The following is a 70,739-nucleotide window of genomic DNA, read 5'->3' on the forward strand; positions in this document are numbered from 1 at the left end:
TTCAAATGTTTCAGACTTATGTTTCATCAAGTAGATATACCCATATCTGCTCAAATCATCTGTGAAGCTCAGAAAATAATGATACCTGCTACGAGCCTCAATATTCATCGGACCACATACATCTGTATGTATGATTTCCAACAAATCTGTTGCTCTCTCCATAGTTCCGGAGAACGGCGTTTCAGTCATCTTGCCCATGAGGCACGGTTCGCAAGCATCAAGTGATTCATAATCAGGTGATTCCAAAATCCCATCAGTATGGAGTTTCTTCATGCGCTTTACACCAATATGACCTAAACGGCAGTGCCACAAATAAGTTGCACTATCATTATTAACTTTGCATCTTTTGGCTTCAATATTATGAATATGTGTATCACTACGATCGAGATCCAACAAACCATTTTCGTTGGTGTGTGTGACCATAAAAGGTTTTTATTCATGTAAACAGAACAACAATTGTTCTCTAACTTAAATGAATAACCGTATTGCAATAAACATGATCAAATCATATTCATGCTCAACGCAAACACCAAATAACACTTATTTAGTTTCAACACTAATCCCGAAAGTATAGGGAGTGTGCGATGATGATCATATCAATCTTGGAACTACTTCCAACACACATCGTCACCTCGCCTTTTACTAGTCTCTGTTTATTCTGCTACTCCCGTTTTCGAGTTACTACTCTTTAGCAACTGAACCAGTATCAAATACTGAGGGGTTGCTATAAACACTAGTAAGTACACATCAATAACATGTATATCCAATATACCTTTGTTCACTTTGCCATCTTTCTTATCCACCAAATACTTGGGGTAGTTCCGCTTCCAGTGACCAGTCCCTTTGCAGTAGAAGCACTTAGTCTCAGGCTTAGGTACAGACTTGGGCTTCTTCACTTGAGTAGCAACTTGCTTGCCGTTCTTTTGAAGTTCCCCTTCTTCCCTTTGCCCTTTTCTTGAAACTAGTGGTCTTGTCAACCATCAACACTTGAAGTGGTCTCGTCAACCATCAACACTTGATGTTTTTCTTGATTTCTACCTTCGTCGATTTCAGCATCACGAAGAGCTCGGGAATTACTTTCGTCATCCCTTGCATACTATAGTTCATCACGAAGTTCTACTAACTTGGTGATGGTGACTAGAGAATTCTGTCAATCACTATTTTATCTGGAAGATTAACTCCCACTTGATTCAAGCGATTGTAGTACCCAGACAATCTGAGCACATGCTCACTAGTTGAGCGATTCTCCTCCATCTTTTAGCTATAGAACTTGTTGGAGACTTCATATCTCTCAACTCGGGTATTTGCTTGAAATATTAACTTCAACTCCTGGAACATCTTATATGGTCCATGACGTTCAAAACGTCTTTGAAGTCCCGATTCTAAGCCGTTAAGCATGGTGCACTAAACTATCAAGTAGTCATCATATTGAGCTAGCCAAACGTTCATAACGTCTGCATCTGCTCCTGCAATAGGTCTGTCACCTAGCGGTGCATCAAGGACATAATTTTTCTGTGCAGCAATGAGTATAATCCTCAGATCACGGATCCAATCCGCATCTTTGCTACTAACATCTTTCAACATAATTTTTCTCTAGGAACATATCAAAAATAAACACAGGGAAGCAACAACGCGAGCTATTGATCTACAACATAATTTGCAAAATACTATCAGGACTAAGTTCATGATAAATTTAAGTTCAATTAATCATATTACTTAAGAACTCCCACTTAGATAGACATCCCTCTAATCATCTAAGTGATTACGTGATCCAAAGCAACTAAACCATGTCCGATTAACACGTGAGATGGAGTAGTTTCAATGGTGAACATCACTATGTTGATCATATCTACTATATGATTCACGCTCGACCTTTCGGTCTCTGTGTTCCGAGGCCATATCTGTATATGCTAGGCTCGTCAAGTTTAACCTGAGTATTCCGCGTGTGCAACTGTTTTGCACCCGTTGTATTTGAACGTAGAGCCTATCACACCCGATTAACACGTGGTGTCTCAGCACGAAGAACTTTTGCAACGGTGCATACTCAGGGAGAACACTTTTATCTTGAAATTTTAGTGAGAGATCATCTTATAATGCTACCGTCAATCAAAGCAAGATAAGATGCATAAAGGATTAACATCACATGCAATCAATATAAGTGATATGATATGGCCATCATCATCTTGTGCTTGTGATCTCCATCTCCGAAGCACCGTGCTCGTGATCTCCATCTCCGAAGCACCGTCATGATCACCATCGTCACCGGCTCGACACCTTGATCTCCATCGTAGTATCGTTGTCGTCTCGCCAACTTATTGCTTTTACGACTATCGCTACCGCTTAGTGATAAAGTAAAACTATTACATGGCGATTGCATCTCATACAATAAAGCGACAACCATATGGCTCCTGCCAGTTGCCGATAACTCGGTTACAAAACATGATCATCTCATACAACACATTATATCACATCATGTCTTGACCATATCACATCACAACATGCCCTGCAAAAACAAGTTAGACGTCCTCTACTTTGTTGTTGCATGTTTTACGTGGCTGCTACGGGCTTAGCAAGAACCGTTCTTACCTACGCATCAAAACCACAACGATAGTTTGTCAAGTTGGTGCTGTTTTAACCTTCGCAAGGACCGGGCGTAGCCACACTCGGTTCAACTAAAGTGAGAGAGACAGACACCCGCCGGTCACCTTTAAGCAACGAGTGCTCGCAACGGTGAAACCAGTCTCGCGTAAGCGTACGCGTAATGTCGGTCCGGGCCGCTTCATCTCACAATACCGCTGAACCAAAGTATGACATGCTGGTAAGCAGTATGACTTATATCGCCCACAACTCACTTGTGTTCTACTCGTGCATAGCATCAACGCATAAAACCAGGCTCGGATGCCACTGTTGGGGAACGTAGTAATTTCAAAAAAATTCCTACGCACACGCAAGATCATGGTGATGCATAGCAACGAGAGGGGAGAGTGTTGTCCACGTACCCTCGTAGACCGACAGCGGAAGCGTTATCACAACGCGGTTGATGTAGTCGTACGTCTTCACGATCCGACCGATCAAGTACCGAACGTACGGCACCTCCGAGTTCTACACACGTTCAGCTCGATGACGTCCCTCGAACTCCGATCCAGCCGAGTGTTGAGGGAGAGTTTCGTCAGCACGACGGCGTGGTGACGATGATGATGTTCCACCGACGCAGGGCTTCGCCTAAGCTCCGCAACGGTATTATCGAGGTGTAATATGGTGGAGGGGGGCACCGCACACGGCTAAGAGATCTCAAGGATCAATGTTGTGTCTCTGGGGTGCCCCCTGCCCCCGTATATAAAGGAGCAAGGGAGGAGGAGGCCGGCCCTAGGAGGGGGCGCACCAAGTGTGGAGTCCTACTAGGACTCCCTAGTCCTAGTAGGATTCCACCTCCCATATGGAATAGGAAAAGAGGAAGGGAAAAAGAGAAGGAAGGAAGGGGGCGCCCCCCTTCCCTAGTCCAATTCGGACCAGACCAAGGGGAGGGGTGCGGCCACCCTTGAGGCCCTTTTTCTTCTTTCCCGTATGGCCCAATAAGGCCCAATACGTATTCCCGTAACTCTCCGGTACTCCGAAAAATACCCGAATCACTCGGAACCTTTCCGAAGTCCGAATATAGTCGTCCAATATATCGATCTTTACGTCTCGACCATTTCGAGACTCCTCGTCATGTCCCCGATCTCATCCGGGACTCCGAACTCCTTCGGTACATCAACATACATAAACTCATAATAAAACTGTCATCGTAACTTTAAGCGTGCGGACCCTTTGGGTTCGAGAACTATGTAGACATGACCGAGACACCTCTCCGGTCAATAACCAATAGCGGGACCTGGATGCCCATATTGGCTCCCACATATTCTACGAAGATCTTTATCGGTCAGACCGCATAACAACATACGTTGTTCCCTTTGTCATCGGTATGTTACTTGCCCGAGATTCGATCGTCGGTATCTCGATACCTAGTTCAATCTCGTTACCGGCAAGTCTCTTTACTCGTTCCGTAATACATCATCCCGCAACTAACTCATTAGTCACAATGCTTGCAAGGCTTATAGTGATGTGCATTACCGAGTGGGCCCAGAGATACCTCTCCGACAATCGGAGTGACAAATCCTAATCTCGAAATACGCCAACCCAACAAGTACCTTTGGAGACACCTGTAGAGCACCTTTATAATCACCCAGTTACGTTGTGACGTTTGGTAGCACACAAAGTGTTCCTCCGGTAAACGGGAGTTGCATAATCTCATAGTCATAGGAACATGTATAAGTCATGAAGAAAGCAATAGCAACATACTAAACGATCGGGTGCTAAGCTAACGGAATGGGTCATGTCAATCACGTCATTCTCCTAATGAGGTGATCCCGTTAATCAAATGACAACTCATGTCTATGGCTAGGAAACATAACCATCTTTGATTAACGAGCTAGTCAAGTAGAGGCATACTAGTGACACTCTGTTTGTCTATGTATTCACACATGTATTATGTTTCCGGTTAATACAATTCTAGCATGAATAATAAACATTTATCGTGATATAAGGAAATATATAATACTTTATTATTGCCTCTAGGGCATATTTCCTTCACCAATGTGCCGGGTTCGGCCTGCAAGCGCCGGGCGCAAAAACGGGCCGAGCCGGCGGAATTCGGCGTCCTGGGGACGCGACTGGGCCTTTTTTCGTCGCCGGCGCAAATAAACTGCCTGGGGAGACCGTTCTGGAGGCACGGTTGGAGATGCTCTAACCACCTGTATCGTCATGTATGGTTTGACCAATCACATGACCCAAATTGTATCTCAGTATATTTGTGGTCTTTGATTATTATAAATTTTGGCCTTTTTGCTAGAAAAAATGAAAGTTTGGCCGTATCCGAAAAGAAAACCAACTCGCAGCCGCTTGTGGCATAAAACTCGGATTAATTTGCCGCGTGCCATAAAATAAAATCTAGGGTTCATGCCGCAAGAACACTATAATATCCGTGTCTTCTGAATTTCACTGAGCTATTACGTGCGTCAAAAGAAAACAAATCTCATACTATTATTTTCTAATCTAAAGAAAATTTGTGATATCCACGCACAAAACGACGACGTAGAACAGTCCGAGCTTACGCAGCACCGTATGCTTCGGGCGAGCGCACGCGGCCTTCTCGTCGGCCGCCGACGACACCTCATGGCCTCCCTCCTCGCCTTCTCCTCCTCCGCCTCCGGCCCTCCGCCCAAACCCTCGCCGTCCCACACCGCTCCCCCTCCGCCCCCGGCTTCCTCCTCCGCACGAGCGTCGCGCTTCCGCCTCCTGCTCGCCCGCGCCGCCGCGCGCCGCGACCCCGAGCCGCCGCCGCAGGCCGAGAGCGAGAAGAAGTCGATTGCGGTGAGGACGGGGGAGCTGTTCTTGGGTCTGAGTGCGCTGTTCATCCGCGCGGGGAGGGGGACGGCGCCGGTGGATGAGGTGGAGCGGAGGGAGGGGGTGTTGTGGGAGCAGCGCCCGGAGGACGTGGAGGCGGAGCGGCAGCGGCGGGAGGTGGCGACAGCGAGCCCCGGGTTCAGCTTCTCAGCCGCCGGGCTTCTCTTCCCCTACCACCTCGGCGTCGCGCAGTGCCTCCTCGACAAAGGCTACATCACAGTACGCATCTTTATCCCCCACCTCATCGCCATATCCTCATGTGCATCCATACTTTCTGTACTGTATAGCTCGGACAAATAGTGATTTCAGCCATTGTTGTGCCTAGTGCCTACAAGCAATTGAGCGCCTTTTATGTTAAAAACATAAAATACATGTGGCTTGGCTGTGTCTTGATCTCATGCTACTTTGTACTAGGTGGTGGCAGGGCATGCGTGGTTATGCATGGGAACTAATATACCTGCGTGCTCATCACTTATATGTGAATGTGACTTAATTCCACATTTATATTCGTCTATTGTAGAAACCTTCTTATAGACTATTTCTTTTCCCTTTTTGGCATATGCATTAGGAAAGAACTCCGTTAGCTGGCTCATCAGCTGGTGCCATAATCTGTGCAGTGATTGCATCCGGGAACACAATGCAAGAGGCTCTTCAGGTGACCAAGATTCTAGCTGAAGACTGCCGGAGTAAAGGGACTGCCTTTCGCCTTGGGGTATGTCTTTTGTTTGTTTTTGTAAATTACTCCCTCTGTTCCACGACACTTATTTTGGAACGGAGGGAGTATATGTTTAAGTATACTGAGTGCTGTATGGATAAATTGTGGTAAGGTAAGGGAGCAAATGACCTGGAAAAATGCTTGCAGTGAAGTATTTTCCTCTGAATTGATGAGTTGTGTTTTCTTTATGAATTAGAACCCTTGCATTGTTCTGTTTTGTGGTGTTTATCTGTTGAAGTGCAACATTATGAATTGATTGTCAAAAAGATTAAGATGCTGCAAAACTGGATCAGTAGCATCAGCAGTGCATGACCATGAGACATGAATTATCATGAATTTTGGTGACTAAAATGGACTATGACAGAACCGATGTGGAGCGTCTGTTTGTTTACTATGTATGCATACACTGCTTTAATCCTTGAGCTCTTGGTTCTGTAAAATTAATCTAGTAAAAAAATTCAAAACCTACTGAGCTATGAAAATTTAGCTCGTCAAGTTATATTTGTCATATATCATTGGGTGCCAGATGCCAACTCTTGACTCAAGTACCTGAACGTGTAAATTATAGGCAAAACTATGCGAGTCATGGTTTATTTATGACTAATTTTCCAACTGAGTTAGGAATGTGTTGTAGTATTATAGATTATCTCATTTTTCAAATTTTGGTTTGTTTGGTGTTTGCTGTACTTACTCAAGATTAAGTTCATGTTTTCATTTACAAACAAAGTAGTGGCATAAAAGGGTGATGAATAACCTGCCATCTTGTTATACGCCCTTAAATAAATAAGCTGAAGATCAAAGATATTATGTCCAAGCACTAGTTCTTACTTGTATTAGCTGGTGAACTTTTACAGGTTTTCACCATGTAATCCTGTGCCCTTGTGCAGGCTGTACTCAAGGATGTTCTAGAAAAGTTTCTCCCAGATGATCTGCATATCAGGTGCAACGGAAGGATCCGTGGTAAGCTTTATACTATACAAGTGTTGTATCTTCATATTGTCTATGTGCATTTTCTGCTATTTTGATCTCTGGCAACTTAGCTTTTGGTCATTTTCAGAAAACTGATGTTCTTCTCATACAGTTGCTATTACTCAGTTGTCCTGGAGACCTAGGGGCTTACTGGTCGACCAGTTTGACTCCAAGGAAGACGTGATTAATGCAATTATTACATCTTCATTTATTCCTGGGTGAGACTCATGCTAACCTTTCCTAACACTGCATTTGTGTATTTACTATTTAGTTATATTTTGCTTAATGAAAAGACGATTTCTCTGTGTTCTTATTTCAGATACTTGGCTCCCAGGCCTGCGACTTTATTCCGTAACAGGCTGTGCGTTGATGGGGGCCTTACATTGTTTATGCCACCCACTTCTGCTTCTGAAACAGTATATCTACAACTTCCTTTTGCTGTTCCTGCAACATTATTCTGATCATAAGCATTATTAGTGTCTTGCATGCTACTCCCTCCGTCCCATAATATAAGAGCGTTTTAGTGTCAAAAACGCTCTTATATTATGGGCGGAGAGAGTATATTTTTGGAATTTAGGGTACTTTTAGATACACAATTATCTGGAGCCTTGTCTTTCATTTATTTCTTCTGGGAGGAATTTTCTTCCTTTCTCCCAACAATGAGGACATCTCTCCTTCTGTTTGATGATCTGCCATTGAAAGGATGTTGCTACATGTGTTTGCCTCACAATATTGTTCTTTGCATATTCTTTCTCAAATACACTTGTTTATACTACTCTTTTATACTCATAACCATACTTAACTGAAATACTATCTTTATTTTGTGCCTTCCACACAAGCACTTCTCCGCCTTCATACAAGAGCACGGGCATAAGTTTGCCTGATATTCGTCCTCACTTGCGAGCTGGGGCTTCTGTTTGTACACTCTGTTACTCTGTTTTCAGCACCATTCACTGTCCACTGGTGGAACCAGTCTACTGTAGTACTCGGACCACATTTTGGTTTAACACAATGCTCATCACTGACTGGTATGGCTGTTAATGTAGGTTCGAATCTGTGCTTTCCCAGCTGGCAGACTAGGACTGCAAGGGATTGGTATTAGTCCAGACTGCAATCCGGAGAACAGAGCTACTCCACGACAGGTAGCAGAAATTCGCATGTACCAGTTCTTGCAACTATCCATGGTTTTGTTCTAAAACTTACCCTCGGTGCTCTTGAACGAATTCCAGCTGTTTAACTGGGCTCTGGAACCTGCTGAAGATGAAGTTCTAGACAAATTGTACGAGCTTGGGTACCAGGATGCAGCTGTGTGGGCTGAGCAGAACTCTCCTGAGTCAACTGTGAAGATTGAGCAGCTCGGTACAGATTGAGAAGGCCTGAAGCCCCGGACAAAGTGAGCATCTTGGTCCTTTTTAGTTTTGACGTAGACATCTAGATTTGTCCTTGTTTGGTTGAAATATGTCAATTATTTTGTTCGCTCAGAGGTTAGCAGCCTCTTGTAAATTTGTAATATAAGTGCACCTCTATTTTTGAAATCTACAGCCTCTTGACTATAGGTTTTATAACTGCGCAATTATAACTACAACCACATGCTAGAGCTTAGTACTCCCTCCGGTTCTTTTTTTTTCTTTGGAAAAACGGTCGCAATTCAAGTGTAGTAATAATAATACTTATTATATAGTAATAGCTAGGATATGAGCAGATTCCTTCAGAAGCATTTTCACATTATAAAATATTGAAGATTTTATAATTATGTTGTCTAATTTCACTTTGAACTAGATATTATGACATTGGGACACCTTGAACCGGGTTTTATTCATTTCATACCTTGAACCAGATTTTAGGTTCGTAACAGAAATGGTTGGTGAACTAATCTCGGTAGGTTTGAAGTTTCTACAAGAGGGGTAGCATGGCTCACAAAAAAAGGGGCAAGGAGAAGTTTTTTGACAGAATGGATACCTTTATTGACACTTTACCTTTTTCTTCTTCTTTTAAATGAGATCCATTCATGACATATTTTTATAAAAGAAGCCCACCCGAGTGAGGAACCAGAAATTAACTCCCTTTGCCACTTGGCTACAGCCTAGTTCTCATGGCTCAGATGATTTTCAAATTTTGTTATAAAATTCCAAAAGAAAGCTAGCAAGATAGGGGACGAGAAGGGTGATACAACCAATCTGAGGCAACCTCTGCTCCTATACCAAACAATGCGTCTGGTCGACCTCAGGTTGCCTGATCTTCACAAATTGAAGGAGGGAGAGAAGCAAATGAGAGGAAGAAAAACGAGGATAAACAAATCCAGCAACAACAAACATCAAACATGCTACGACCGGTTTCCTACACATGCCTTGGCCCAAATCCGCACTCATGCAGCTGCCCGAACAATTTGGTGCCTAGCCCAAACGATTTGGGGCTAAGCTTCGATGGACCTTTAGTCTATAGTGTGTGGTCGCTCCTAGTGTCGACGGTCCGGTGGCTTGTATGGGGTCATTCAGTCTGTGCCCTAGATGATCCGACAATTTTCCTCAGGCTCTATGGCTACAAATATTAGCGCCTGACGGTCCGGCCAAGGGCCTGTGATGCGTCTAGGGTTGCTCTGGCCAGGCAGGGGATATTCCATTTGTCCTTTTCCTTGCTCCGAGTCCGTGTCTTGGCTATCTATCCTTGCTTGTTCATGTTCCTTGCCTTCAACCCTAAGCATACACAAGGTTCATGTGTTAGGCAGCCCACCATTACCCCTAGGCATATCAAGTGGGTAGTCATTGAGGAAAAGATTCACCTCATGTTGTATTGCGTTGGCTCACGCCCTCGTCATTGCATGGTCCAATTGGCGCTTTCTAGCTTGGCGTAGTGATGTTCATGGTGCCTAGTTTATCATACCATCATCGAGAGTGTGAACAGATTTACACTGGTTGTAATTGAGCTCCTCCAAGTTGATTACTTGAGACATTGTGAGGCTTATGGTGATAGGTGAGTAAAGGGGCTTTCGTCGGATGTTTGGATCAATTAGTTTTATGCATTGGACATGGAAGAATTGTCATGCGGCATGGCACCGACAGTTCACCGACGTTGCCATGATCCAACCATCATACTTTAAGTACTCGAATAAGAGCATCTGCAGATTTGGCATTCTTACTTTGGGATGTCTGGCTCGTACAATGACCTCAATGTCCTGCAAAGATTTCCTCTATTTGCAAGGCTAACTATCTGGAAAGCTCCTCCATGCAACATATTTGAAGACAATTTACATGCCTCGGAGGGCAACAATGGATCTCACTTTGCAATGTATCAAAGAAGTCGTTAAGTTTAGGGGAAGGACTAGGTGCAAGCCTTCCAAAAGGCCAATACCCTCGTTTTTGGGGAGTTAAGTTTAGCTAGGGAGAGGGCATAGAGAGTTGGCTGTCTTTATCACGAGAAAAATTGGGGGTATAGCCTCTTCTTTTTATTTCTACTACATATAACAAGTTTAGTCCAAAGAGACCTTCATAATTACATCATACACAAAGACATATCATCCGGCCTGAAGTGAAGTCTCTATGGAAAACTAAAAAAAAAAAAAAAACTTGCCTTGGGTTCTAAATCCTAATCATGAGGCTCGAGACGGCCCTAGCTTGGAAGATCTTCTTATATGATGTTGCGGCATGTGTTGTCGCAGGGGTATGGGCAATCGATCGCCTTCACTTCGGCCCGGCCAAAGTACCAATCACTGACAGATCTAGCGATCCTCTGTATTTGCAATGACCACAAAATTTACATGAACTGTTAACGAAAGTGTAAAATGTGTAAATGCTAGCTGATGAGACTTGATGTGTTCTACACTTCTACCTTGTTCTGAATGGTAGGGGTGCCATTCCAGGTGGCCGGCAGTTCGGACTGGCAGTGGGCGAAACACGAGTTTATGAAGAGCCCGTTGCTCTTGGAACCGGAGAAGCCTCTCACAGATGCCACCATCTGCTCCCTGAAATCTGCATATGTGAACAAAAATTACTTACTCCGGATTCGGGAGTTGTCCAGATCCTCACTTCACTGAAAGGAGTATTGTGTTTTGCCTATAACGCTAGCCGCGCAATGGCTTTGGTTCTAGTTATTCAATCGGTTAGGTTTCAAGTGACGAGTTGAATTGTTCTTTTACCTTGGAGGAAGTTTATCTGAGACGCATTGCAGGCGGAGCGGTTGAACTTGCAGGCTCGCCAGGCGCGGCTGGGGTCAGCTTTGCTTGGGGCCAGGCTTTCCTCGATCTGATTAAATTTCCGTCACATTTGCTAGCTCATTGCGAAAATCAATTACCCAAGATAAATCATCATTCATGTGTAGTGAAAATATCTGATTACCTGCCAGACGTCGTAGGCTGCGTTGAGCAAGAAGATGGGCGTCTTGATGTTGTCGATTATATTCTGAGGGAAGAAGCACTGCGGGCGTGCGTGCAAAGGATCAGTTGAGCGGCATCGACAAAAGAGAATTTTTAGTAACGGATGATCTTTCTTGCACGCAAATGAACAAGTAAATGAAGCACGCACGCACCGAGGTGGCGTCGAGGTGATCGGTGCAGGTCGGCGGAAGGTGCGGAGCCACTCCCTGCATGGCTACAATGTCGCCGTAGTAAGATCTCAAGCTGCGGCCCCCGGAGACATCCACGCTGCACGCAAACCATCCATCAGCTGGGTTGAGACTGTGAGAGCGACGGTGATGTATATATACTCGAGGAGGTAAATAAGTAGACGCACGCGTCGAGGAAGAGGCCTGCGTCGGCGAGGCACTTGACGGTGGTGTTTCGGCCGGCGAAGAAGGCGCCGAACTGGTCGCAGTGCAGTATCGCCGCCAGCCCACCGGCGGAGCAGCCCGTGAGAAGCGCCCGGTCGGCCGACGCCATCCCGATGGAGAGGAGGTGCCGGATGGCTTCCTCCCAGATCCGCTGCCCCCGGAAGTAGAGCCCGGTACCCTGCAAACATACAGAGAAGAAAGATCAGATCATGCGTAAAAATGTAGGATGATGATGATGATGACAGCACGGGTCGATGCATGAAGAGCTGACAAATTGTTGCGTGTAAAGAACCGACACGCACCTTGTCGAAGGCGTCGCCGGCAAAGGAGGCGCTGTCGCAGTAGCGGATCTTCACCCGGTTCCAGTTGTAGAAATCTGCATGGAAAATGCACATGTCGTACGTCGATGGTACTCCATACATTTCGTTCGCCCGAGATTAATGATGCATGAAACCATCTTTGCTTTTGGAGCTGAGAGAGACGGACCAGGATTCTCGGCGGGGCTGGCGCTCATGATGCCGGTGAAGATGATCTGTCTCTCCATGAAGTTGGACGAGCCATGGTGAGTCCTTGTCCGGAACCTGCACGTCCTCGCGTTGTTGCACCACCCGCCTCCCTGCACTTACCATGCAGCATGCATCGATCAGGGAAAATCATACATGCACCACTGTATAAGTGCGCCCGCGAGGCACCTCGAGATTGACGATCCAGCTCTTGTTCCCTGCCCCGGAGCCCCGGTCCAGGTGGTAAGCGGCCGGCGTCCCATCCATGCACACTGCAATCGTAGATAGCAAATTAGTCTCGGTGTGTTGCACAGGATTTAAAGTAAATCAATACTGTGCTTACAGACGTGAGAAACACAGTTCAATAGCATATACCAATACCACTCAAAATTCTTAGCTAGCTAGGCTTGATTCTGACAGAGTAAATTGCTCAAAACAATCACATTTGTGGCTAGGCTAACGGATCGCCACCGCTTTTGTCAAAACCACAGGGAAAAAAAAGTCAACTCCACGGCAAGTGAGTAACGAATAGAACTGACCACTACTTTCCATTTCCAGTGAAAAGGGGAAACGAAAAGATTGGGAGGGATTTATCAGCCGCGCGGTGGAATGGAAGCAAGAACCATGCCTAGACCAACCTTCCACTTCCTCGACATTTTATTTGGGTCATTGCTACGCGTCGGTCGGGTGATAACTTTTAGTTATCCAACGCCTCCTTGACCATCAGATCAGCACGATCAAATGGCCCGCAGTGCATCCCTCATCTCGCTCATCCTTCCTTCCACAAAAAACAGCTTTGCAACATTGGCCATATTTCAGAAACATCAGCTAAGTTGCAATTCGCCTCGTGCATCCTCCCTTCACAAAAACAACATCACAAATCAACCATGTTTCAAAAATATCAATAGCGTTGCAATTCGGCAAGCTCGCGAGACCCGTGTCTCCGCAACATCAGCGATGTTTTCGAAACCAATGGTGAAGTTGCAATCGGGCGAGCCCGCAACACCCACACCTCTGCAACCCCAATGATTTCAGAAACATCGACAACATAGCAATCTGGCGAGCTCGCGGACACGTGCCGGCCTCTACAACACATGTGATGTTTTAGAAACACCATGGGTGATCGCTACCGCCTCTCTCTTCCCTTGAAGTAGTGTGCGGGCTAGTTGCAGCGCCATGCCCCGGCCTTGCAACATCGGTTGGCCGCTTCTTGAGCTCACCAGAGGAGCGGTGTGTGAGGACGAGGGAAAATAGAGGACTCGACGCGCTGGTTTAGTTTGCTTCGATGCTGACGATGAGGAGAGGGAAGACAATTCGTGACTTCTCTGGTGGGAAGGGGAACATGATAACGCACTGCGTGTAGGGCCCACGGGGCACTTGGCGTGCAAGGGAGGCGGCGGACACAAGGCTACAATGGGATCGTCGGGTGATTTGAAGCGTTTCTGAATATATTTCTGTCTATTTTCACAAAAGGCCCCACATATGGGAGTAGAGAAAAGTGAGCGAACATACGACCAACACAAAACCTTCAGAGATGGGAATATCCACACTCCAGACGGGCTTGACAGCATGGGCCCGCTGGTATATTCGGCGCCCCGGTCGCTGCTGTAGTGCGGGCCGGGATTCACCGGACGGCGCTCACCAGCCAGCCGCGGCGAGGGAGAGAGAGGGAGGCAGAGAAACGGCCCCGACAGCTGGATCTGAGTGCCCGCCGGAGACGCACTGGAGCGATCTCGAGGCTCGAGCGCAAGAAGCACAAGGGAAAGATGAAGAATGCATGCGTGTATTGTCGTGCCGTGCGCCACTGGATTCCAATTGCTCACAGGCATATGAAACTAACTACCGACCGGCGCCAGAATTTTTGCAGACAACTCTTGATAATCCACAAGACCAAATTGTCCACTCCCCTCTACACATCCGTAAACTTTTGCGCTCTCTAGCTAGCTATCAGCTGAATCGATCAAGCAGGTAAGATACCATTTCCCATAGCACACACCGAAAAAGGAGCAGAAGTCCCCCGCCAAAACTAAAAAAGAGGTGCAGATGAACAAGAAAAAACGAACAGTGGTTCACAGAACCATGCTTGGACTTGGAGTGGACATACCGGCGCCCTTCTCGACGGAGGCGTTGAGGAAGGTGATGGGCACCATCATGTCGGCGACCGCCGCCGCGGAACGTCGATGCGTCCTCCTCCTTCTGCCACCGCCGTTCGCCGCCTGCTCGTCCGCCGCCTGTACGCAGCTGCCGGCGATGAGGAGGACCAGAGCGAGAAGCGCCCACGGCCCGAAGGCACCGATCCTCGTCTTCACCATCGTATCAATGGACTGATGAGTAGAAGAAGCAAGATCGAGCCGATCGATAGGAAAATCCCAGAACGACGTATATTTAACGAGCGCATAGCAAGGGAGTGACGCACCTATATAGCTACACATAAATAACGAGTTAATCGAGCCAGATATATCCTAATCAATGAGGAAATAAAATGCCTCCAAATATGGGCGCGCAGTAGTGCATTGCTCCGCATATCCACATGACACAGACAAATCAACTGTGTTAATGGCATGCATGCGTTACATATTTGCCAGCGAACTATTTGGGGGGTGCAATTTGGGAGCTAACTAAGCAGTAGGAGGGAATCAAACAAGAGTTAGAGCATCTCCACTAGCGCCCCTAAGATGGTCCCCCCGGCCATTTTTTGAGCGCCGGCGGGCAAAAAAGCCTCACTCGGGTCCCAGGATCTCACTTTTCGCCGGATTAGACGAAAAATACAGCTGGCGAGCCCAGCCCACACCCAGGCCATCGGGGGGCATCTGGGAGCACCGGCGCTTTTTGTTAACCAATCTGATTGCCCCATGTCAGCCACCCACCCCCCTCTCTCCTCTCTCCTCTCTTTTCTTTTTCCTTCTGCCCACCCCCTCTCTCTCCTCTCATCTGCACGCCGAGCTGCACGCGGAGCTGGTCCGCGCCCGCCTCTGCGTGGCCGGGGCGGCCCGCGCCCACGTCCGCCTGTGCGTGGCGGAGCTCACCCGCGCCCGCCCGCCTGCGGGGACAACGAGTGTAATTTTTTTGACACCCAGGCTAAAATTATCGTCGGCAGCCTTCCAAGCGGCAAAAAAATGCCTTTTGAGAAGCTCAACGGCTGGAGATGCTCTTAAGTCAGGCACGCCACCCTGCTGGCTCATAAACGGCGAGAGGACATGAGAGAAGGGAACATGCGCGTGTACCGGCAGAATCCATCAGAGAGAGCGTAGAGACAGCGCGCGCATACGGCGACCGAACACGCGACAAAGCGAAAGAGGTAAACGGGCGCACGGCACGCGTGTACGCATCCATTTCTATTGATCGTCGTATATGCGTGTACGTTTTGCGTAGGTGCCGGTTGATTTCGATGGCTCACCGGCATCCGTAAATCGGGTCCGGCCGATTACAGTGTCAGTGTGCACTCGTTGTTACGGTAGTCCAATACCTTTTTCATACGATCAAACTTTGGCCGCGCTCCACTATCAGCCCACTATCATCAGATAACTAACGGAACAACAAAGATAAAGAGCATCAAGTGCAAAATGCAGCAAATTTTATAATCTCAGACGAGGAAAGTAAATCTATAAGAGCAACTTTAGCGGAGTCATCAGATTGGTCCTATCGGCATAATAACTATTAATATGATGATTTTGACCAAAATAAAAAGTCGACATATGGGAGTCGACGGTATAATTTATAGAGCTCGCCGAGAGTGACATTTCCAGGGAAACTGGTTTCTACCGGGTATCTAGCCGACGTCGGATGGTGTTGAGATTCAGATGTACTTCTACCGTAGTCAAACACACTGTTGGTCTCAAGTGTGTACGCGTACATAACGATACATATAGGTGCGACTGTGTACGAGTATAAGACGCCTGCCTGGCCCACACATTCAATTCAGTAGGAGGAAACCACGAGCAGCACAAACCGAGTTCATCATTTGCTTCTCACAGTTCATCAGCTCCAACTCCCATAGCTGTAGCTGTCGGCGTTCTGGGAACGGGGTCCCCAGACTTGCCTGCCTGCGGCCCATAGCGTGGCTAAGCAGCAGGTCGTACGGTCCATCTTCGTCAACAAGGCACCCAAGACCCTCGCGAGGGTCCAAGCCTCGCGAGGCGGACGACGCAAGACCTTCTTTGAAGCGGCCTAGCCAAGCGGGCTCACGAGGAGCGGAGATATCAAGGCGAGGCAAACCTCACGAGGCTCTCGTGACTTGAGCCATGACGAACGGTACCAGGCGGGCGCCGGTGCGCGCAGCGTCCTTATTTCCCTTTTGGTGCTAAGGAGGCCAGCGCAGGCGAAGAGTACCGAGGCATCAGGCAAAGGTTGCCATATTGGTGCGACAAGACCAAGACCAGGAGGACGGCAAGGCGGAGGTCATCGTGGAGCCCAAGACGGCGTCATCCCAGAGCTTTTCGCAGGCGAAGACCGCTTTTGTCAGGATAGCTTGTACTAGCTGTCCCCCTTCAAATTTGCCCGCCGTTGTTGGCTCCCTTCCCGCTCGATATTTGGGAAAAGGACCAGGGCCTATATAAGTAGAGCTAGCCACCACAATAGAGGCAGGTTGAACTGATCGAATCCTCACACCACAAGTTCACAAGCACAAGAACACCTCAACCTCAGGAGGCTGTTCTTCCCTTGTACTGTTCATCATCAGCCCAAGAGGCAATCCACCACCACCACACTGGAGTAGGGTATTACACCACAACGGTGGCCCGAACCAGTATAAACCCCGTGTCTTTCTGTGTTGCAAGTTCGTCGAGTTCATCCGTGAGATCTTAGCGAGCTAGAGCGTAGATCGGTAGGAGGGAGAGACTTCGCGCGCACCCCGGTGTTCGAACCTTAAGGGTTTGCCGGAACCCCACATCCGACATTTGGCGCGCCAGGTAGGGGTGCGCCGTAGTTTCCCTTCCATCAGTTCGTGGCTCCATCGCTCCGTCATTTCCATGGCGGACGCTCGCCGTGCTCGAGCTGAGCGTCGGGCTGCCCTCTCCGCCCGCGTCGCTCAGACGGCTCCCGTAGGCGGGCCACCTCGTCGTTGTCCGTCTCCCGCCGCCAACGCTGCAACCGGCCCGGCGGGGAATGAGCAGCAGGCGTCCTCGCTGCATCCTTCGGTGCGGCAAGACGGCCGCACCGCTACTCCATCGCTTACCCCTGCCGGTTCTTCGTCTCACGCGCACCGCGCTCCCATGGAGGCACGGGCCGCGCTCATCGCGGCGAACGAGCTCCTACGTTGCCACCCCGTCGACGACCTCTACGAGGAGTGGCTCGACCGCGTCGCCGAGCTCGTTCGCGCCGCAGGGGGCTCTCCGGCGCCGTCCCACTCTCTGCCTCCCCCTCAACCAGCCGCGGGCGACGGGGCTCATGGCATGCCTCCACCACCTCAACCCCGAGACGGTGCCTTGGCACCAAGGCGCGCGCCTCCGCGGCGTGATCCACCGTGCCCGGCGCCCGCGCGTGAAGAAAGAAGCTGCCAAGAAATTCCGCGGCCGCGAGAAGCTGCACCGGTGCTCCCCACGCCACCTCATCAAGACCGCGTGCCACCTGCAGTGGCGCAGCGCGGACCTCGCCAAGACCAAGCTCCACCTCAGAAGAGGGCCCCGGCGACCACGGTCGGCTGCCGCACCTTCATCCCCGAACTGCGTAGCGTCGCCTGGCCAGGCAAGTTCAAGCCAGATCTGCCTCCTCGCTACGACGGCACCGCCGACCCCGCGGAGTTCCTGCAGCTCTACGAGCTGAGCATCAAAGCGGCCAACGGCGACGAAAAAGTCATGGCGAACTGGTTTCCCATGGCTCTCAAGGATGGGGCCCGCTCCTGGCTCCTGAACCTGCAACACGGCTCGATCTCCTCCTGGGACGAGATGCGCGACCGCTTCGTCGCCAACTTCCAGGGCACTCGCGACCGCCCACCGGCCGCGGGTGATCTACGCCGCATCAAGCAACAGTCAGGAGAGACCCTCCAGAAGTACATCCAGCGCTTCAACAACACCCGCCTCAAGATCCCCAAGGTCACGGACGAAGCCATCATCTCCGTGTTCTTGGACGGTGTCCGTGACGTCAAGATGAAGGAAAAGCTCGCTATCCACGAGGAGCTTTGCACATCTCAGGAGCTGTTCAACCTGGCGACCAAGTGCGCAAGAGCTGAGGAGGGGCGCCTCTCTCTCCTTGAGCTGCCAGCTGCAGGAGTGGAGGAGAAGAAGGCCAAGGCCAATGACGTGAAGCGCAAAGAGGCAGTGGTGCTCGCAGCGGAGCCCAACACCAAGCGAGGTAGAGATCAGCCCGAGTCATCCAAGAACGGCCGACCGTTCTGCGCCTTCCACAACCTGAACACCCACAACACCAGCGACTGCCAAGAGCTCAGAGCCATACGAAAGGACGCTACGGTCGACGCCCCGAGCGCAATGACCGGGGCTACGGCCGCAGAGGAAGACGTGGAGGCGGACGCTGGGACGACCGTGGCCCGCGCCAGGAGTGGCGCGACCGGCCTCGTGAGGACCGCTGGCAGGACCAACCTCGCGAGGGCGCCTGGAGGGACCCGCCTCATGAGGATCGCCCCCAGGGCAACGCCGTTCTTCCCCCGCTGCCGCCACCAAGAAGGAACGACGACCACCACCAGGACGAGGGGGCTGGGGGCTTTCAGGAGCCGCGTGCGATCGCCTGCATCTTGGGCGGTGCCCAGGCCCCAGCCTCTCAGCGCATCTTCAAACAGTTCGCCCGCGAGGTGAACGCGGTGCTCCCCAAGCTCGAGGCCACACGCCCGCTCAGGTGGTCCCAATGTGCAATCACCTTCAACTCGGCAGACCAGCTCAAGTGCGCAGCCACCGCTGGCGCCCTCCCTATGCTGTGCTCCCCAGTCATCAGCAATGTGCAAGTCACCAAGACTCTCATTGACGGCGGCGCAGGGCTCAACGTCCTGTCCGTCGACACGTTCGACAACCTCCAAGTGCCATATGAGCAGCTCCAGCCAACCAAGCCTTTCTCATGAGTGACCGACGGCTCCACCACACCGATAGGGCAGGTCCGCCTGCCTGTCACCTTCGGGGAGCGCAAGAACTATCGCACCGAGCTCATCGACTTCGACGTCGCACACATCCGCCTGCCATACAATGCCATCCTCGGGTATCCAGCCCTGGCCAAGTTCATGGCGGTCACTCATCATGGCTACAACGTTCTCAAGATGCCAGGGAGTGGAGGAATCATCACGGTCCCGTGTGAGGAGAGGGATGCGGTGTGCTCCCTTGAGCGCGCCTTTCAAGCCGCAGCAATCGACGACCCGACCGCAGAAGTGAAGGCCCTCCGGAGACCATCCCCAAGAAGAAGCTGCCGCGCTGCACAGGACCTCAGGAGGATGGCGTCGCGGCAGGGGAGCCTCGTCCGGATCAGCGCCCGCTCCAGGGGCGCCTCCCTCCACCGCATAGGAAGGCGCGCCGGCGCCCTCCTCAGGCAGGGGAGAGCCTCAGACCTTGCCAACCTCACGAGGGAGGCGCTTGGGCTTGGAAGCGTGCTTCGCGGAACGTGACCCTCAGGAGAGCACATGGCAAGGAGTGCCCACCACTCAGGAGTTCATCACCAAGACCACCCAGGAACTGCAAGAAGCAAGAGCCATGCGCGGCCACAGCCACTCACAAGGCGCGGCTCCCCATCCAGGCGAGGATGCCGGGCTGCATGTCTGCATCGACGTCCCATGGCTCAACAGGGCCGCATCTCAGGAGCGCTTCTGGCCATCGCGTGTGGGCCGCTGCATGGGCCCACCACACAGCTACGTTCGCATGCCCTTCGGCTTGCCGAGCGTGGTGTCGGCCTATCAGCGCAACCTACGCCATATCCTGGCGGCTCAGGAGGCCAGGTACCACGCCGTCCTGAAGGAGATGGAGACGGTCTTCAGGGAACCTCCTGAACCTCCAGAGGCTCCCGAGGCTCAGGGTCCCGGTGGCTCATGAGGAGCCATTCCTTTCGCGCGCGGCTTCAGCTGCACCAACTCTACTTCGTCTACAGAACCAGGTAACATCTTCCAAGTTCGTTTAAGCTGGGAGCGCCCCTCGGGCTGCATTATTCCCAGGCCACATGGGTCCGTCCCTGTGGCATGTATCTCTTTTGCTTATGTCTTTAGATTACTTTGCTGGGGGCGCCCCTCGGGCTGCATCATCCCCAAGCCGCTCGGGCCAGACCCAGTGGCATGTATCGTCCTGCCTTTATCCAAGTTGATCTGCTCTTCATGCTTAACCTGCCAACGGCTATCGCCTGCTCGATTGCCGCCCGCCGCGGGTCTGTTTATCCCATGCAATCCGCTTGCACGTTAAAAGGGGGGCTCCTCAGCATCGCGACTCAGGAGCTCTTACTGGCTCTCCAGCCCTCACCCCCTGGCCTTGACCACGGCATCGCGACCTGGCATACCAGCGGCGGCTGAGCTCGCTCGAGGGCCGGGACCTGAGGACGTAGAGTGCTTGCATCTAACCGCCTTGCAGGAACATACAGTCGCCAAGACTCAAGACCAGGCGCAACCCGCCTTGAGGTAGGGCCTCGTGAGTCCCGCGCTGGCTCACGAGTGCCCAGATACACCTCGCAGCCCTGCCGTGCAAGCCACGTGTCAGGGCGGGGCTGTACACGCCCCGGGGGCTCCTCCCGGAGGGGGCCCCCCATCCCACGCCCTTGGAAGCACCATGCTCCGCACTGGCTGTCGACACTGCCGAGGAGCGGCTATGCCCGTGCACAAGCGGAAGCACTATGCTCCGCGCTGGTGATAAACAACTGAGGGCGACCCCACGGTCGTGCAAACCTCAGGGAGCCTAGAGCTCAGCGCCCAGCCTTACCGCAACGACCCCCCTCGGGAAAGCCGCGCATGGGGGCTGGGCACGGGGGCTGCGCTCGGGCCACGCCCAAGCGCACGCCACCTAACCAGGTCCCCCGGACCTGGGCATCGCGCACCCCTCCCGAGGCCTCGGCGAGGGCAGGTATGGGAATTGTTTGCACATCAAGGGGGACTCCTGAGCATCGCGACTCAGGAGCCTAATTGGTCACGTAACCCCTCACTCCTTGGTCCGTCCTGGTCTCCGGTCGGCCCAATGGCGGTTGAGGTATGCGCGGGGCCGGGCTCTGCCGACGTAGAACATTAATCTATCCCCACGAACTCTCCCTATATGTTGTTTGCGCGTCAAGGGGGACTCCTGAGCATCGCGACTCAGGAGCCTAACTGGTCACGTAGCCCCTCACTCCTTGGTCCGTCCTGGTCTCCGGCCGGCCAAATGGCGGTTGAGGTATGCGTGGGGCCGGGCTCTGCCGACACAGAACGCAAAGCAAATAGGAAGGAAATCGCGAAATCTCGAAGCAAATATTACAAGCATATTGTCCTCACAATACCAAATAAAAGTTTAAACGCCTCCACGAGGCCTGTTACATGTTGCAGGAACGGAACGGGAAGAATGGTCGCAGGAACGGAACGGGAAGAATGGTCACCTCTAGACGTCGCCTGCGGAAGGCGCTCCCTCGTGATCGGTTTTGTCTTCACCACCAGCCGCAAGGTCGACGACGCCGGACAGAGGAGCGGAGACAAAGCCACGGAACCTCCTCAGCAAGGCCCCCACCTGATCTTGCATGGCCGCGGCAGCCGCCTCGTACTGATCTTCGGCTACAGGCTCCAGCAGCTCGTCAAGGCAAGCGTTGGGGTCGCGAAGGTGCAGGTGGCTAAAGACGCGAGTCAGCGCGGCTGAAGACAGGACGCGAGCTTCTGCCTCCGCCATGGGACCGAGACCATCAACAACCTCCTCAAGAGCCTTCACCACGAGAGGAAGTAGCTGGGCGGGGCCGTCCTCGTCGGTGTCCAGAGGCTTCTCCAGGCCGTGCTCGTAGAGCATCTTCAGTGCCTTACGAGACCTCTCCTCGAGATCGGCAAAGGCCACGCGGTCTTCTGCCAGGCCTCGCGCCTTGGCATCAAGATCGGCCTCCCTCGTCCTCATCTTCCGCTCCAACTCTCCAAACCGGTTGCGCTCGGCGGCCTGCTTCTTCCCCAGCTCCGCCAACTTGGCATCGCGGTTCTTGGCGGCTTCCTCCCGGGCCTTCATCTCCTCCTCCTTCGCTTGGCGGCAGCGCACCTCTTCGGCGTGCTTGTCGCGCAGGCTCTGCAGCTCGCCCTCCAGCGCTTGGCAGTGGTCGCGGGCGGCCTTGGCGTCCTTTAGCGCCGCCTCACGATCGGCTGAAGCATTGGCGGCACCTTGCTTCTCCTTCTCGAAAGCCGCAGCAGCCTGGCCCAGCGCCGCGCGAACTGCCAGGTGAGAGTGAAGCCAGCCAGAGGCCAGCTCCAGACGCCCGGCCACCAGGCGCGGGTCCGTGCTCAGGACATCCGCCTGCAACTGGGTCATCTCCGCAAGGGCACGCTCCAAGATGGCAGCAGGAGCAGAAGGACCAAGGAGTGGAAATGCAGCAGTGGGAGGAAGCGACATCATCACCAGGGCTTGGGAGACCGCGGGTTCCGGAGCAGCTGGGACCTCGTCAGCTGCGCCAAGTACCGGCACCTCCGGAGCCAGCGGGCCCGTGGGGGCTGATTCCACGCGGTGATGCCCCTCTTGGCCTCACGAGGAAGATCGGGCTGGGGAGATGCGAGCGTTGTTGCCTCCTTTCTCCGCGGGAGGCACGGCCACTGCGTCTTATTTCCTCTTCTTCGCCGAAGATGACGACCTGATCAACCAAGGGCAAGTATCAGGAAGCGACGAGTACAAGCAAGGACAAAGCGAACTTAAGACACTTACCGATCCACTGCAACGTATTCCACTGACCGCTTGAGAGGCTTGAAGCCTGACAGCTTCGGGACCTGAGGGGCAGGCGTTCGGACACCGGCGGCGCCGGGCGGAGCGGAGGCAGAACCGGATCCAGCCCCAGGAGGTATCGGGGCGGAGGCGGCACCTCGGGCTACCAGCGACGACCTACTCCTCGTCGGGACGGGAGGTTGCTCCCTCTCCCCTTGGCGTGCGTCGGCATGGGCATCATCAGGAAGGGCGCGGAGAATCTCGGCCTTGCTCAGAGGGGAAGTCTCCCCCACCTCTTCCAGGGTCTTCTCCGAGTCCTCCTCCTCTTCTCCCTCTCCGCGGGACTCACCAGAAGACACCTCCACCGGGTTCTGCGGCATAGGAGTTTCCGGAAGCCCCGGCGGCACCAGCCCGCGCGCATCAAAAGTCGGCCTGGAGGCGACGAATTCCTCCCGGTCCCTGCGTTTGAACAGGGGAAGGAAGGCGCTAGGCGGGTACTCCTGGTTGTCCCCGACTATGAGGCGCAGGACGACATCCAATTCATCGCCAGGCAGGTCCCCCGGCCTCAGGCGGGTCTTGTTTTCCTCTTCGTCAAGCTCCTAGAGGGGGCGCGCGCGCGCGCCTGGAGTGGGGCAACCCGCAGCATCAAGAACTCCCTCAGGAGCATCGCCCCCGTTATCTTGGCCGCCCTCGCGTTGCCCGGCTTCAAATCGGTCATCCTCTGCCCCAACACTGACGATGACCGCTCGTCGACAAGCTCCGCCTTGGGCCACCCCTTGCCCTGCCGGGGCGCCTCCGTCGGCAACGCCAGGCGTGGATCGGCACGCTAGGCATCCATCATGACCCACTTGGATCGGATGTTGTCGGCCCTCTTCCCGGTGCTCGAGATCGAGTTGGCCTTGCCGCATGCGACGAAGTTAGCGCACCCGGAGATGTGACCCTCGCCGACACGAAGGAAGAAGAAATGGCGAAGCAACGCCACGGAAGGCATCACGCCCAAGTACGCCTCACAGTAGTAGGCGAAGATGGACAGGAGGAGGACAGAGTTGGGATGGAGATGCAACGCCTGCAGACCGTAGTGGTCGAGGACTTCATAAAAGAAATCAGAGAAAGGGGGGACCAACCCAACGGCGACACTGCTCGAGAAGAAAGGGAAGAAGGTGCTCCCTTCAGACTCGGGCTCGTCGGAGGTGAGCCGAAGCTCCGTCTTCACCCACTCATTTCCCTCGCCCGCTGTCAGCAGGCGCATGGAGGCGAGGCTCTTCTCCGTGATGGTGGGCGCCTCGAGGGCCGGCTCATACCAAGCCGGTGATGAGGAGGTCCTGACCTTGCGCGGCGCCATGGGTGGCAGATGCAGAGCAAGGCTGGAGCGGATCTGGAGGTAGCGGTGGCGAGGAGCAAGAAAGGGGATCTGGAGTGAGGCAAGGAAGAAGCAATGAAGGCGAGAACTGCCCGCGCCAGCCTTTTGTCAGGTCAAGCAGTTGCCGAGGCAGCGTGGGGAAGCGGAGACGCCCACGTCCAATCAACCGCCACACGTCGACGAGGCCGTAGGCTTTTGGGGCACGCGGTGCTCCGAACTTGACCCTTGGCTTCGCCGCAAAGCCAAGCCCGAGCGCACCTTGGGCTCGGGGACTACTGTCGGCGTTCTGGGAACGGGGGTCCCCAGACTTGCCTGCCTGCGGCCCATAGCGTGGCTAAGCAGCAGGCCGTACGGCCCATCTTCGTCAACAAGGCACCCAAGACCCTCGCGAGGGTCCAAGCCTCGCGAGGCGGACGACGCAAGACCTTCTTTGAAGCGGCCTAGCCAAGCGGGCTCACGAGGAGCGGAGATATCAAGGCGAGGCAAACCTCACGAGGCTCTCGTGACGTGAGCCATGACGAACGGTACCAGGCGGGCGCCGGTGCGCGCAGCGTCCTTATTTCCCCTTTGGTGCTAAGGAGGCCAGCGCAGGCGAAGAGTACCGAGGCATCAGGCAAAGGTTGCCATATTGGTGCGACAAGACCAAGACCAGGAGGACGGCAAGGCGGAGGTCATCGTGGAGCCCAAGACGGCGTCACCCCAGAGCTTTTCGCAGGAGAAGACCGCTTTTGTCAGGATAGCTTGTACTAGCTGTCCCCCTTCAAATTTGCCCGCCGTTGTTGGCTCCCTTCCCGCTCGATATTTGGGAAGAGGATCAGGGCCTATATAAGTAGAGCTAGCCACCACAGTAGAGGCAGGTTGAACTGATCGAATCCTCACGCCACAAGTTCACAAGCACAAGAACACCTCAACCTCAGGATGCTGTTCTTCCCTTGTACTGTTCATCATCAGCCCAAGAGGCAATCCACCACCACCACACTGGAGTAGGGTATTACACCACAACGGTGGCCCGAACCAGTATAAACCTCGTGTCTTTCTGTGTTGCAAGTTCGTCGAGTTCATCCGCGAGATCTTAGCGAGCTAGAGCGTAGATCGGTAGGAGGGAGAGACTTCGCGCGCACCCCATTGTTCGAACCTTAAGGGTTTGCCGGAACCCCACATCCGACAGTAGCCGCATTTCAGAGCGTATCATGGATCCTTTTCCCTAAAAAAAGAGGATGTAATAAGCTGCATTCTCTGCCCATTGGTGAACCGACATGGGGTCCTCGGCTTGACCCACCAGGCCGGGAGATGACGTGGTGAGGGACCCCCTAGCCGGGACACCTTCACCTCCCCTATCTCTCCTCTATTCCCTCTCAAAGTGGCAACAAGAATGTCGTGGACGCCCTGACAAGAATTGTTGTAAATTAGTTGTTGCAGGCGTGGCCCTAATGTCGGTGTCGAGGTAGCCAATCTTGTCAGAACTCGATGCTTCGTTGCGTGAGGAACTTGAGCCGCTCCTACACAAGAAAGATGTGATAAGGCTTGGGGAAGGAGTAGTATGAGTATGGAGCTTTCCATTCGGAGAGAATTTGATTGAGCGGGCCGAAGGAGAAGACCAACTCGTGTGTGTGTGTGTGCGCGTGCGTGCGTGCATGCGTGGGTGTGTGATAACGTGCAACTCTTATTTCACCTTCTGGAAGCCATTTAGCCATTCTAACATGCAAAGTTGTAACTAGCATGTTGTAGACTGAAATAGGGGTTATTTGACATAGTTATGAAGCTAAGGGGACTTTCTACAAAGTTGTTTATTTGCGCCTCTTCCCTAGCTCGAGAATAGATGGGGAGTTGAGCTTTTTCAGCTCTTGCGAGAGTACTAGAGAACAACAGCGAGAAGTGAGAGCACTTGACCCACAAATCCATTCAAATACGAGTTCTAAAATTGAAGATTTGGAGCCTCCCTTGTTGATTTTCACATTATACTTGATTTATCTATTATATTTGATTAATCTCTACAGTAAAAGATAGTTCACCGCCGTTCGTGGTTTTTCCATGCATGGAGTTTCTATATAAATCCTTGTGCCTCCCCTTGATTTGGTTTTCCTCTTGTCATATGGGTTATTGCTCAAGTGATTACTTGTTTTGGTACATATTATATTGCTCAAGTTTTCTACGGTGATGTTTCTAGCATCATCGGAGGGCGTGTGAAGGTTTGTCTCCGGCGGATCTTGCGGGATTCGGTCGGCGTTTGTCTTCGGTGGATCCACGTGGATCCAGTCTTTGTTTGTATGTGTTCCTGTGTCTATAGGTTGGATCATTCCGATCTAAGCTTCTCTTTAACGACAGCGGTTGTTGTTCTGGTGTGCGCAGGATGACTTCCCGACTATCTACTACAACAAGTTTTGCTTGGCTCCAATGAGGGAGGGGCGATGACGGCGACGCATTTTTGGCCTGCTTCTGTGCTTGCAATCGTCGCTAGGTGGTCTACAGATCTGGATGTAATTTTTATTATTTGTAGTATTCATTTTACTATCATGCATGATTGATGGTGAATAAAATGAAAGTTTACCGGAAAAAAATTAGCTCGCTGTTTTGGCCACTTCAGTTGCCCCTCTTGCATTCACAATGAGGCTAGCGACTGAGTGGTTGCCCTCAACCGCCACTTGTCGGCAGATCAGTTTAGCTAGTCTTTTGTGGAGGAATATCCTCGGAATTTGGTTATCCCTATTCCTCTCATGCTCTGAAACTAAACATATGACAAGCACATAAAAATTACAGTTATCCAACCGATGGAGGGGTAGCCATTTAGGGATGTCAACCGTTTAAACCCACTAATAATATAGTAGTTTAAAATTTTGTTTTTTCTTCTTCAGAGAAATGAACTATGGAGCTAGCTAAAGCTAACCAAGCGGGACTTATAGGCGCCCCTTATTTGCCATTTACATCCCTATAGCCACTTAACAAGCACAACCTTAAAGCTTACATACATTAGCTACAAAATCACCCCTATAGCCACTTAACAAGCACAACCTTAAAGCTTACATACATTAGCTACAAAATCACCATACATAACAATCCATATACAATTGTGATTATAGGATGATGATGATAGAGTACAGTCCGTGTTCTTCAAACTATAGACAGGGAGGCCTTCCTTTTTTTTCCAAGGAAAGGACAACTCCCTCGTAGCTAATTAATTTCCTAGGTAGGCATCCACGTTGGCATTGACGGATCTCGATAGAAACTTCATGCAAATTGGCGGCTTCACCTTTGCAAGAGCGAGGATCGACTGCGGCAGCGTCCAAATGCCGTCGCCGCAGATCAGCCCCGAGGCGACCGCCGGCGCAAACGCGTCGGCCTTGGCCTTGTTCATGATCCCCCACACGAAGACGATGACGGTCCCGACGAACATGTCGATGGCGAAGTAGGAGCCGATGTAGAACGGTATGGCCATGGCCATGGGCAGTGGGATGAACTTGGCGACCTTGGCGGGCACGAGGTCCCTGACGAGGTTGATGAGGATGGCGCCGGCGAAGAAGACGTAGCAGAGTGTGAGGCAGTGCTTGGGGAGCGAGGAGAAGCCGTCGACGCCGAGTATGGCCATGTTGCGGTAGACGATGGCGTAGGGCGCCGGGTACTCGCTGCCGCTGATGCCGATGTCCTCGAAGGCCTTGTAGAAGAGCCAGAAGACGCAGGGCGCGATGACGCAGCCCATGCCGGTGCCGATGATCTGGCTGATGAGCATGGACCTCGGCGATGCGAGCGTGAGGTAGCCCGTCTTGAAGTCCTGCATGAGGTCGGCGGCGGTGGAGACGATGCTCATCATGACGCCGCAGGCGGCGAGGCCGACGAGCACGCCGCCGTGCGGGGCGCCGGCCCACGCGCCGAAGATGAAGATGGCGAGCTTGCCGTAGGTGGAGGCGAGGGACCAGTCGGTGAGGCCGGTCCCGTAGGCGTTGCAGAAGGCCAGCACGGGCGCGAAGACGTACGCCACCAGGATGTAGTACCACTTGAGGTCCGGGAAGATCTGTGGTAGGGTGGCGATCGACACCGCGGCGACGGCGGCGTACCCCGCGTACGCCACTGACTTGGGGATCTGGTCCTTCATGAATTGCTCGGTGCGGCGCTGCTCGTCGAACGATACGGGCTCGCCGGTGGCCTTGGCGCCGCCCACGTCCGAGACCGGGATGGTGCTGTTCTTCTTCGCCATCGCCGCGAAGGCGACGCTCGTGCGGATGAGCACCTTGACGAAGTTGTACAGGCCGTCCCCAAGGATCATGGCGATGGATATGAACACCTGCAGAGTTGGCAACAGTGGCACTGATTAGGGCATGACCAATGCATAGTCCTAAGGTGATGCCTCGCAGGTCATGTAGGATCTGATGTCAGGCAACGTAGGTTCGGATGGTGTAGCGGGATCCTCAGCAGGAGACGGGTGCTGGGGGAGAAAAAATGTGATGTGGTGTATAAAGCTGAAAAGGTTGAATTGAAAAGTAGGGATGCATTTGTAGTGAGAGTCTATTTTTTTTTTAATGAGGCCCACTGCAGTAGTTTGTGTCGAGGAGAAAAAAAATCAATATAGATGCTTCAAATTACTTTTTCGTATGGGGCATCTGTATCTATATTTCACCATTATACATGTTGTTAGCCACAAAAACTGGGATCAAAGATATTTACCCTGTAACCTTGGAGGCCATGGAGACTGCTGTCTTTGAGGTCAGCCGAGTACCAGCTCCCTCTGTTGTTGTGTATCAAGGGCCACATCACACCCCACGACAGGATGCCTCCCAGTAGAACAGACACGTTCACTATGTGCGGGCAGATCATCCCGACTCCAACATAGGTAGGGGAGAAATCGAAATAAAACCTGAAATTTCGAAATGTGAAGTTCAAATTGGAGAACTACTAGTATATATTGTTGTGGTTTCATCCAAGATAACAGTTTCAGACATTCAGACCAAACATGCATTATCTAACCTGCTCTTGTAGGCCTGAAGGCCCAATGTAGGGAAGTTCTGAAACCCACAGCCATCTCCAGCAGTGTAGAACCACTGGAAAAAGCCCCAGAGGAAGCTGAACGAAAAGAACTTGCCCAATGTCCTTACTTGCTTCCTGAAATACCATAATCATGTTGTCAGTAACTACTCTATATATCACCAAGGAGAATGCTAGCACCGTGACATTCAGACGATTAGATTACTTTGCAAGCTTTGCACCCTCTGGCGTGTGGAAACCGTTGATAAGATACGCGGTCGCAGTGCCACTTGGATAGGTGAGCTTGTAGTCGACAATCATAATCTGAACAAGAAAGTGATTTGAGACGATTAGTAGATGGGTATGCAGGGATGCTGTAAGAACGTTAGTAGAAATGCGGAAACAGGCTGAAGATTTACCTTTCTCAGGGGCACAAGAGCAAACAGCCCAACGAAACTGACGAGGAAGAGGAACCCTATCATCCACCCGATGTGGGGGTCCTTGACATTCTGAGCATCGTTAGCCTCTGTTGCTTGGCTGGCGATGGTTCCACTCATGGCAAACAAGTAATTGCCAAATCCACCTAATCAGTTGGAATGAGCCAGTGCAGTGAATATCACATTTCCCCATGTACGGAACACGAATTATAGGTAGTCATAGCCATCAAATGTTTGCAGGAAAAGTTTAGGTTTAAACAAGCATGACTGTCCCCTAGATTTATCAGTTCCTAAATATTCAAAATTGAAATGTGAAAAGGCTCGGATAAGATATTTTGCCATCTGTTTTTTGGTTGTTTGAGTTGTGTCATCTGTTATTAGTAACAGTCCAACAAACGAGATATTTTTTTTTTGCAGACATCTCTATCAAACTCTCTACAAACTAACAAGTGAGGTCGTACTGTCCAAAAATAAAAACAAGTGGGGTCATATTTGAAATCTAGGAATTTCACATCCAATCATCATAGTCCAAGATTCCCGCCAGGAAAAAAAAGGAAGGGCCTAATAAGATTGAAAAAAAGGGACAGTCGTTGAAGTCAAGTCTACAACATCACATCCATGGGCCACAGCCTATTAATTCTTTTCTATATTTCAACCATGCGTATAGATATGGAGTCAAACCATCTAGATCACTATTTCAACATGAGGTCATATGCAACTTGGCTGTCCCATACTGAGACCCCAATTACTAGTACGTGATAACGATAATTTGAATACACAGTTAACCAGTCTATCAACATACTAGTGAAAAGTCTTCTTTACATGAACAAGTTAAATAAACAAAATATACATATTTTGTTAGTCCCTCGACGATTGCCAAGGCCTAAGTTTTGGTCACTTCACTCCAAACCAGAAACTTGTAGTCTCTCTGGTGTCAAAACCATCAAGATTTTCCCCGCAAAAAGAAAACAATCAAGATTTGGTCCCTTGACCAACTAAAAGCAGTTTGGGTGACGACATGGCGGATGTTCCACACACGTGGCAGCCCGGTCAGCACAGAAAATTGTCAAAAATCAAGAAAATTTGCACAGGAAATAAAACCCCCAAAAAATCAAGTGAAGTTACTAAAGTTTGTAGGATTTTTTTTGTAGCTATCAGAAATATTATGCAAAACCATGGAATTCTATAATTATCAAGTATGTTGCTGCAGTTCTTTTGGCAAATTACTGTATTTTCTAAAAATTGTGATGGAATATTCAAGATTTTTCTAAATTTCTTGCTGTTTTTCTAATTTCATCCTACCATAGTCATAATGTTATTCACTCGGAACTACAAAACTCCTCCAACTGAATATTTGCTTTTTCTATCTTAGGCCTGCTATTTCATTTCACGTGATTTACTTTGTCTATTTTTTTGCTTTGTGCATGTAGCATGTTCGTATGCAGGTGGTTGAACTCTTATGTAGTTTTATCAGCGGACGCGACAATAAAGAATCGGTAAATCGTACTCCCTTGTAAAGAAATATAAGAGCCCTTATAAATCACTAAAAAAGTGCAGGTTTTCTATGGACAAGTTAGTAGGTTTCATCATCTTTCTATATCACCTTGGTGTAGCAACTTCGGCGTTTAAATAAACTTCGAGTGATTGCGAAAGAATTGATAGAAGCCTATGAATAAAGTATCCCTAATAACTACCACTGGACAGTAGCAAGAACAGCACTTGATACAGCTCTGCTTCCCCTTAGGCGAAAAGGCAGAGCCATGCTTCCCCTTCGTCAATCAAAAAGGGAAGGAAAAAAAAAGAGTCGCGGGAGTTTGGACTTGAAGAGCTTACCGCTGAAGGCGATGTCGTAGGCGGCGACCACGCAGGTCTGGATGACGGTGTTCTCCTGCCTGGTGAAGGGCTGGCGGAGGAAGCCCATCCTCTCGATGGCGGAGGTCCAGAGGCGGACGAAGAAGAAGCCGAGGAGGCCCGCGGAGACGTTGAGCGACGGGATGATGCCGGTAGTGAGGTTGAGCTTCATCACGATGACGCTGAACATGATGGCCAGGAAGAAGCTGACCACGAAGGCGCGGAGCGTCAGCTGCTCCCGCCACGTCGGCACCGGCTTGCCCTCGAACGCGCGCTCCACGGACGCCTCCGCTTCCTCCTCCTCCCCGGCCGGCGCGACCCCTTTGATCTCGCCGTAGTCGGCCCCGTCTGCCTTGGCGGCGTTGTGGCGGTGGCGCAGCGTGCCGGCCTCCACCGCCGACTCCTCGTCGCCGGCGCCGACGGCGGAGGCGTCCGCTTCCGTGGTGTGCGGCGCCATTGCCTTTTGGAATGGACGTACGCACCGCGTGCCCCTCCTCCTTGTTTCAGCTCTGCGTGTGAGCGTAGCTGTAGCTGTGCCGCTACGGTGGCGAGGGTTTGTATTTATCGAGGCTTGGAGGTTATGGAACTTTGATACTGACGCACACCGTGCGGATTGGATGGTATTAACGAATTGATTTTTCTGCTCTATATACTATTCCAGCTATACATACTACTACCAGTACACTGACTGGTACATGTTGTTTTCGATTGTTATTTCGAGTTAGATGTGAATATTGATTATTCATTGAGTTGGCGCCGGCTGAGCGTCACGCTGATGTTCAAGTGGCCGTTGTTTAGCCGTACGTACTACGTAGCTCGCGTGTTCTCATTGATGGGAGGGCGAGCCTGTCCGCCTAAACTAATCGGGCGTCATGATACAGCTTACTACTACAGCGACGTTGTCATGAGATGAAAATCTCTGTCCGAGCTTGGATACATTTTAGTTGCATGACTAAAAATAATGGGACTAAAACTTGTTAGCCTTATTCATGCTTGAATCCAAATATTAAAGAGACTAAAATCAAGTTAATAAGCATTTATTATCCTTCAAACCCTCTAATCCAGAACTCGCTTGTATTAAAGGAGAGGAATTAAATGAGGAGAAAGAGGACTAATCCATATTTTAGTAGGGGTACCCCTGACTAAAAAATTTAGTCTCAAGACTAGTTTTAGTCTCTCTTTAGTCAGGGGTGCTGGAAACTTTAGCCTCTTAAAGAGACTATTTTTAGTCAGACTAAAATAAGTCCCTTAGATCCAAGCACACTCTTAATACAGCGCTCTTATCATGCGAATGCAGACAGCTTTCGGGGAGTAGTGTGTGACCAGCGTATCTGCCTAGTACACTATGTCTATGTGAATCGGGAATGCACAGCTAAGACCGACAATCACCGATGCCGGCTAAGCCCCCTCTATAAATCGGCACAAAATTTGGCCTGGTTTTCTTCAGGACTCCCGAGTGAAGCAAAGTCAAACTGAAGCTCCAACGCTTATCCGATTCCAGCTGTATAACATACTAGTCTGCTTGCTACGGCACAGGAACAGGGGCCTCGTGTACATACATATACATAGATAAATGCATGTTCTCTAGATAGATAAGATAATCCAACGGTCAGTTCAAGGCCGCTTTCGCTGGCTGGCCCGAGCAGAGCAGCATAAACAGGAGCGGAAAACGCAAACGCCGACTGTGCAGCGCCGCAGGCGCCATCTCCTACCACCATAGTTGACCCCCGACCCCGATCGATCACACGTCCAGCTCCACTTGGATGCTGCTCATATCCAGAATCAACCACGGTGCGTACTAGCTTGGATTGGAGCGAGGTTTGTAGACTTCCTTTCTTTTTGGCTCTTTCCATGTGTGAACTGCGCAGCACGCGGGCAGCATGTGAAAGCAGCGGATATGGAAACTTAGGCACGGCTATACTGATAGCGATTGATCCCCTAATAATCGATGCGTATAAATGTTCATCTCTTGTGGCTGCACGCCAAGATTCCTCCAAGTCCCACGACTTTGACCAGCTGACACGATCGGGATCTTCCTAACGGATTAGCATGACGGGATCTCCCCCAAGATACCTGTTCTGCAGATAATACGACGGTGAGCGAGTTCATGCCGTTTTCGCTGGTCCGAGCAGCTAGCATAAACAGGAGCAGAATCCGCAGGCCATGCTTGACTGACTGGACGATCAAATGCTCGCCTCCTCGAGTATTTTTCGGCTCTCTTTCCATGTGAACTGCGGAGCAACGGGGTAGCGCATGCGCATGTGTATGCGGCCAGCGTGTGAAAGATTCCTTGAAAGATTCCTTTGATTCTTGTGGCGAGAAGGCTTTGACCACATTGCTTTGATGGTCAACGGGGTCGCTTGATGGTTGATGCGTATTAACCAGTGCTACTACTAGTACGTAGTCTCTTGAAAGATTCCTTTGATTCTTGTGGCGAGAAGGCTTTGACCACATTGCTTTGCATTGCAGGCTGATACGAATACGATGGGGGATCTTAACGGATTAGCCCCTACGGTATCTCGGGGACAAGGAGAAGGCGCGGATATAAAATTTGGCTGGCTGGTTGCCGGAAACGGGACGGCTCGGCCGGCCGGCTGGAGCCGCGTCAACAGCATCTCTAGCAATTTCCTCTTAATTTAACTCCTTATATAAACTTAACTCGCAAGTTTTTTTTTTTATAGACAATCCACGCGAAGCTTTATTTAGTTCGACCCAATGTTCAGAGGTACAAACGAGAGATTATCCGGGTGTCCTAACCAAACATGGCGGCCCACCCCTAAACTTAAAACATGCTTCGCTAGATTGTAAGCCTTGAAATTTGAGCTCCTAAACTCACGAACAAAACTACTACTACATGAAATAACTTAACTCGCAAGTGATTTTTAGGTGTTAGAGAGGCTTGCACCTAGCCCATGGCCTAAACTTAACTTCCCAAAGTTTTTTCTGTAATCTTATATAAGGACGACTTACATGATGAGAGATGTGATCTCGTCCCAAATAACAAGGTTTTTTGGCAGCATAATCTAGGCAGCTTGAATGTCGTCTCAAACATTACCGCTGGCCTAAGGGCATCTCCACCCGATCTCTTGAAAACTATTAGAGGAGTAAATTTCGGTTTTGAGGGGTTAAATTGGACCTAGCCGATCCCTTATCTGCTTTAGAGGAGGAATTTTTTTACGCATCGCGGTGGCCACCCCTTATATTTGCTCGAGCGGCGTCGCTTCTCCGACCCCTCTCTCTCACTCGCAGCTCGCTCGCACCGTGATGACGCCCAAATCGCCCTTCCTCCCGCCTGCACCAGAGCCGCCCCACACCTCCTCCATGCTTCCAATCAGTCGACGCCGCCCCGAAATGGCCGTATCTAGCCGCCGGAGGTTGCCACCGCCGATATGAAGCATGGACCCATGCCATAGCGCGCGTCCGACCCAAGGTCACGGCAGACATGGGTCTCGGCTGCCGCCACCTAAGAAGAAGAAGTACACAACGTGTGGCAGTGGCCATGGGGGACGTGGGTGTCCGAAATAAAGGGCATGGACACCCGCGTCTGGTACTAGCTGCCGTCGACATCGACCCCCGATTGGTCTCCCGCCGCAAGTTGCTGGAGAACCGGGAGGCCTTTGAGCGACCGGAGGTGGCGCGTGCCGATGAAGAGTGCATGACCAAGCTCCACCGGATATATCTGGAGCTCGTCGCTGAGGAACGCCAGCAGCTCGATCTATACAAGATGGGCCTCGAGGCCAGGCCGTCCTGTGTGTGTGTGTGTGTGTGTGGGGGGGGGGGGGGGCAGAGCGAAAGTGATCGAGCTTTTGTGTAACGACTCTGGCTCTGGCTCCGGCTCCGGCGGCGTGAATTGGAAGAAGATCGTGGCTGAAATAGGGGAGGAGGAAAACGAATAGGTTTGATTGTTTTTATTATTTCGCTCAAACCAACTAGTTTAGATTCATGTTATGTAATGTAGTTTGAACCTAATTTGTGCTATCCATTGTTATATCTGTGTTATGCAATGTAGTTTGAATCAAATTTGACTATCGATATTTAAATTTGTGTGAATGAGTTTTAGGGAGTAAAAATAAAGAGTTTGGCGGCTAGGAACCACATTTTTAATACTCCTCAAATATACGGAGTTGATATGCATTGCTGGAGCACGGCTTAGCTGTGGGCAGGCCATGTGATTGGACGGTCAATCCACTTCAATGCGGCACAACGGCCGGAGTTACTTTCTCAGGACGCGACTCCACATTGAAGCTGCGAGACCCGAGAGGTCGCGCCGGTCAGCGCCGCCCTCTAGTTTGGTTACATAGCGCGGCTTCAGTGCCAGCCGCTACGTGCTCTGGGCCAAGATGAATGCGACACGCCAAGCGACGAGGCCCGAGATGTCGTGTCGGTCAGCGCCGCGCTCCTGTCCGGTCACGTTGCGTGGCTTCAATGCCGGCCGCTACATGCTCTAGGCCGGCATGAACGCGGCGCGGGAAGCAGCACGTGCCTTGGATGTAAAGCGCGGGAGAGATGGGAGGGCTTTTTTGGGTGGGCCAGGGTTGTCAGACGCTTTCGCGTGGCAGTGGTTCGGACAGCCGCAAAGCCCCCTGGTTTATTTTCGGTTTGTGAAAAAATGACATCCGAACCACAGAATGGATCGATACAGTACCTCGTTGGATGACAAAACATGTTCTGGACGCATGGTCCGGAGGTTTGAGCCCTTAACCACTTTAAGATAGAGTATATAATATCATTTGGGCATGGCCACAATATCTAAAATTTTCCTTTGATAAATTCAGCACTAGCAATAAAACTAGTTAATCACTTCAAGATAAAGAGTATAACCTACGCAATGCCTATGGAGAACCCGAGTCTGGGAGCTTCAAGATTGGTAAATTCACCATATGTATCTTGCTATATATCGACGAGAAGGTTGCTTAGGCAGAAAGAATAACCCGTCTTAAGCAGACACATCAATAATAGCAGATGCCGACTATGTCAAATGTGAGAAAGCTGTACACCAGATGCAGATGCTTACAAACTACGCCCTCTATTCAAAAATGTACATTTAGGAACAGAGGTACGTGGTATAAGTCAAAACCAGAAGGCGTCGAGCCTACGATCACGCGGGCCATCGTTGTCGTGGCCTGGCCGGCCGTTCTCGTCATCTCAGTGGAGCTGTGGAAGCACCCCTGCTGCCCTGCGTATAAACCAACCAAAGGCTCCGGCCTCCGGCGTGCACCTCCGCCCGGCTACCTCGACGTAGAAAGCTAGCGTCCGTGGTGCGCCGTTCTCTTGCTAGGTTGGCAGGCACATGGCCACCGCCATGCAGCACGCCACCGGCTCGAACGCGGCCGCGGCTGACGACGTGGAGATGGTGGAGGCGAGCGAGCTCCGGCGGCGAAACAGGCCGCGCGGCGACGGGGGCGCCGTCGCCGCTGCGGAGGAGGACGAAGACGAGGCGGCGTCCGTGGAGCGCGCGTTCGCGGACCAGCGCGTGCCGTCGTGGCGGGAGCAGCTCACGGTGCGCGCCTTCGTGGCGAGCTTCTTCCTGGCCACCATGTTCAGCGTCATCGTGATGAAGCTCAACCTCACCGTCGGCATCATCCCCTCCCTCAACGTCTCCGCCGGCCTCCTCAGCTTCTTCTTCGTCCGCCTCTGGACGGCCGCCATGGAGAAGGTCGGCCTCCTCAGGCAGCCCTTCACCCGGCAGGAGAACACCGTCATCCAGACCTGCATCGTCGCCGCCTACGGCATCTCCTTCAGCGGTAATTCTTGTGGCAGCACATCGATCGGTTTCGCGATTCTCAAACATTGATTTTTGATACTGGCATGCTCATACATACTAAGGATTTTTTTAGGCTCATACATACTAAGTCACCTTTTTTTTGCAATAAGGGCAAAGGCCAGATTGAATTACAGACTCTACAGCCCACAATAGGGAAATTGTAAAGCCTGTTAGATATTTCTACATGAGTACATATGTCAAGCTTGTTGGTTATTTCTACATGAATATGTCAAGCTTGTTAGATATTTCTACGATAGTTTACAAAAAAAAAGATATTTCTACGATAGGTACCTTAACTATTTGCGAAATTCTCTTTGGAACCAACTTTTTTGTGTGGATTTCTCTAGTAAAAATTTATGAAAGCACTTGTCCAGGATCCCTATTTCACGATTAACTCATCCACGTCTTTCAGGTGGCTTTGGTAACTACCTACTGGCCATGAGTGATAGAATCGCTTCCCAGGCAGATGAGGCAAATAACCCTCAAAATATCAAGAATCCACATCTTGGATGGATAATTGGTTTCCTGCTTCTTGTCAGCTTCATTGGGCTCTTTGGTCTTGTACCTCTGAGGAAGGTAAAATCATTCTATGTTCTGATATTTATTTTCTCAAGCAACCATGTGCATACCATTTTAACCAAATTAGCACTGTCCAGATCATGATCATCGACTACAAGCTGACCTATCCAAGCGGCACTGCAACTGCCTATCTCATAAACGGCTTTCACACGCCCCATGGTGCCAAGATTGCAGTGTAAATACTGCAACAATTTCTATTTTTGAGCTAGTCAGATCTGTACACGACGAGCTTACGAGTCTTGCTTTGGTTTGCGTCGTTTCACAGGAAGCAAGTAAAGAAACTGGGCTTGTTCTTCGTGCTCAGCTTCTTCTGGGGTTTCTTTCAGTGGTTCTACACAGCCACCGATACTTGTGGATTCAACCAATTCCCATCATTAGGGCTGCAAGCTTACCAGAACAGGTAAAGATTGTAGACCATGCAAAGGATGTCTTCAGTCAAATTTCTCCAAAGAGTGATGCGTCATTAGTCCATTAACTTAAACTCGTTGCACACTTTAATCCAACAACTCGGGAAGTGGTCGATTTAGGAAGTAAATAAACACGTTTAGTTGTTCAGTTAAGGCTAAAACTGATTCGGAAGAGGAAAAAACCGTCCACGTGGCTGCCGCGTCCGCGTACCTTGCATATTGGGTGAATTATTTACATGGAGTTTTTTCCCTAAAGCAGACGAAACTGAACCTGGGCCTTACGGAAAATGAGGGACACCTCTGATCACTAGAATGCACATTGTTTTGTTTATAAAGCAGGTCAACTAATTATTTGCATACGCAATGATATGGTTAATTGTTTTCTACAAAATCAGCCAATTGTTCATAAGGTGATAGTATTATTTATGTCTTCTCGAGCCTGGACCCTACGGAAAGTAATATGACTTGCCGACCTAGAACGACAAATTAGTTTGCATAACAGTTAGGTTACATAATTTGTATAGAATCACGGCTCGTGCTAGCTAATTGTGTGCACGCTGTTTTGACAATTTGACGTGTTGGAGTCCTTAAGCCTCAGCCTTCTCCAGCTCTGGAGGAGACTTAATTAGGCGAGGCGAACCGTCATTACATCATGTTCTTACTCTGATTTCTGAATTTGAAGTTTCGTTCAAATCTGCAGAGCACAACTCTTTCAACATCTCCTTAATCGAACTTCTTTTTTGCAAGGTTTTACTTTGACTTCTCTCCGACCTATGTCGGAGTTGGAATGATTTGCCCACATATTGTGAACGTATCTGTTCTCCTTGGAGGCATCCTGTCATGGGGAATAATGTGGCCTCTCATAGCCAAGAAAAGGGGTATTTGGTTCTCGGCTGATCTTGCTGATACTAGTCTTCACGGAATGCAAGGTTACCGGGTAAGAAAACGCTCTTTCTTGAAGCCCGAGTTTTCCTTTCTTCTACTAAATTCCAATTGATATTACAGGTGTTTATAGCCATTGCCTTGATTCTCGGTGATGGCCTCTACAACTTTCTCAAGATGCTCATTCTCACAGCCTGGTCATTAAGATCTCAACACAAGAAGAGTAGCGCTAGCACACTTCCAATCTCTGATGATGAACAAAGCAATGGTACTGCAGCTATATCATACGATGAGGAGCGACGCAATGAACTCTTTCTAAAGGATCAAATCCCCTGGTACATTGCATATGGAGGCTATGCTGCTGTTGCCGCCGTATCTATTGGCACTGTCCCGCAGATATTCCCTCAGCTGAAGTGGTACCAAATATTGGTAGCCTACATCGTAGCACCGATACTTGCCTTCTGCAATGCCTATGGAACTGGCCTCACTGATTGGTCTCTCGTTACAACTTATGGAAAGCTCGCAATCTTTGCTTTCGGTGCGTGGACAGGTGCTTCACATGGAGGTGTTCTTGCAGGTCTGGCTGCCTGTGGTGTGATGATGAGCATTGTTTCTACTGCTGCTGATCTGATGCAGGACTTCAAAACAGGATACCTGACACTGGCCTCACCAAGGTCAATGTTCATCAGCCAAGTCATAGGCACTGCAATGGGTTGCGTCATTGCTCCCTGTGTTTTCTGGCTTTTTTACAAGGCCTTTGAAGACGTTGGGGTCAGTGGAAGTGAGTACCCTGCACCAAATGCTGCCATCTTCCGCAGCATGGCAATACTAGGTGTCGATGGCTTCTCATCGCTGCCCAAAAACTGCATCACTCTTTGCTACATATTCTTTGTTGGAGCAATCGCTGTCAACTTGATAAGAGATCTTGTTCCCAAGAAGGTATCAAACTTCATACCAATCCCAATGGCGATGGCAATCCCATTCTACATAGGATCGTATTTCGCCATCGACATGTTCATCGGGACAGTGATCCTTTTTGTCTGGCAAAAGCTGGACAGAGCCAAATCGGAAACATTTGCACCGGCAGTTGCTTCCGGCTTGATTTGCGGCGATGGATTGTGGGTTCTGCCTCAGTCGGTGCTTGCTCTTGCCAAGGTGAAACCTCCAATCTGCATGAAGTTTCTGTCAAGAGGGATGAATGACAAGGTGGATGCTTTCATCACAACATTATCGTAGAATCTTCAGGGAAATGGAGGAGTCACAGTTATGAATCAAAGATTCAGATTGATGCCAACCGTCTGTGAAATTTACATTTGTCCTGTTATTAAGAACATCCATATGGGCGCAATAAGCCGGTGTAGTCGATATAAGTAGATATGAAACTATGTACAAAGCGATGAATTTACTCGTTTGCAAATTAATTTGCTCCCCAAGTGTGTGTGTGTGTGTGTGTGTGTGTGTGGCAGGAGTGTGGCAGGAGTTGCAGCAATGTATATATTTATCTAAATTCGCTTGCAATGCTGCATACAAGAACAGAAAATAGCAGGCTAATAGTTTGTAAATTCATCACCAAGAATTTACTGAGAAGATTGCCAGTAGTACTAAACATACTCGTGTTTTGCAATTATAAGTACGAAATGTATTCTTCTTTTGCAATTAGTACGAAATATACTCAGACGTGCGTACCTCAGGAACAGGAGTTCGTTCCATTGCAGCTCGGATCAGATAGCGCGCCTCGCGGGCCGCTCGGGCGACCCACGAGGTCACGGCCTCTCCTTCTGCCTCTGCCGCGACCCCCTCTCCTGGAGCCCCACGACGGAGCCCAGCGGCACGACGCTGCGGCGCGCTTGCCCTGGACGGCGAGCTGCGCCTCCCTCTCGCGCCCCCTCTCCTGTATTCCGGGCGGAGCGGCGCTGCAGCGCGCCTGCGCGCTTGCTGGCCGGCGGCGCGCGGCGGGTAGTCGGCGATGTCAGGCAGGGTCCTGCTGATCTGACGAAGTGTCAAGCTAGACATTCGAGGAGCTATCGGCCAAAAAAAGTCTTTTTGTGAAACTTTGAAAAAAAATGCACGATCTGATCACCACCAAAAGTTGCACGAATCATGCGCACCCAAGCATCTTGCATGCCAATTTTTATTCACATTTTTTGTATTTTTTCCTCAATTTTTATTCACATTTTTTGTTTTTTTCTATCTTTTTTGGATTTATTGTCCTTCAAGAGGAGACAAGTCTGGGCTCACATGGCAATTATCGTGTTAAGAACCACTCCTTTCGTCCGAAAATACTTTTGAAGAAATGGATAGAAATGAATATATCTAAAATTAAAATACGTCTAGATACATCCATTTTTTTGATAAGTATACACAACTTTGATGCAACCAACGCGCTTGACCAAGATAGGACGAGGCGAAATCAGGAACATAAAAACACCACTAGCTATATGGACCAATCATGCGAGACATGCCAGCAAAGCAGTGGCGGAGGTAGAGGGTGGCCAGGATGGGCCATGGCCCACCCTGAGATTTGAAAACAACATTTATACTATAGGAGAAAAACTAAAAAATAAAAGGAAAAAATAAGTGTATATGTACAGTACACTACTGGCCCACCCTGGCCCAGTGGGCTAGGTCCGCCACTGCAGCAAAGCATCTCAACAGAAGTACAAAGCATCTCAACACATCAGAAAAATTACGTCAAGATTTTGAGAACACCGAACGATCACTATTGCCGCTAGAATGAGCCGTCGACGCGCTGCTATCGCCACTCCCCTACCGAAGCCAGCTTGGCCTTGTCAATGATAGGCGGCAAGCCTTCGTGCGTGTGCCCATAAGAACCAATGCCGTGGAGCAGCAGGGTCGTTGTTGAACCCTTGCATAGATCTGAAGCACCTGACACCAAATCTTAACACACGACGAGAAATCCTAACCTCACCACCCCAAGGAGGCGGCAGGAATCTACGCCGGAGCTCCGTCGACTTCAATCAGACGGATGAACTCGAGGAGGATCAGAGTCTGGAAGACAAATTCAAAGAAGAAGCGTCGCCGTCCGCTCGAACACCGCACCAACAAGGACTAAAAAAACCCTAACGTAAATTACTAACCAGAACGGAGTCACCGGGATTCCTCACCCCGCCACCGACCGTCGGAGCGGCAGGTAGAAGGGGGCAAATCCATGGGCTCGCCAGTGAAAGCCGGAGGAAAGAGTTTTCCCTAACTGCCTAGGGTGGTTAGCGGAGAAAAACGAGAAAAAAATTCACATTAAATTTGAAACACCGCTGTATCGAGCTGACATGTAAACCGAACATAAGAGGAAGGTTAATATTGATTTTTATTTCCTTTTTTCTAAATAACTATATAAACCTATCTCCGAGCCAGAGTTTTGATACACTAAGTTTTTTTTATGGATCTTGATAAGTGAAATGTGAGCATATATTCCCGATATCTTTAAAAAATATATGTGAGCAATTCAAATGAGCGTAGATTCTCCCAGCAACTTGGCCCACTCAACAGGCGAGAAGTGCTACCACGCATCACGATCCGTCTCCCCTTCTCCCATTCCCGACGCCCGATCGAATGGCTCAGCCGACCTCGCGCGCTCCTCGATCCCTTCATGGCGTCATGATTCGTCCAACAACAACAGTAACAAAGCCTTTAGTTCCAAACAAGTTGAGATAGGTTAGAGGGAAAATTCATAAAATCTTGCGACCAACTCATTGTTCGGGCACAAAGATAGCAAGTTTCCACACAACCCTGTCCGTAGCTAGTTCTTTGGTGATACTCCAATCCTTCAGATCTTTCTTTATGGACTCCTCCCATGTCAAATTCGATCTACCCGACATTTCTTGACATTCTCTGCACGCTTTAGCCTTCCGCTATGCATTGGAGCTTCTGGAGGTCTGCGATGAATATGCCCAAAAACCATGTCAGGCGATGTTGAACAAGCTTCTCTTCAATTGGTGCAACCCCAACTCTATCTCGTATATCGTCATTCTGGACTCGATCCTTCCTCGTGTGGCCACACATCCATCTCAACATGTGCATCTCTGCCACACCTAACTGCTGAAGATGTCACCTTTTAGTCGGCCAGCACTCAGCGTCATACAACATTGCGGGTTGAACCGTCGTCCTGTAGAACTTGTCTTTTAGCTTTTGTGGCACTCTCTTGTCGTAGAGAATGCCAGAAGCTTGGCGCCACTTCATCCATCTGGTTTTGATTCGATGGTTCACATCTTCATCAATACCCGCATCCTTCTGCAGCATTGACCCAAAATATCTAAAGGTGCCCTTGTGAGGCACCACATGCCCATCAAGGCTAACCTCCTCCTCCTTGTGCCTAGTAGTACTGAAATCGCACATCATGTACTCGGTTTTAGTTCTACTAAGTCTAAAGCCTTTCGATTCCAATGTTTGTCTCCAGAAGTCTAACTTAGCACTACATCATCCGTAAAGAGCATACATCATAGGATATCTCTTTGTATATCCCTTGTAACCTCATCCATCACCAAGGAAAAAAGATAAGGGCTTAAAGCTGACCCCTGATGCAGTCCTATCTTAATCGGGAAGTCATCAGTGTCGGCATCACTTCTTCGAACACTTGTCACAACATTATTGTACATCTCCTTGATGAGGGTAATGTACTTTGCTGGGACTTTGTGTTTCTCCAAGGCCCATCACATGACATTCCGTGGTATCTTATCATAGGCCTTCTCCAAGTCAACGAACATCATATGCAAGTCCTTCTTTTGCTCACTACATCTCTCCATAAGTTGTCGTACCATGAAAATGGTTTCCATGGTCGACCTCCCAGGCATGAAACCAAACTGATTTTTGGTCACGCTCGTCATTCTTCTTAAGCAGTGCTTAATGACTCTCTCCCATAGCTTCATTGTATGGCTCATCAGCTGTGACACCCAAAATTTTATTTGGATTTTTCAAAAGATTTTATTTGACTTGAGGGAGGTGATTTAAAATTTTTCTTCCAAAGAAACCTCCCTTTCAATATATTTTTTTATGGCAAGAGTTTTTTTATTTTGGATTCACCCAAGACTTGCTTTTGGTCTTGGAGGTCCTTGCCTTTTTATTTTGACTCAAGACAAAATACTTTTCACTTGAGAAAAATGCCTTTTGAAAATCTCTTTGAAATTTGCACTATGGCTTTTGGAATGATCCTTTACCACTTTCAACAATCCCCTCTTGCCATGGCCTTAGTGCAAATCCACTCTCCTAAACCTTCCCTCATCTTTGGATCATGTTTTGCATCAAATCCAGCAAGTTGTACCTCTCCATATAATTATTTTCCATTTAAATCTTATCAAATAAATTTCTGTCTTCTATTCTAGCCCTTGGAGATTTACAAAGGAGCTACCATCTCTGCTTTGATTTTGCCCCCAAACCAACTCCCCTTCCTAGTCCTTTGAACCCTCAACCAAGATCCATGAAGATCCACTGGTCTTCAGTTCAAATTTTTCAAACTACACTTGCTGCAAGTTTGGACCAGATTTGTCAAATTTGGTGAAATTCATTCAAATCCTTCTCCAAATATTCCAAGTAAAATCAGGCAGCCTCTGGGTACATTGAGTGGTCACCTCACCAAGTCCCAGCCCCAGGAAATTTTTTCTCATTGCCAAATCATTCTGTCGAACACCTTCAGTGCATTGTCAATGTCAAGTTCAGTAAAGTTCAGAAACAGTTTCAGTACACTGTCGTTTTCTTCAGAACTTGTTGTCGATCTCGACAGTGCCTCGATGTCGCCTTGCTCCCCGTCCCCTCCCCCTTGTTCCTGTACCGCACGAGCGCCTGGACGCTTGCGGACGTCGGCTATGAGCAGGAGGAGGTGCGCCGCCCCGTGACCGACGCCAGCGGCGGCTTTGCGGCCGCCAGAGAGAGGCGCGGCGCCGACGGCGCCACCCAGCGCCGCCCAAGCCACCGGAGCTCGCCGCGTGGCCTTCCACTCCCCAGAACGCGCTGCCACCCTCGTCGTGAACCGCTGGGCGCGGAGCGCGCTCTCTGCCGCCGACGTGCCCGTGCGGCCACCCCACCGTGGACCGACGCCATTACGCCAAGACCAACTCAGTTTAGCAGTGGAACGGCACCAGTAAACCTCACTGATGCTGCCTGGCCACTCAAACCACCTGCTCAACCACTACCTCGCCGTAATCGCTCGCCGGAGATTCTCCGTTCACGGCCACCCCCTCGATCCACCTATAAATAGAGGCCCCGAGCTTCAACTCGAACCCACACCACCTCTGCACTCCACCTAGAGCACGCCTAGCCACTGGAAGAGCCCCGAGGAGGTCTCCTTCCTCGACTCCGGCCGCCGCGACCCGCCACGGGATCCAGCTCGATTCGCCCCCGTGCGTGCACCTCCGCCTCCCATCTCTTGCCAGTAGCTTCCCTATGCATCCACTCTTCTGACCCGCGCTTCAATTCGAGGTTTGCAGCTCACCACCGGAGTTCCCCACCATCACCCGAACCGCCGTCCGCCGGAGAAAGTGTCGCCGTCGACGTGGTGCTCTCCGTCGGTCGAGTCCACCACCCACCGACGCGGAAGGACACACTGAAGCTCTTGGTACCCCCCGATCTTCCCGACTCGCCGTGGTTCGACGCCGGCGTCCACCGCAGTCTTCGGGCGCCGGCGAGCTTTTTGAACCTGACATGTGGACCCCCATGTCAGCCTCTGTTCTATTCTCCCTCGAACCGTTTTCTGTTGGCGCCTTCGGGCAAAATACGTTTTCCCTTTTTAGCTGGCGCATTTCTTTCCGAAGCGTTTTCTGTTTTCTCAGTTTAAACCCTGGAACTTTTCTGTTTCATTACAGATGAGTCCCTGGACAGAAACCTTTATAACTTTTTAATAAAAAGGGATTTTTGAGTGATTCTTTTTCTGACAGTCTTAAAATTTTGTCTAGTTTTTTATGGGATTTATTTGGAAAAATTTGGAGAAATTTTTATGCACGCGTTGGTTTTCACGTTAGTGCCCGTTTTCGTTATGCCGTAGGTTCCGGAAGAGGTGACGGTGCCGCGAACTTCGCCGAGCTAGACTCCGACTTCTCCGAACCAGGCAAGCATGTTTGAACCTTGGATATGATAGGTGTTTTGCATGTTTGCGTGACAGTTTGTGCGTGGCATATGAGTGTCAGTGAGTACCTCGTTGCTTGTGAGGCAACTACCCGCTTTTTTTTCCAAAGTCGCGATGATCTCTGGTGAGAGATGGCCTAATCATGTGGTGACATGAAGGGCAGCAAGGTGGTACTGTTGTAGCATACCAGCCTTGCGTCATCCGACGAATTCCGACGTTAACGTGGACGGAGTCACGTTATCGTTCTTTTCCCCTCCGTGCTGCCACATGTTTCATTTGCCAGGGTGCGGTTTAGTAAGTTGGTAACCTCTTTCCGTGTACACACCAAACAGAGGGGCCGGGATGATGGTTCCTTGGCCCAGGATTAAAGCCAGTCATCCGGTCAGGGGGCATGGGTGTTTCCGGTTGGGACCGAGAGGGGGGCACCCCCTTAGAGCGCGCGTATAGAAATTTGATCCCATGCTACGCGAGATTGTAGCCTCCCCGTCTCAAGGATTTTCTTGAACGTTGCCGAGGGTGATCCCTGGCTTCGGAATGTTGAATGGGTGTGTATTGGTTAGACGTGTTTCTTCGAAAACACCGTAAACGGAACTAGTCCCCGTGACTACTGAAATCCGTTGGCTGTGGTTAAGTACAAACTCTGCAGAGTCAAATTCTTCCAAGTCATCGTATCCATGATCAAGTAGTGTAATCAGTATATCCATATCTGTCCGCGTGGAAAACTTGTCCCCGGTGAACAAGCTCAAGTGGTAAAGCCAGTTTAATTATTATTACTGTGGATGGACTAACCTTATATTTGTCTCGTACTTGTAATAATTTATAATCTCGAGCTACTGAATTATTGAGCTACAATATAAGCCCTTTATGTGACGTCGCGCAGACGTCCGACTGTGGCGTGTTTTTGTTTCTTACTTTAAATATAAGCCCTTTATGTGATGTCGCTCAGACGTCCGACTGTGGCACGCACTGCCTTTATTTTCTGTTATAAGCCCTTTATGTGGTGTCGCCCCGACGCCCGACTGTGGCATTATTATTTTTGCAGTTTCCTCTCGAGGAGTCATTCAGACACTCGTTTGGCACCCAGTATGTACTATCTCTATGTCTGAACGCACTGGTTAATTTGTTCATACGCTTCATGTTTACATTTGTTATATCTTATGTTCAAACTGTCTTGCGAGTACTTTCATAGTACTCACCTGGCTTGTTGATTTGGCCAGATGTTGACGAAGGCGATCTCTTGGATGAAGAGTTTGATAGCGCGTCCGACGCCTAGAGGAGTCCCAGTCAGTCCTGCGCGATCCCGGATATTGGTCACTTGTATTATATACGCTTCCGCCACCCGCAATAAGTCTCCTCGAGCCTCACTCCGACGCTCGAAGAGCTGTAGTCCTCAGGAGTCATATCACTCGCTTCGCGGTGATATTTCCACCACCGTTATTATCGTGAGTTAGTAGTTATGCCACCCTATCCGCCGTCTTGTTTTATTGGCGTACATGTAATAAATTGTTGGGCAGTCTCCGCTCAACCTTGTATTATATTCAGTACTCCTGGTATTTTTTCTTCTGTGACCAAGATATTGTCTACCAGTGAGAAGGAATTCTTCCTTACTGGTCCGTAAAAGGGATTGGTCTCTCAATAACTATTTTATTGAAAGACCGGTCGTGACATCAGCTTAATTCCACGGTAATTAGTACAACTCTGTACATCCCCCTTGTTCTTAAAGATTGGTACTAGTATACTCCGTCTCCATTCTTCTGGCATCTTGTTTGCCCAAAAAATGAGGTTGAAAAGCTTGGTTAGCCGCTATTTCCCTGAGGCCTTTTCACACCTCAATGGGGATACAATCAGGGCCCATCGCCTTGCCTCCTTTCATCATTTTTAAAGCCTCCTTGACCTCATACTCCTGGATTCGTTCCACAAAACGCATGCTGGTCTCATCAAAGGAGTCGTCCAGTTCAATGGTAGAACTCTCATTCCCCCCATTAAACAGCTTGTTGAAGTACTCCTGCCATCTATGCTTAATCTCCTCGTCCTTCACCAGGAGTTGGTCTGCTCCGTCCTTGATGCATTTGACTTGGCTAACATCCCTCGTCTTCCTCTCATGGATCTTGGCCATCATATAGATGTCCCTTTTTCCTTCCTTTGTGACTAACCGTTGGTAGAGGTCCTCATACACCTGACCCCTTGCTTCACTGACAGCTCGCTTTGCGGCCTTCTTCGCCATCTTGTACTTCTCTATATTGTCTGCACTCCTATCTAGGTATAGGCGTTTGAACAATCTTCCTTCTCCTTAATCTCCTTCTGGACATCATCACACTGGTACGCATTGGTGCTATACAAACGGTTTTTAACCCCTTTCCGCGACGACAGTTGGAACCGTCGCCAAGTGAGTGTGGGCGATAGGGGGGGTCCTTCCCACGCGACCCAGAAATCGTCGGGGATGGCCCTCCTGCCACACCAAATGAGCTCGTGTGCGATCGGGCGAGGCATCGAAATCCAATCATTTCCGTAGGTATGTACACCCCACACGGTGAATCCCAGAAAAACATTTCCGTAGGTATGTATATCACACACAGTCAATCCAAGGAATACGTTTCCGTTCTTATGTACATCCCACACAGTCAAACCAGGGAAAACGTTTCCGTTCTTATGTACATCCACACACAGTCAATCCAGGGAAAACGTTTTCGTTCGTATGTACATCCCACACAGTTTCATGTGTAGGCTCGTGTGTGAAAGGTGTAACTATCACACACGCTCTGCCTTGGTTAACTTTTTGCTTTTATCAACTACATCACACATGATTTGATGAAGAAAACTATGTGGCATTGGGCTATCCATCACAAGTGCTTTTACTGCTAGAACCGTTTGCAAAGTTCCATGACACATTTAGCAGGTTTATTAGTTTACAATTAATAATTCTAGCATTACGCAAATTCACATTTCATATCGAACAGCTGTTTGCCAATTTCATATCAGGCACATAAATATATTATAACATCACAGTACGATAGCTACATGAAAACAGCAGAGTACAACATATAGCTAGTTCAACTTCATAAGAACAATATATTCATTTCCCTAATCGAGATCATCCAGGCTCGTCTTATCCACCTCTGCTTTCAGTTCAGTAAGAACCTGTTTTGCACTGGCCAACTGGGAAAGTGTCTCCTCCTTCGCCAACACCATCTTAGCAAAGTCTCATTTAAAAAATCTAAGCTCATTCTCCACCTTCCTCTTTTTATCCCGCATCTTCAAATATTCTTCAGCGTTGACAACACTTTCTCTGTTCTCTTCCTCATACATGCTCCAGAGCTTCGCTAGGCACATCTTCAAAGACTGTGGCCACTCTTGATCAACCCACTCCAAGTAAGAACACTTCCATTCATCCTATAATATTTAAAACTAGATCAGTAACAATTGTAGGGGAAATGGGTTTATAGCAACATAAAAAATCACCAATGCTTATTTTGAAAAACTGAAGAAACATGTTAATTATGACATATCTTTTCAAAAAGATCAATGTGCAAATGAATTAATTCCTACTGAGACAACAACCAAATTATGGAACATCAGAAGCTATAATTAACTACAACAACGCTATAAGTTCTTACTCGTGTACAATAAATAACAAATTGAAAATTTTGTGAGGAAGGTAAATATAACTGCAACAGCATAGCGACAGTGTTTGGATGACAGCAAATTGATACTAACAGGTGTGTACATGCATAAATTTAGTAACATAGAACTAATAGCACCAAGGCCGTCCACTATGTATGGCAAAACTGGTGTAAAGACAACTGTTGCTACATCTCGCACCAGTGCCCTGCACTGGCGAGCCGAAGCAGCAGGAAAAAATCAGGGACCCGGACTCTAGAGCACCTAGTTGCTCCGATGCCCAGTTCCTTCGTGCCATAAAGATTTAGTATTTTATTGCTTGGCTGCTCGGATGTGTGGACCAAAGTTCGCTACACAAACTACTGAAGCGGTGCCAAATAATTGTCTAATGGCACCGCTGATGAGATGGCAACAATTTTAGATACTAGGTTCAAACTGTGACACTGTCTTAGGATGCGTTTGGTTGAAGGTGTGGTATGAATGGGTTGGGACCGTGACAGTGTATGAGTCACATCCAACAAATGATTTGTAACAACGAAAGAGGGTCTAACCTTCTCTGCACATGCCAGAAACTTCCTCCCACTGTCCATAGATTCAAACGCAACTAGCTTCACGCATGGAGATTGATAGTGACAAAACGAGCATATAGATCTTCAGCCACCTCGCTCCATTCGTTGCCACTGATGGTCCTAGGGAGCTACAAGAGGAAGAGATGACTCAAATCCCGGCGGTAGCTTAGGAATGAAGGAAGGAAGGAGGAAACAGGGGAAATGTGACTTGTGGCCGGGGAGAAAAGGGGGTGAGGAAGGGGGAGGGGGCGGGGGTAGATATTATGGCGGTAGGCCAAACTTTTGGAAATGTGGAGCGAAACTTTGCGCGCAGTGCCGCCGGACCACTCACTTTGAATGATTGTGTGCATCGCAAACGATTCTTCGGCTTTACGCACATGGGATGAGTTTGATTATTCAAATTTTGGTGGAAATTTCCCCGGGTACGTCATTGCATAATTTAACATCGCTTGCTAATTTGGGCATACAAAAGAGCATACAGCAGACAGACCACACTTACCGAATTGTGAAATTTTAGTAATTAAACAGAGCCAGTTGACTTAAACATTACTCTAACAAAAGACCAGCATTAAAAACAAAGCCTAAGTACACATAATTTTAACAAATCCGTCGCCGCGCCGGCCTATGCATCGCCGGTGTGAGATGAGACGTCAATGACTTGTCTTGGCGACATGCCGCCATTGGTGGACTCTGTGTCCCCCCTGCTGAAGTCGACCGCGTCCTTGTCCTCGTCCTCGGTGCCGTCCTCAAGGTTGTAGTACTCGTAGTAGTGGCTACGCCAGAGCTCGCGTTGGTACTCCCCCGCCGATTCCTCGATGGACAGACTCTTCTCTACCTCGACCTCGGCCACGCGCAACTTCTCCTCCCGGCGCTCCTCGATCTCCGTTGCCTCCTGCATCTCCAGCTCCCACTCGGCGGCCTCATGAGGAAGAAGGTGCTCCATGGCACCGCCGCCTTTTCGGACGTGGGTTGCATGCTGGAGTCCGAGGTGGCTTGGAATATCTTGGTTTGTGCATCCTCGATCTTGGCGTGGATGGCCTCGACCCGGGCTAGGGCGACATTGGCGGCACGGACGACAGCTCGAGCGCTCTCGGCGTTTGCAGCCGCCTTCGCAGCAGCTGCTGCAGCCGTCTCTGCTGCTGCAGCTGCCCTGTCGGCTGCCGTAGACGCCCTCTCGGCGGAAGCGGCCGCGCTCAATGCGGATGCGGCAACACTCTCGGTGTAGGCGGCGGCGCAGGAGGCGGCGCTCGGGGGGGGGGGGGGCGGCCATCGTACAGGCCTTCATGAAGCGTTTTCACAACGTCATCTTTGCAAGAAGGGGGTGCGGGAATGGGGACTGGGATTCGTGGATTCGGGGGTTGCCGGCATTGGAGCAGACGATCCGGCGAAGCTTAAGGAGGGAGACTTAAATAGACCCAGATATTTTCATCGCAAACGGTTCCTAGAAAACAACTGTGTGTGATGTTGTAGATATTTTTTATTAGATGTGAAAGACGAATTTGGAATAAAGTGGCAGCCGATGGTGTTTTAAATGAACAAGAAATTTTATAGTACTAATACAACTGTCATGTCAAATTTTGGAAAATTTCAGGGGTCATTTGAACTTTTAAGACATTTAAGTGATTTTCTAGCCAATTAATGACCATAATTGAAATTTGAACTACATGTACATGCAACAACTAACCATAATGGTTTGAAAAGTCATATTTTGTGTACTTGTGTGCGATTTAATTCCATGTGCAGTAAATTGGAAGGATTTTTCAAACATATTGGTCTAATGGCTATGACACAATTAAGCATGGAGTGCCATGGCATTTAAATTCCAGAAAAAATAAAAAAATATCAGAAACATATGAAACCTTGGTTGATGTAATGTCATGTCACCAAGATGATGTGGTAAAAAGTTTGGCATGTGTGACGAAAGTTTGGACACACGCCCCTCACAAACCGGAGCAACTCACTAGAAGGCTGGTGGTTTTGAGAGGTAACAATGCATGTTTGATGACGAATGGGAGAAAGCTTCCTCTTACAGCCTTCAAATTTTTTGTACGTGTAACGTGCACTAATACAACTGTCATGTGAAAATTTGGAAAATTTCAGGGGTCATTTGACCTTTTGAAGACATTTAAGTGATTTTCTAGCCATTTAATGACCGTAATTCAAATTTGAACTATATCTACATGTAACGGCTAACAATAACGGTTTGAAAAATCATATTTGTGTACTTGTGTGCGAGTTAATTCCATGTGCAGTAAATTAGAAGGAATTTTCTAACATATTGGTCTCACGACATGGACACATGCATACGTATGCATGGAGTGCCATGGCATTTTAATTCCAAAAAATTTAAAAATAATTAGGAAAACATGAAACCTTGCTTGATTAATGTCATGCCACCAAGATGGTGTGGTAAAAAAATTGGCATATTTGACGAAAGTTTGGACACACACCCCTCACAAACCGGAGCAACTCACTAGAAGGCTCGTTGTTCCGAAAGGAAACAATGCATGTTTAATGACGAACAGGACATAGCTTCCTCTTACGGCCTTCAAATTTTTTCTACGTTTAACCTGCACCACTACAACTGTAATGTGAAAATTTGGAAAATTCTAAGGGTCATTTGACCTTTTAAAGACATTTAAGTGATTTTCTAGCAATTTAATGATCGTAATTCAAATTTAAACTACATCTACATGCAATGCCTAACCATAACGGTTTGAAAAATCATATTTGTGTACTTGTGTGCGAGTTAATTCCATATGCATTAAATTAGAAGGAATTTTCAAACATATTTATCTCACGACATGGACACATGCATATGTATGCATGGAGTGACATGGCATTTTAATTCCAAAAAATTAAAAAAAAGTCAGAAACACATGAAACCTTGGTTGATGTAATGTCATGCCACCAAGATGATGGGGTAAATAAATTGGCATGTTTGACGAAAGTTTGGACACACACCACTCACAAACCGAAGCAGCTCACTAGAAGGCTCGTGATTCCGAAAGGGAACAATGCATGTTTGATGACGAACAGGAGATAGCTTCCTCTTACGGCCTTCAATTTTTTTCTATGTTTAACGGGCACTACCACAACTGTACTGTGAAAATTCGGAAAATTCTAGCGGTCATTTGACCTTTTAAAGACATTTAAGTGATTTTCTAGCCATTTAATGACTGTAATTCAAATTTGAACTACATCTACATGCAACGGCTAACCATAACGGTTTGAAAAATAATATTTGTGTACTTGTGTGTGAGTTAATTCCATGTGCAGTAAAATAGAAGGAATTTTCAAACATATTGGTCTCACGACATGGGCACATGCATGTAGTGCGATGTCATTTTAATTCCAAAAAAATGATCAGAAAAACATGAAACCTTGCTTGATGTAATGTCATGCCACCAAGATGATGTGGTAAAAAAATTGGCCTGTTTGACGAAAATTTGGACACACCCCCTCACAAACCGGAGCAACTCACTAGAAGGTTCGTGGTTTCGAGAGGGAATAATGCATGTTTGATGACGAACGGGAGATAGCTTCCTCTTACGGCCTTTAATTTTTTCTATGATTAACGTGCACTAATACAACTGTCATGTGAAAATTTGAAAATTTTCAGGGGGTCATTTGACCTTTTAAAGACATTTAAGTGATTTTCTAGCCATTTAATGACCGTAATTCAAATTTGAACTACATCTACATGCAACGGCTAACCATAACGGTTTGAAAAATCATATTTTTGTGTACTTGTGTGGGAGTTAAAAAATCATCAGACGATGTAAATATCTGGTGTTCAAAAAAGAAAATATAAAGATCTGGCAAGGCAACCGGCCCCCACATGATTGGCACTCTATCACGTGGCTCGAGGTTTGGTAGGTGAGTGGCGGGGATCATTAATTAGACACGGTTCTATATTGGAAACCGTCAGCTATTATGTTCACACACGGATTTTGCTGCGGGAATCGTGCGTAATTCAAACTACAGTACTCGTAAATTCCAGCGACCAACGTGTGTACTGTTCCCGTCGATCTAGATTTCGGCCGCCAATAAATACTTCCTTGCTCACGTCGTCCCGCCTGCATTCTCATCTACATCCTCCCCTCGCTCGCCCTCTCTCTCTCTCTCTCAAATCTCTGCCATGGCGCCGCCAGTCTGCCCACGTGCCCACGAGGAGTCGTCGCCCCGCGAGGACGCTCACTCGAATAGATGCGACGAGGACCCCTACGCGCCGCCGGGCGAGGTTGCGCCGGACCCCCAACACTGGATTGGTTTTGGGGCCAGTACAATCTTTGTATGTGGAAGTCGCTGCCGCCGGCTGAGAAAGCCAGGCAAGTGGCGTTTAAGAAGGAGATGGCGGAGGAGGAAGCCAGGTACCAGGCGGCCTGTGAAGCCCGTGATGCTGCCTGGAAAAAGGAGGCGGCGGAGCTTTGGGGGCGGGCGCGTCGTCGTGCGGAGGAGGTGTACGAAGACGGGTACTTCGCGAGGAAGATCAAATGCGTTGGGCGCCTCGTCGCTGCGTGGAGGTGGGCCGATAAGCTCCAGCGTGCCACCGACGAGGAGCTCCGGTGGGCGCCCAACGAAATGGCAAAATCGTTTGTGCTCGTCCGCCAACAAGAGGCAGATCGGTACGTCAAGCGCTGCGAGGCGGAGGAGGCGGAGTACTGCCTCCGCACTGGGAAGACGCCGCGCACCAAGGAGCTGCTAGCGAGGGGCTGCCGGAATACTGGCCCCAGGAGGGATTATTAATTTTAGTATTGTGCGTTTTCAATTTTATGCATTGTACCTAGTAGTTAAGTATCATCACGCATATATATATATATATATATATATATATATATATATATATATATATATATATATATATATATATATATATATATATAGTAATATTATTCGTCACTCAGGATGCAGAATAAGTTATTCTTCACCCGAGGTAATCTTACGATCGCTTCATAAATAAATTACATTTGGAATATAAATAGTTACATTCATATTGATTCACCACGTAAAATTTGGTATAAGAAAAACAAAAAATAAGGTTAGTAGACCAGAAATATCGCATTTTATGTATGTTTTACACTATGTTTTTACGTTCGTACTTTTACGTAACATAAAATATTTTTACGATGAATATATATTTTCTTACAATCTCTTTTATGTATGATATAAAACAAAATTTATGAAACCTAAAAAAATAGGGAGGGGGTGAAGAATAACTAATCCTTACCAAGAGTGACGAATAGCGAATAGCGCGACCATTTCTGAGGATAAGGTTCCCTATTCTTGCTTTATTGAAAATCATCCGACCAAAGAGGCTAGATCGGTGGAGCACTTTTACTGCCACCAGAACCGAAACGGAAACCTAGAGGCCTTTTTTTTTAATCGTTGTTGAGGAAAGCCAGCCACATGTGCGCTTATTGGGACATGCCATGGCCTGTTTTTGGCAATCTCACCTGCCATCTTCACAGTTTCTATTTATACAAAAAGTTCTATTGTAAGTCTCCCACGCACACACTTCAATACGCGCAAGTATACAAGCTGCCTTGATTGATTTGTTTGAAGCAACACGCACGTAGCAAGCTAGCTACTGGAGCTACCAAGCTAGCTGCTGGATCGATCTTCAGGAGGTAACCTACACACACGTGAAGCTAGCTTTTGCACGGCCTTGACGCTGATCTGTTCAAGTGAAATTATGATCTGTTCACTTGTATAAACATTCGGGTAAACGTTGTAATGTCACTTACTTGCTTAGCACAGCACCAAACATTTGGGAAAGGAATTAGAGACAATTGTGTTGCACTGCCTGATGCCTTCTTTGATAGCCTGTTCACAGTACAGCAAGAAAATCGGCAGTCTCGCTTATTCACAGTACGCTCCATCTAAGCTGATGGTTAACTCTATTCTTCTCTCTACTCACATGCACTATGGGATGCTCACGTCCGCTGCGCTTGGTTTCCTGCACATACGATACTGCCATTGCTAGACAGAGGCTGCCTACATTTCTGCAAACTGGAAAGTTGGAGCAGATGCAGCCACTGCACGCACCGAGAAAATAAGACTTTGACTTGCACTCATGGTGGGTATCCGATGTACTTGGTCAACCGCACATTTGGGCACTTTGGCAGGGTAGTAGGAGTATCTGTTAGTGTAATCTTGTGCATAGTCTACGTAGGTGAGAGTCCTGCTCGTACAAGAGTGGTCTTGGATTAAACACCAATCAAGGTGGCCGCCTAATTAATAAATTAGGAAAAATCACAATAGTAGTCCGGCTAGGATGCATACGTGGTAGTACTACTAGGAGTCGCAAGGATTAAACAGTGGCGTAATACTAGGTTAGGACACATGATAAGGCTAAGTAGTGCAAGAAAAAACTGTTGTCTGGCTTAGGAATTTCCCTCTGGAACTTGCCGACGCTATGAACTATGACTGTGACTCTATATCTAACTAATTTATATTCTCTTATCCCGCAAAGAAAGAGGGACAAAAAGAGAAATTAAAGAAAACGAAAGGGCACGATACGAGCCCTTGGCTATATCTTTTTGTGTGCATCGCTTTGGCCACACGCTATCGCTTTGAGGCCGCGCCAGCTGCGCGCTAGAGAGGGAGGGGTGCCGCGCCATTTTCTTCGCCACCCTGTTGGCCACACCATGCATTCATCCCCTGCAAATAGAACCTGCATTCATCGTGATTGAGTTAATTTACAGTCATTTAGTTAGTGGTTCAGCAGCGCATGATCCATCCGTGATAACATCGTGGAAGTCCAGAAAAACGAAGGCACGCCAAGACGAGCAGTCTGAACAGCGTCCGGGTTTTCATGCAATGCCAGGGTTTCTACCAGCGGCCACACGCTAGCTGCTGGAGTTAATGGGCCCTTCGCGTGATAGGACGATGCAGCAGTTAGAATGCATATTTCCTTATTCAGCTAACATGCATGCCTGGATTCGGAGATGATGATACAGATTCGACTATCAGCTCTCCCGAGTCAAAGGCTCATACATGTAAATGCATGCACTGATGATTCTGACGCTGCCCTGGCTCACCAATTTCACGCAGACTTTCACATGCTAAGGATTCACGTGTCCACCTAGACTACAGTACATGCCATTCCCGCTTTTGCATGTCACGAGCAAACCAAGCCCTTGTATGCATTCTTTTGAGAGTTAATTTGTACGTAGTCATTAGTTAGTGCTCAACAAGCCAAGAGTAGCTCAAGCACAAATTCCCCGCATTATGCTGGATTTTGTAATTGCCATGGTGCCCTCCCGCTGCATTGCATCTAGCATAAGCGCGCCCACAGAAATGATGGACGCGACTATATAGATCTAGAGAACAATATAAGAGAAACTCTAACAGACCGCGCAAAAGTCGCAAACCCGCAAATTCCGGCGAGTATATGAGCTTCTGATCAGAATAGAGCCCGTATACTCGCCCGGACCCTAATTTTTTTTACCGTGGCCCACAAACCGCCCCCCAAGCAGTATATCTACGGGTTCGTGGTGCATTTGCGGGTCGAAACCCTATCCCCCCCCCCCCCCCCCCCCGCCGCGTCTCTCCGCAATTCCCCACTCCCCTCCTCACATTTCTCGCCATCGGTGAGCCCCTTCCGCCTCCAGCCGCCATGTGGGGCCGCATGTGGAGCTCCGGCGGGGGCGGCGACCCCGAGCGCGAGCGACCACTACTAGGAAAAGGGCTATAGACAATATGCACACTAATGGCGCACCAGACATGTGGTGCGCCACTACTATATAGCAGTGGCGCACCATGTGCTGGTGCGTCACCACAACTCTGGTGCGCCACTACTAACAATTTTTTTTCTTTTTTTTCAAAAAATACTAATGGCGCACCGTGTGCTGGTGCGCCACAAACATGGTGCGCCACTACTAACAAAATTTGTTTTTTATTTTTTTCAAAAAATACTAATGGCGTACCAGTCACCCCGTGCGCCACTAGCTCTCCACCCCACATCCATCCACCCATCCATCCATCCATCTAGAGAAAAGGCACCCTGCAGCACGGCCTCTCCCTCTCCCTCTCTCGCTCGTCTCTCCCTGCTCCCTCCCCCCACCCACGAAACCCTCGCCGCCGCTGCCTACGCCGCTCGATTCCGGCGTGTTCCGGCGGCCCTCGCCGGCGCGCAGCACAGATCCGTGCTCCCCTGCCGCCGCTCTTCCCTTCCCTCCGGCCAGATCTGCCTCTTGCGGCCCCGAGAGCTCACCCACGACCCCTCCCCATGGCTAGGGTTTCGAGGGTGGTGTCCCCTCCAACTCCGGCGTGTCGCTGGCGACTCTGCTCCGCCCTCTCCGACGCCCACCGCAAGTCCCACGGGCGGCTCCGCCTCGTGGTCGGTGCTCCTGCACCCGGTGGCTGCGGGGCGGACGCACGCGGCGGGTAAACTCCGGCGAGACGGCGGTGCACTACATCGGCTAAAGCACCCCCATGGCGAGCCCCTCTGCACTCCTCTGTTCCCCCCTTTTCCTTGTATAATGATGCTTCACATTGCTTGATATGAATGTGATTTTGCTCAATCTTCACTTCTGCCTAGCTAGCTAAAAGAAACGTGTGTTTGTTTATGTATGCTATAACAAATCCCGCACGTGTATGCTAGCTAAAAGAAGCAACCAAGCTAGTAGCTTAATTGATATACAGGAAACTAGCTAGATGTGCGTCCCTAACAATGTGTTCATCAGGCCGCTCTCAGGTATCGTTTGAGTGCGCCAATTAGTTCGGCCAGCCTCTATGATTTATTCTCATAGTTGCTGGAGTGCTTCTATTTGTGAAAAATTCGACGCAACAAAAAAATGTTAATCAGTCCGCTCTCTCAAAGTCAAGTTTGGGTTGCTGCATATGAATGGATTTCTTTTCTCAGTTTGGGAGCTAGGTACTGGTGGAGGTGGTGTATCCATAGATAGCATACACTTGCGCATTTTTTTGAGTTCTTCTATTGCGAATGAAAACAACCATCATGGATCTCCTCTGTTTTCAAGCAGCTTGCTTCTCCATGTATGTCTTATGCAGCATATTCATCTTGCTCCTCTTTTATTCAGTAGCAACGGAAGTTGATGAAATTTAAGTGTCGTGTTGTTCTAGAGATGCAGGGAGGGAGGGACGTCCATGGATTGGACTGCAAGGATTGGATGCAAACCAATGCACATGCGGAGGAGAGATGCAAGCCATGCCATGACCTGAAGGTCCCTGCCGTGAACCCCTTCCCCTTGAAGTGTATAATCATGCTCAACATATGATTTTTTTTAATCTTCAATTCAGCCTAGCTAGCTGTTGTAGTACTTGCTTGTCTCCTTCCAAATGTTGCCCCAGTCTGTTGAGTTTCTTATTGCTCCAGGTAGTACTGCTATTTTTCTGCTCTGCGATTTGACGTGCATGGTTCCAGACTCCCAGTCTACCACTTTTGTTGCTGTGATGTCGAGCTCTGCTTTCTTTATTATCACGAGTTGCAAAATTAGTAGGAAGTAAACTTTTGTTAACTTGTTGGCTGAACCAATGGAACTACCGTTATATTTGATTTGTCGCTCAACTAGTTCTGCAATGATTGGATCGAATGATGGCATGACCCTACTGTTATCATTGCAATTATCTTGGTCTTATAGATGTTATTGTTCCTGTCATATAGCACATGCTACTTTCTTTATTAGTTGGCTGCTGGTTCTATTTGTTCATATGTATAAGTGCTAATGTTTCTTTGTTATCTTATAAAGGATATAGTCCTTCATTTGTATATAGCTGTAACTCTCTTATTGATCAACATATATTGATTCATCTCTTTACTGCAATTACTCTGTAGTTCATGACTTGCTCCCGTAGTGGTATAAAATTATAGTTTCTCTTTCAAGCTGGTATTGTGTTTGATATATACTAGTCTTTATCTAAATACCATTTATTGGTATTTCTTGTATGGTTTAGTACATCATCTACTGGTGGTTTAGTTGTATATTGTACAGGACATAGTCCTGATGGTTGCATGTAGTGATAATTCTTTCTTTGCATTAGCTATTTCATATGTTTCACATGATTTAGATGCATGCTTATACTCCTATCTATACCAGGTGCATGTGTTGTGCTTGTGTACCTATATACAGAATAGTACCCATGTGTAAGTGGGTGTATGTGTTCTGCTTACAGCAGATGTTTAGTAAATGTGCTATCAATGGCCTATTTCTTCTTGCAGGTTATGGACTATATCTTTCCTTGCCAATTCCCTCTCTTAAATATGATTTGGACAGATGCTACACTGGTCTCTTCACTTTCTTTCTTTCTCTCCTACTCTCACTGATAAGAACAGGTGCTCCTTAATCTTGTCATGCCAATGATGGTGTCGTGAGGTTCTCATCATTACTTAACAACAGATGTTGCACTACTTACCATGTAATTCTGGAAATATATGCTCATATCTAGTTCTGCATAAAAAATGACAGTATTGACATGTTATAAATAGTTTGTTTGTCTTTCTGTTTATTTTGTTACATTTTGCGGGGATAAAGTGAAGAAAAAGAAGAAAAGATTACTAGAAGATTAGTTTTAGGATTTTCTTTTATTTCCTTGCAATTTTCCTTTTATTGGAAACTTGTAAAGACATTGTAATATTCTTACTATAATAAAAATTATGATTCTATTTCATTTTTTATTTTTAAATTATTTTTCCTTATACGTTATTTTCTGTAAATTTAGATTTTTTTATTTCCAAATACATTACTAGTGGCGCATTTAAGCCCTTATTAGTGGCGCACCTTCCTTTATTACTAGTGGCGCACCTATAAGGCCTGGAGGGAATACCAGTGGAGCACCGAATGATATACTAATGGCGCACCACATGGTACGCCATTAGTATCTGGTATACTAATGGCGCACCTGTGGTGCGCCATTAGTATTTAATACTAGTGGCGTGGTACTAGTGGCGCACCAGTAGTGCGCCATTAGTAGGCAAAACTGATGCGCCACTAGTAGGCCTTTTCCTAGTAGTGGGCGTGTCCGCTCGGACGACGCGAGGAAGCGCGGGGCGAGGAGGTGGACGAACAAGGGCCTCTTGCCGCCGCCGAGCTTCCTTGTCTACGAGACGGAGGAATACGACCGTCGGCACGGGCGTACGCCCTCCTCGGCCGCGGGCTCGTCCTCCGCCGCGAGATCTTCCCACGCCGCGAGCTCTTCCTCTTCAGGCGGGAGGCTTCTCCCCGTGAAGAGGGATTTGTCGGAGGAGCCGGAGGAGATCGAGGTCGTCGCCGTCAAGCAGGAGCCGGAGGAGATCAAGCGCCGAGGTGTCGTCGGGCCTGAAGATTTCGTGGCCGATTTCGACGCGGTCGCGGCCGCCATTGCCGAGCGGAGCTTGCGCGAAGAGGCGGAGCGCCGGCGCCACGACGACGACCTCATCCTCCAGCAGGCGGTCGCGGCCAACCTTGCCGCAAAGGAGAAGGACAACGAGTGGCGGCGCATCCGCGAGGAGCAGAGGTCGAAGTTCATCGATCTCGCAGCTCCGATGAGGACTGAGCTCCTCCACCGCGTTGTCCTCGGCCGCGAGCTCGTCCATTTCGGTATATCAACCTCGGCCTCGCCGCCGCGAGATCCCCCCTCCCTCTAGTAGTAGTGGTAGTAGTAGAATGTAGTATGTGATGATGAACTATGAATGATCATGTAGTATGTGATGAACTACTATGGTTGCAATTTCTCCCGCGAAACTTTTTTTCAAATTATGCAGTTTCATATACGGTTTCTGTTCGGCCACACACGTTTTCGACCCGCAAACAAGATATTTGTCGAACTGCAAACGCGTTTTGCGGGTCGGGATTTTGCGGGGTCTGCTAGAGATGCTCTAACATGTGTACGTACATGAAGCTTTTTCCATTAACACTTTGGCAAGCTCACCTCTAAGCAAGCTATTAGGACCCCATTGTCATATACACCACTTATCGACAAACCAATAATATTTTTCTGTTCACTAACATTTTTGCACTGAGAAATTACTTGACCTACATTGCTTTTATATGCACATAAAAGCTATATATGCAGAATTTGACATTGTTCCACGCCCCCCTCCCCCCACACGAGCGATATGATTTTAAAAGTGTTTCAACATAGTTACTCGATAATGATGGTGCCCTGAGGGGTATAATGGTCATGGTATAAAAGGTGCTCAGTCCAATAAAAAGAGTGCAGGCATACGGTTGTGCCATGTTTGGGCAATGCAAAATAAAGGTTCCCTTGTCGAGTAGGGCATTTCGGTGCCCAGACTCATCTGCACCCAGTTAGGCGCTGCACTACACTGTGTAGCTCCTTTCTGTTAGGCGCTGCACTACACTGTGCAACTCCTTTCAGTTAGGCGCTGCACAACCAGGAGTGGGGCCCGAGCTGCCACGCTAGACCGACGTGTGGCACCTAAGAGCCAGGCGCTGCATAGTACAGTGTGGCGCCTATCTGTGGGGCGCCACTCGAAACGGTCAGCTCAGTGAATTTTTTTCGAAAGCAGTTCAGATTGTGAATTCTTTTCGTCCTCAAGTCAAATATGTGTTTTTTGCCTACTAGCTCTATATAGCGATTAATCAAACTGAAGACAACTACACAGCGCCGAACCTCTGCCTGTTCTAATCAGCATTAAACATAGCAATGTCCTGGTGCTTCTCTTCATCCGTCTCTGCAGTGTTGTCTGTGTAGTTCTGCCCGGTGAATCCACGTCCACGGCCTCGTCCTGCCCGACCTCTGCCACGGCCACCTCGTGTACCACCAGCATCGGCATCTCCTCTTCCTTCACCTGGTCCTCTGCCTGGTCCTCTAAACCAAGTAGCCCTGAGATCTTTGAACACTAGAGCCATTGGTGCGTGAACTCCATCACCACATTCTTTAAACAAATGGCCGAGGTATCCATATACTGCACACCAGTCAGGGAGACGCTCATATTTCACCCTGAAAATCACCCTTTCAAGTGCATCCTTTTTCCTGATTACCAGCGACACAACATTCTTGAGAGGCTTTGTGACATCGATTCTCAGATGGACCCGAGCAAAGTTCCCTTCAAAATCATGTGATTTTGGTTCAGCATAAATAAACTCCCCTACCGTAGAGGATAGGGCTTTGATCTTGGAGAAGAAACCATCCGGCAGATCGTGTATCTGCATCCATATGTCGGTCGTTTTCAACTCTATTGTAGATGGCTTCATGAAGCCGTCATAGGGCGCAAGAACCACTGCCTTCCCTTTGAACTGCCATGGCCCCTCCTCCATCACGCGCTCCCAGTCGCCTATACAACCAAATTGCATCGTGTATAGGTTCTCTTCCAGGGGTCGTATCTTAACCTCTTTGGCCAAGTCCCATGCTATCTTCATGTTTCTGAAAAACCAGTATTGACTGTAGGGTTTTTCAGTGAACCCTAGGGATTGCCATCCAGCGTGTTGCCTCCGCCGGAAGTTCCTCATCCTCAATCACAACATCTTGCAGGTTATCCTCAGTCAACCCCAGTTCTTCCATCATCGCTTCCAGATCGGAGACGACATGCTTCGATCCAGACGCCGTATCTGCCATTGTCCCTTGCCCGAGAAGTTTGAGATCCACGAGCGGTATGGTCCCTAGAGATCCTCGTCCCCCACCCTGCTGGCGAGGCCACACGGGCCCCGGCAGTCGCCGGCGGGAGGAAAGAGGGGAGGGGAGATCAGGTCTCTACGGTGGTGTCACCGACGCCGCCGAGAGGAGAGAGAAACCCTAACTAGAGGGGAAAGTTTAAAACAAACCCTCACGGAGGTTGATGCGCACGTGCTAATTTGAACGCCTATAGCGGTTGTTTACCTAGGGAGGTCGTGTACCACGCGTGCACGAAACAAAGTTTGACTTGATGCGTTGCCGCGTTGTTTTTAAATAAAGTTATAGCGCTCAATGGCACGTACACATAATATAAAATGATTTTTATGGAGAAAAAGGTAGTCCGCTCACTATATACAATGGAGCCTGCCTGCCTGGTTTGTCGCTCTTCAGAATATCTCACACAAGGCTGCGGTGGCCTCTCTCTCTCTCACCGTTGGTCACTGATCCGGCCGCATCCCGTCTGCCGGGGGAAAGGGAGTGCGGTGGCCTCTCTCTCTCTCTCTCACCGTTGGTCACTGATCCGGCCGCATCCCGTCCGCCGGGGGAAAGGGAGGAAGTGCATCGTTTCTCCGTTTGACGGCACCGAGGCAGCACGTCCCGATATGCGGTACACGCCGTTCTCTCTGACCAAGCTCCAGCGCGGCAGGGCCTACGCCACCTGCTCGCAGATTCCGCCCACCGCCGCTCACCTAGTTACATCCCGACGACCTCCAGGTATCCCCTCCGGCCTTGCTCCACTGCCCGTCTTCCCACGTCGCTGCATGTGGATCTTCCATAGTTCTTTGCCCAAAACGTAGCTCGTCCGGCGTACTTTCCATATTGCATTCTCGTGCTCACACCATTTTAGACAAACACAGCCGTGTTGTTATCTTCCCTTAGGACAAGGAATATGCTTCTTTTTTGTCGTCGCATGTGTCATCAACTGTTATTGGCCAGTAATTGTTTCCTTCCTACTCGTTGCTATTGCGACCTTTTGGTGAACTGCACAAATCACTTTTTTCTTAAGAGTGTTTTGTGCAGTTGTACTAAAATGTCACACGGGCAACGTCTCTACATTTCAGTGCGACTGCACAAAGGGAGATTGGTTTTGCTATATCCACCTCATCCAACTCCGAGCCTAATCTTCTCCAACTAGTTAGTCTTAAGAGAGACTGCAAAGGTGACCGGCTTCTATTTATGTGTTTATTGTTTCATCAGCAGTCCTCTATTATCGTAATCACACTTAATATCTTTGGAACAGGGACGCTCAGCTCTATTTTAGTGGAACTGCACAAAATGATCGGAATGTTGCATGCTCCAGACAGCTACTTTTTTCCCAACATGCCTTGTTGATTTAGACAGAGCTGGGGGGACATTGCTGCCAATGAAAGCATGGATCAATTTTAATTTAACACCTTCTCACAACTCTGTCTTCAGTAGTGATGTAATTATTAGCTCTGATATGCTAATAATTGACATGCATTAGCAAGGAAGTTAGTTTTTTATTGTTTCCGAAAGAGCATCGATGGCAAGACACGCGAAACAAAAGCTGAAAGCTCACACCATTGTACAATTTCATGTCGCTGGAAAATTATTTGTATAGTACGTCAATTATGTAAACAAATGATGGAAGCTTGATAGCATTGCCAGAAGCCTCTTCATCATCCGGGTCCATGTGCCATGCACAAAATTATACTCATTCGTTCCTAAATATTTGTCTTTTTACAAATTTCAAACGGGCATATTTTAGAGTGTAGATTCACTCATTTTGCTTCGTATGTGTACTCCCTCCGTTCCTAAATATTCTATTCGTCTTTCTAGAGATATCAACAAGTGACTACATACGGAGCAAAATGAGTGAATCTACACTCTAAAATATGTCTATATACATCCGTATGTGCCAGTCCATTTGAAATCTCTAAAAAGACAAATATTTGAGTAGTCACTCGTTGAAATCTCTAGAAAGACAAATACTCTGGAGTATATTTAAGAACCGAGGGGGGTAGTGCACAACCGCATGGGAGACTCAGCCCGGTCGTTGCGCCGCATTAATAGTGAGTAATGAGCAGTCAAATCATAAGCCCCACCTTTCCCACTGTAAGTTGCTCTGAAGAAGCAACCATCAATACGCTCTTCTTTGAATCCGTTCATACTACTCCATCCGTCATTGTTTATACGGCACGCTTCAGAAAAAAGAAAAAGAAATCTGTGGGACCAAGGCGACTAGCGATCGGCCTGAAATATAGCATTGGTAGTTATAGCACGGCGTCTATTACTAGAGGGAATAATGCGTACACACATGCATGCAGTGCTTCCACCCCGGGTACACACATGCATGCACTTACTCCACTCCATAGTAGTACAGTACATGGAGAGAAAATTGTGGACTTGATTGCGGTTACCACGCCCTAATTAATTGAGCATTAAACCAAACGCGTCTAAAGTCTCTCTGGTGGTGGAAATGCATTGAGAGAAATGCATCATAATGAAGCGCGCCCTGTAAACTGTGACGGAGGGAGGAGTAGTATAAAGGTGCAAAACCAAGTACGCGTATGGCCAGTCGGTCAACGCACCTCCTCTTGGCATATCACTAACATGTGGGACAGGAGTGTGAGCAAACCGATCTCAATTGACGGCAAAGAGCCAACCCGCCGTTCCTTGAGAGAGACGAGGAGCGAGAACACGCAGACGGGCTCGCACGGAGGCCAAGATATATTCGAGGATGGTTGGTTGATCGATATCATTCATTACATGTTGGGCTGCCGTTTTCCGCCCTTCTCCGGAATAAACGTGTACTTTATCAGAGATAAAAAAATAAGAGTACAGACGCTCCACCATGCGGTTCTAGTAGTAGTACTACTCGTACTACTCGCTTGGCTCTTCTCCTCTTCGTGAAGTCGAACAATGATGGTACTCCGCATGTTGGGTACTACAGTGTATGCCTCTGACAATCTGACACCGAATGGACTGATGCATGTCCACCGAGGGTAGGTTGCATTAGTCAAAAGGCGTAAGCGAGTTTCACCTTGTCCTGCAAGCTTCTCCTCATTCTGCGAGTTGACGGGACACACCAAAAAGTAGTGCTAGTCCATACTCCCTCCTTTCCGGTTAATATGGCTTAATCTTTTTTGCGGGTAAATGAGAGAGCTTTATTCATATATGAGCATTCTTAGGACGATCAGCCAAGACACTGGTCACTAGGAAGCGAGGTACCCCGCAAAAAAGAAGAAGTAGGAAGCGAGGTGTTTCATCAAGCCAGCTCTCGGCCACATTCAAAGTGCAGAAAGCACGGTTCGCATGAAGATGCGCCGCAAGGTTTGCTGACCTGTTTACATGCTGAATAACAAAAAAAGAGGAAATATTACCGAGCGCTACTATTTGTAACAGGATATGAGCCAGAATTAAGCGAGAATTGTGGCGAGTGTTCCATGCAATCAACTTCCATTATCACATGCGAGAACCCTCGAAGAGAACCAAAGGTGTTGAAGATTGCTTTATCACATTTTAAAATTATAATAAGAGTGCAGACCCTCCTCCATCCGGTTCCTAGTACTAGTATAGTACGTACCTTTATAGACTATAGTAGTAGTACTAGTAAACTTTGCGCTTGGTTGTTCGCCTATTCGGGAAGTCGAACAATAATAGCACTAGTAGTATAGTGTATGCTTCTGGCAATCTGACACCGAATTAACTGTTGCACGTCCACCGCCTAAGCAAGGGAGAGCTTGCATTAGTCAAAAGTTTCTCCTTGTCCTGCGAGCCACCGCGCGCAAGCTTCTCCCGTCCTGCAACCTTCTCCTCGTTCGGCAAGTTGACGGGACACAGCAAAGTAATGCTAGTCCATACTGCCTCCCCTCCGGTTAATATGGCTTAATTTCAAACAAGATAAATACACTGTCTGTCACTGTATATTTGTAAAAATACGGTCAGTGGACTTCATAATACGCTCATTGCGCTCAATATATATATTTTCCGGTGTTTATACGGTCACTAGCTCACCCTGACTGAGTATGTGTGTGCATGCACGTGTAGGTTGAGCGCTTGAGCGTGACCGTGTGTGTTCCGTCGTGTGCTCGGACATGCATGCATTAGGGCGTCGCGCGCGTTTTTGCGTCCATGTGTACGTGTGACTGTTGCATACACGTAGGGGGAGTATGTGTAGGGGCCACTAAGGAGCAGTCAAATCACACAGTAAGTTAGTCGGAAGAAGCAACCATCATTTCACTCTTGAATGACACGTACGCAATATAAAATGGTTGATATGGAGAGAAAAAGAAAACCACTATATATACACTAGCAGGAGCCTAAGCTACAAGCCTGCTTTCTTAGGTTGCTCTCTTCATAAGCATAGAACGACATGCCTGATCCCGCAGCTGGGGGAAGGGAACAATGTTATGCGTAGACGTGGTCGACATCGGCGAGGGAGAAAACCCACAGTCAGTGCGTCCCAATCGGGGGTCACCGCGGTATGGGCCGATGCCGCGTCCCACTACAGCCCGACGTCCCAGGTAGTCCATCTTCCTTTTGGAGCCGGCTTGCTCCACTGCCGTAGCTCCATCTCCATATCGATCTTTCTCAACTTCTACCGGCTTCTACTTGTGATGAGTTTGTGTCCCATGAACTAGTGCTAGTACTATTATTCTAATCACACTTCTTCAATATCTTTGCCATCAGGGATGCTCAGGTCGATTTTAGTGGAACTGCACAAAAGCATCGTCTGATCCGAGGGTGCCAGCCGTCTTTCCTTCGACAGGTTCTACCCGGCCAGGAAATTAAATCATGTTTAGGGTTTAGGGTTTAAGTCGTAGTGACCCCATCAGTAGTTTTTCTTTCGTACACGCTCTCACAACTTTTTTCTTTAGTTGTGAAGTAAATATTGGCTATGATCTGTGAATCATTGAGATGCATCAGCATGCGTGTTAGTTTTCCTTTGTATTTGATGGAATGTTGTAACGGGGCAACCTTGGAATAGGAATGAAAATGGAGTGGAAAGTTTCCGTTTTTCCGGAGAAAAAATGGAAACGGCGAGAAACCAACGTTTCGTTTCGTTGGATCGCGCCATCGAGCAAAACCAACGTTTAAATCACGTCTTTCGTGTTCGTGTCTCACCCTCCTCCACGGCTCGACCCCACACGGTCGCTCGGCATGCCACTCACCGCAAACAGAGTATACGATAACTTTCCCGCCTGCTTGTCGATGGATCGCGCCATGGAGTACTAGCACTACTGGAAGAGATTGATGAGTTGGGGGAGGACAGCTAGCTGTAGCACGGACTCCCAAGAACTTTTTACATGCATGTTGTAGCCGGCTATTGCGACCTTTGAACGCGGAGCAGCCGCGTGCACCCGGAAGCGGCGCGGGCGACGCTCTCTCGGCCGGCGCGCCGCTTCAATGCCGGCGCCAGTGAGAGGTCGTGTCCGCTTTGGCCGGGCATGAATGGTACTGACCATTTCGGGCGGGAAGCACGCGCGGGTGATGAAGAGGGTTCGAGTTGGTCGGGACCAGCCGTGGTAGTGGTCCGGACGTGCGCAAACAAGAGATGTTGTACGTTAATATTGCTACGTATATAATTAACAACGTAAATAATGTGCCAGTTGGACAAATATGATTGGAGATGGAGATGGAAATGGAATTTTACGTAAACACGGATATGCATGTCTATGTCTATGTCTGTGTGCGCGACGACTCTCGCGACCTGGAAGCGGGGGCGTGTTTTTGATCGAGTTTTCTTTCTTGGTACGTTAGAAAATCAGTTTGTCTAATTCACATCTAGATGTTATTTAAGGATATCACATCTAAGCTCCCACAAGTATATAATGTAGCAATAAGAAACAAAAAAAAACTAGGAAAAAATAGACCACAAACAAAGTGGACATGAACTTAGATGTGACATAACTATGTCACATCTAGATGTGTCCTAGACAGACCCTTAAAAAATTGTCCGCCAGTTTTCGTTTCTTTTTTCCGGGAATGCGCGTATTCTATTTAAAACCACTGCTATGAAGAGATTTTTTTACTCCATTATAGCCTCTTGTTTGATAGAGTTTCTCGCGTCTCGCTCTCTCACCCTCTCCATATATGTTACACGCTGGAGGCTCAGCGTTCATTTGCTAGGGTTTGCTATATTCACAGTCTCTCACCCTCTCTTCACCAGATCTAAACAAGACTGCGTTGGCCTCTTGTATCTCTCTCCCCCCTCACAGCTGGTGAAGGAGGCGTCTGTATCCCGTCGCACCGGGAAGGGGAGGAGGTGTAGCGTTCACTCTATCGCCTTGGCGAGGGAGGCAATCCACTGCCGGCTGCGCTGTTCTCTTTCACCCAGCGCCTGTGCGGGTGGGCCACCGACCCCTTCTTCCTCGCTGCCGTACGTAGTGTGGGCAGATCCGGCCTCCCGCCACACGCCTTGCCACATCCCGACGACCCTAAGGTATAAGTTTCTTTGAAACCGTCGTTGCTCTAGCTGCATGTGGATCTTTTTCGATCTGTAGTCGAATCTAGGTCTTGGTTCAAAGAGGAAAGAAGGGTGCGGTGGGCTGG

At 48.8% G+C, this 70,739-nt stretch overlaps 4 protein-coding genes across 4 annotated transcripts; 2 read left to right on the forward strand and 2 right to left on the reverse strand.

The window, feature by feature from the left end:
• Positions 1-5,099: 5,099 nt before the first annotated feature.
• On the forward strand, positions 5,100-8,673 carry LOC123053955 (patatin-like phospholipase domain-containing protein 4). The gene is made up of 7 exons (XM_044477580.1): positions 5,100-5,661; positions 6,011-6,154; positions 7,045-7,117; positions 7,239-7,344; positions 7,446-7,542; positions 8,173-8,268; positions 8,356-8,673. The coding sequence occupies exons 1-7, from the start codon at positions 5,161-5,163 to the stop codon at positions 8,494-8,496; spliced, it is 1,158 nt and encodes a 385-aa protein (XP_044333515.1). The 5' UTR covers positions 5,100-5,160; the 3' UTR covers positions 8,497-8,673.
• Positions 8,674-10,591: 1,918 nt separating this feature from the next.
• On the reverse strand, positions 10,592-14,892 carry LOC123049644 (pectin acetylesterase 3). The gene is made up of 10 exons (XM_044472541.1): positions 14,495-14,892; positions 12,580-12,662; positions 12,374-12,503; positions 12,190-12,263; positions 11,851-12,065; positions 11,648-11,762; positions 11,458-11,535; positions 11,259-11,364; positions 10,952-11,091; positions 10,592-10,852 (listed from the first exon to the last, which is right to left on the reverse strand). The coding sequence occupies exons 1-10, from the start codon at positions 14,820-14,822 to the stop codon at positions 10,751-10,753; spliced, it is 1,371 nt and encodes a 456-aa protein (XP_044328476.1). The 5' UTR covers positions 14,823-14,892; the 3' UTR covers positions 10,592-10,750.
• A 12,492-nt stretch (positions 14,893-27,384) lies between these two features.
• LOC123053956 (probable metal-nicotianamine transporter YSL12) lies at positions 27,385-32,297 on the reverse strand. Its single transcript, XM_044477582.1, has 6 exons — positions 31,734-32,297; positions 29,883-30,046; positions 29,690-29,787; positions 29,467-29,601; positions 29,167-29,356; positions 27,385-28,786 (listed from the first exon to the last, which is right to left on the reverse strand). The coding sequence occupies exons 1-6, from the start codon at positions 32,206-32,208 to the stop codon at positions 27,683-27,685; spliced, it is 2,166 nt and encodes a 721-aa protein (XP_044333517.1). The 5' UTR covers positions 32,209-32,297; the 3' UTR covers positions 27,385-27,682.
• A 4,527-nt stretch (positions 32,298-36,824) lies between these two features.
• Positions 36,825-40,804, forward strand: LOC123053957 (probable metal-nicotianamine transporter YSL13). The gene is made up of 6 exons (XM_044477583.1): positions 36,825-37,495; positions 37,928-38,091; positions 38,172-38,269; positions 38,360-38,494; positions 39,249-39,438; positions 39,507-40,804. The coding sequence occupies exons 1-6, from the start codon at positions 37,042-37,044 to the stop codon at positions 40,617-40,619; spliced, it is 2,154 nt and encodes a 717-aa protein (XP_044333518.1). The 5' UTR covers positions 36,825-37,041; the 3' UTR covers positions 40,620-40,804.
• Positions 40,805-70,739: the final 29,935 nt, after the last annotated feature.

Source organism: Triticum aestivum, chromosome 2D, assembly GCF_018294505.1.
Source record: "Triticum aestivum cultivar Chinese Spring chromosome 2D, IWGSC CS RefSeq v2.1, whole genome shotgun sequence".
Classification (NCBI taxonomy): Eukaryota; Viridiplantae; Streptophyta; class Magnoliopsida; order Poales; family Poaceae; genus Triticum; species Triticum aestivum.

Bases quoted from the DNA above. Each gene is read 5' to 3' on its own strand.
- LOC123053955 (XM_044477580.1), top strand. From the start codon at position 5,161: ATGCTTCGGGCGAGCGCACGCGGCCTTCTCGTCGGCCGCCGACGACAC. The intron at 6,155-7,044 runs GTATGTCTTTTG...GCCCTTGTGCAG, and splicing joins GGACTGCCTTTCGCCTTGGG to GCTGTACTCAAGGATGTTCT. The intron at 8,269-8,355 runs GTAGCAGAAATT...AACGAATTCCAG, and splicing joins ACAGAGCTACTCCACGACAG to CTGTTTAACTGGGCTCTGGA.
- LOC123049644 (XM_044472541.1), bottom strand. From the start codon at position 14,822: ATGTGTAGCTATATAGGTGCGTCACTCCCTTGCTATGCGCTCGTTAAA. The intron at 11,092-11,258 runs GTAAAAGAACAA...TCACATATGCAG, and splicing joins TCAGATAAACTTCCTCCAAG to ATTTCAGGGAGCAGATGGTG. The intron at 10,853-10,951 runs GTAGAAGTGTAG...TTGCAAATACAG, and splicing joins CCCCTACCATTCAGAACAAG to AGGATCGCTAGATCTGTCAG.
- LOC123053956 (XM_044477582.1), bottom strand. From the start codon at position 32,208: ATGGCGCCGCACACCACGGAAGCGGACGCCTCCGCCGTCGGCGCCGGC. The intron at 29,357-29,466 runs GTTAGATAATGC...TCGAAATTTCAG, and splicing joins CTTCAGGCCTACAAGAGCAG to GTTTTATTTCGATTTCTCCC. The intron at 28,787-29,166 runs GTAAATATCTTT...CCAACTCTGCAG, and splicing joins ATGGCCTCCAAGGTTACAGG to GTGTTCATATCCATCGCCAT.
- LOC123053957 (XM_044477583.1), top strand. From the start codon at position 37,042: ATGGCCACCGCCATGCAGCACGCCACCGGCTCGAACGCGGCCGCGGCT. The intron at 37,496-37,927 runs GTAATTCTTGTG...CACGTCTTTCAG, and splicing joins CTACGGCATCTCCTTCAGCG to GTGGCTTTGGTAACTACCTA. The intron at 39,439-39,506 runs GTAAGAAAACGC...TTGATATTACAG, and splicing joins ACGGAATGCAAGGTTACCGG to GTGTTTATAGCCATTGCCTT.